The 52,271-nt window shown below is 40.1% G+C and overlaps 2 protein-coding genes across 2 annotated transcripts; one reads left to right on the top strand and one right to left on the bottom strand.

Moving 5' to 3' along the window:
- Positions 1–2,358: 2,358 nt before the first annotated feature.
- LOC311496089 (uncharacterized protein) lies at positions 2,359–8,803 on the bottom strand. Its single transcript, XM_084555831.1, has 3 exons — positions 7,312–8,803; positions 6,063–6,428; positions 2,359–5,293 (listed from the first exon to the last, which is right to left on the bottom strand). The coding sequence occupies exons 1-3, from the start codon at positions 7,382–7,384 to the stop codon at positions 3,765–3,767; spliced, it is 1,968 nt and encodes a 655-aa protein (XP_084411957.1). The 5' UTR covers positions 7,385–8,803; the 3' UTR covers positions 2,359–3,764.
- A 4,508-nt stretch (positions 8,804–13,311) lies between these two features.
- On the top strand, positions 13,312–46,868 carry swap70b (switching B cell complex subunit SWAP70b). The gene is made up of 12 exons (XM_084555357.1): positions 13,312–14,020; positions 14,753–14,893; positions 25,409–25,582; positions 26,797–27,024; positions 27,829–27,975; positions 28,287–28,395; positions 28,964–29,145; positions 36,822–36,929; positions 37,477–37,643; positions 41,076–41,274; positions 42,096–42,192; positions 43,114–46,868. The coding sequence occupies exons 1-12, from the start codon at positions 13,925–13,927 to the stop codon at positions 43,230–43,232; spliced, it is 1,767 nt and encodes a 588-aa protein (XP_084411483.1). The 5' UTR covers positions 13,312–13,924; the 3' UTR covers positions 43,233–46,868.
- Positions 46,869–52,271: the final 5,403 nt, after the last annotated feature.

Below are 52,271 nucleotides of genomic sequence, written 5' to 3'. Positions count from 1 at the left end.
TAAGGAAGAGGAGGTTCTTGCTGATCAGTTTTAGAACCTTGATGGGAACTCCCATGTGGATCAATGTGAAGCAGTGAATACACAGATTAAAAAGGAACATGAGGAGCTCTGGAGCAGTCAGGAGGGAGAGCAGTTTGTAATGATCCAGGACACTGATACAATTATGGTAACTACTTATGAGAAAAGCGACTACCGTGAACCAGAACCAAACAGTGACCAGCTACTCTGTCACAACCCTCATGTCGACCCAACTATAAAAGCAGTGCTGACGTTAAAAAGGAAGTGACTGAAACAATGTAGATAACATCCCCATGTCAGAGAGTCAGTGTGATAGTGACACAAGTAAAAAGTCTTTAAAATGTGATATTTGTGGGAAAGCATTTACGCATAACTCTAAAATGAAGCGACATCACAGAATCCACAGAGATGCTGAATTATATGCTTGTAACGTGTGGGTAAGGTTTCAGTCAAAGTTATAGTTTGTCACGTCACCTGAGAACTCACGCAGGTGAAAAGCCATATTCTTGCAAAATGTGGGAAAAGTTTCATTTACATTAGTTATTTGACTCTGTATATAAGAACTCACACAAATGAGAAACCGTATCATTGCAAAACATGTGGGAAAAGTTTTAGTAGACATAGTAGTTTTACACTTGTCACGTTTCCTACTCAGGGAAACAGACAAAAATGTGGAGACCACACCAGACAGGTACTTTTTAAAGAAAGAAATTTATTAAGCAACATAAAAACCAAAAATCAGTAGTCAGTTGTGTTTTATGGATGCGTGTAAGTAAGTGAGGAATGTGTATGAGTGTATGGATGCAAAAACCTAAAGTTACTCCAACCTAATTATCACCAAAAAACATCAGGCCCCAAACCGTTCCCACACCATGTGGTGGCCAGACCAAATGTAGAGACAGTGAAGAGAGAATGCCGAGAAGGACTGCATGGCCTGAGCAGAGTAGAGTGAGCAGAGTGCTCAGGCCTATAGTGGCCACACCCACACCTTGCCAGGTGCCAGCTATTCAGCCTGATGAGCAGGCAGCACCAGGACTGGGAGGAATCTCCTCCCTCCGTCACACACTCCACAAAAGAAGGCACACAGATGAGAAACCATATTCTTGCAGAACATGTGGGAAATGTTTCAGGGATAGTCGAGTTTTGAATGCCCATGTGAGAACTCACACAGATGAAAAGCCGTATTCCTGCAAAACATGTGGGGAACGTTTTCATAGTGTAGTCATTTTGCAGCCCACATGAGAACTAACACAGATGAGAAACCATATTTTTGCAACACATGAGGGAAAGGCTGATGTACTAAAACATCAGTGGGGAAACAGTTATCTGGGAAGCCAAGGTGTGTGTAATAATATAAGACTTTGATCTGGGTCACTCCAATCAATCAATTTGAGGCACTCAAATTGTACAGTGAATACATAGCAAATCTGCATTGCCGTTATTACATAATATATTAGGAAAAATTACAGAAAGTACTCTGAATTAGGTATTGGCAAACAGAACTGAATTACTTCAATACTGGAGGATTCTCAGGCGAATTCTGATGCGTTCCAATTAATGCCATGCCATCTTAAAATGCAATTTTCCAGTCTGTTTAAATGCAGAGTTCGCTTAGCTTATGTAGATTTCTAACCCACTAGAATTGTAAAGTAGATGCCCTAACTGACTTGCCTAAACTATAGTGTATTAACATGAAATCTGTTTTAATAACTTCAGCCTTTAGCCTGTGCACACTATACACCGATCAGGCATAACATTATGACCACTGACAGGAGAATTAAATAACATTGACCATCTTATGACGATGCAATGTGGAAAACGTTTGGACCTTTCATCCTTGTGGATGTTACTCAGGACCTGTTCAGACCTTGCATTAAGATTCGATCTGGGCTATCTAGGTGGCCAGCTTTATGTGCGTGTTTTCAGACCTGGCATTAACATGCGTCTCCAAATGTATCTCCAGATCTGATCTCAGTCTCATGCTCTGTATGCAAATAAACACCAACATCATCCGGTGCACGGTAGTATATTTTAATAGTGCTTGTCTCTAATGGATCTCTACCGCTGCTTCAGAACCAAGAGCAGCGCTATTTTGTGTGCGTCATGACTTTGGCACTCGAGTTATTATTTGTTGATCTCCACCCTGACGTTAGTTAGACTTGCACAAAACTTATTATAACTCCAACCCTGAAATCTCTGGTAATAAAGGTAAATAAAGACACTAGTGATTGAGGATATACTTAACACACACGTGACTCCTTGTACATCAACATGACCCATGAATAACTTCCTTTAACGGTTAGGTACTTACCTGTTGTTGGGGGGGGGGGGTTACTGTTTGACCCTGTCCTCTTTCCCTATGAATGGTGCTCTAACGACCCTTGTCCGTCAGAGGCTGCAGTCTCAATGTGTGAATGGGGTTGAAACTTCGTGAAGATTGATTCTGTTCTCTTTCTCCAACAAATGGCGCTTTCAACCCATTGTCAGTCATAGGCTCCAGTCTTAAGATGTGAATGGGGGTGGAACTTCTTTGGGACAGAAGTTAAGACTGTATTGTTAATTAATGTCCAGAGAAGGATGATGGCCCTCGATGACTTAGATATGTTAATGTTAATACTAAATAGTATAGTATAACTGTAAGCAGCTAGTCTATCCTTAACTATAAGGGAGAGACATTCAAATAAACAATGTACTGGAACTATGTTAGATTACATTGTCTTATCAAATGAAATGTCTTTGATAAAATAAAGTTTATTTATAATGCGCCTTTTACAACACAATGTTGTACATTTTCTACAATTTGATAGCAGCACCTTGAAATAAAATAAAAAGATACCATCACATAATACACAATAAAATAAACAACTTCCTCTTAACAAATAAGACACTATTCCAGTTGACACAGAGAACTAGATATATTCTTGTCTTCAACATCAGAGTTCACAATTCACATACAACTGAGGTAGAGAAAAAAATAAAATAAATTACAAAATACACTGCTAACATCATATGTGTCATTTTCAATATAGTTTGAGATGGACACAAATCAAAATGATGGAGGAGGTTAAAAAGACATATCCTGGATGATTTTTCTTTTTTTTAATGTTTAAAAACAGGAAGTGTGATGTAGATGATGCAGCTGAGGACTTACCTCGCCTCTCTTTAGTTTTTTCTACTTACATGATAGCACATTACATTCATTAAAGAATTAGATTTTGAGCTACTAACGTTAACATAATTATGAGGGCCTACTTCATGAACACAACATAAAAATCTCATAATTATGAGAAAAATTTCTCAATATTAGAAAGACAATGTCCAAAACACTGAGGGGCCAGAATAATTCAGAACTTGCCTGACAACCCCCTGCTTTTTAAGACTGCTTCAGTATTAAAGTACAGTACTGGTATTCAGTGATATATTTCAGTACATACAATGGTTAAAAACGAACCACCATATAAACAAATATATTTGAGATCGCACTTTAACATTGAAACCATAGTAACATTGTGCTTTCTGTTTCACAAATAAACACATTTGTGACATGTCCCAAAAAAATTGCAATATTGTTTTTAAAATGCAATGCAATTCTGTAAGATTAATCACATACTCATTGCACAATGTTTTGTGCAGTCTGACATGTAATCACAGTCTAAAGAAAATAAGACCCACCTTGCACAATGTGACATGCAATACACTTCAGTCTTGGCTTCCAGTATATTTATTTTCTAACAGATGTTTCAGGACTACAGTTTCTCACCTGTGTGAGTTCTTGTGTGCCGCAGCAAGACACCACTTTGACTGAAACTTTTTCCACATGTTTTGCAAGAATATGGCTTTTCACCTGTGTGAGTTCTCATGTGGCGCAACAAAGCACCACTTTGATTGAAACTTTTCTCACATGTTTTGCAAGCATATGGCTTCTCATCAGTGTGAGTTCTCATATGGACAGTCAAACTACTACTATGACTGAAACTTTTCCCACATGTTTTGCAAGAATACAGCTTCTCATCTGTGTGAGTTCTCATGTGGACAGTCAAAACACCACTGTTACTAAAACTTTTCCCACACACTTTACAAGAATACGGCTTCTCATCTGTGTGGGTTCTTATGTGAACAGTCAACACACCACTTTGACTGAAACTTTTCCCACATATTTTGCAAGTGTACGGCTTCTCATCAGTGTGAGTTCTCATGTGGACAGTCAAAACACCACTTTGACTGAAACTTTTCCCGCACAATTTGCAAGAATATGGCTTCTCACCTGTGTGAGTTCTCATGTGACGCAACCAATTACTACTATTTCTGAAACTTTTCCCACATGTTTTACAAGAATACGGTTTCTCGTCTGTATGAGTTCTCATGTGCACAGTCAAATTACTGCTATGACTGAAATGTTTCCCACATGTTTTGCAAGGATATGGCTTCTCATCTATGTGCGTTCTCATGTGAACAGTCAAAACACCACTATGACTGAAACTTTTCCCACACATTTCACAAGAATATGGTTTCTCACCTGTGTGAATTCTCATATGAACGGTCAAATGACTACTATTACTAAAACTCTTCCCACATGTGTTGCAAGAATACGGCCTCTCACCTGTGTGTGTTCTCGTGTGGACAGTCAAATGACTTCTATGACTGAAACTTTTCCCACATGTTTTACAAGTATATGGCTTCTCATCTGTGTGACTTCTTTCGTGACTATTCATAAAACAAATCTTATAGAAACTTTTACCACTAGTATTGCAAGCATATGGCTTACCACGTGGGTGGATTGTGTCATGTTTTTTCATTTGGGACTTACTCTTAAAGGCTTTTCCACAAACGTCACATTTTAAAGGTTTTTTGCCTGTATCAGTATCACACTGGCTTTCTGACATGAGACAGTCGTCTACATAGTTACATTTACCTCCTTTTCTGTCATCTTTCTTCTTTGGTTTCAGCTGTGTATTTCTAGTGGATCCCGGGTCTACATACATAATTCCTTCCTGATCTTGGCTCTCAGGAAAGTTGTGAGAGAGGAGGTGGTCACTGTTAGGTTCTTGTTCATCATGCTCACTTTCCTCATTAGTTGCAGTAACCATTATGGTATCAAACTCCTGCTTCAGAACAATCTGCTCTCCCTCCTCAGTAGTACAGATTTCCTCCTGTTCCTCTTTGATCTGTTTGGGCTCTGCTTCCTCCTGGTCCACATTAGAGTTCATCTCCTGGTTACAGAACTGATGGTCAACAAGAACCTCTTCCTCCTTACAGACATGTTGCTGTGGGATATCTAGAGGGACGAGGTACACAAAAAAATGTCATATGGCGACAGGAAAACATATTTTTGAGCAACTATGTGCTAGTTTAAACTTTTTCCAGGGTTCTAGAGAGCGAGCTTGACTTCAGACAATGATCTTGCTTCAACACCCAGTCAAAATGTACGAAATTTAGGAGTGATTTCGGACAGATCCATGAAATTTGATAAACAAACTGACAATGTTGTCAAGACAAGCTTTTTTCAGCTATGTCTTCCAGCCAAAGTCAAAACTTTTTTGAATCGTCACAACCTTGAGAAAGCTATCCATGCTCTAATTAGTTCGAGACTGGATTACTGCAGTGCTCTGAAATGCTCAGTCTTGTCTTAGCCGCGTTCAACTCGTGCAAAATGTAGCTGCCCGTCTTTTAACTAGCTCTAAGAGAAGAGAGCACATCACTCCTGTCCTTTATTCCCTCTATTGGCTTCCAGTCTATTTTAGAATTGATTTTAAACTTGTTTGTTTTTAAAGCTCTTAACGGCCTTGCCCCATCTTATTTATCTGAGATGCTAACCGTTCGTCTTTGAGGTCTTCTAGCCAACTCTTGCTGGAAGTGCCCACGTCAAAATTTAAACACTGGTGTGACCGAGCCTTTTCAGTTACTGCAGGTTTTTCCATATTTCATCAAACTTTTTATAGAATCTTTCCAACAAATATTGCATATAACAGCACACCTATCTGGATTCTGAGATGTTTCATCATTGTGACTTATCATAGGCTTTTCACATTTTAAAGACATGTCACCTGCGTCAGTATTACGACCCTCTGACATGGAATGTCTCTTCATTCGATGCAGCTCTGCGTCTCCAGTTGTGCCTGAGTCTACATGCTTTCTCTCGTGATCTTGGCTCTCGGGAGAGTTGTGAAAGAAAAGCTGGTCACTGTGCGGCTCTGGTTCACTTTCCTCAAAAGCATGAGTCACCACAACTGCATAAATCTCCTGCTTCAGAACAAGCTGGTCGGCCTTCTGACTGGTGCTGAGCTCCTCCTGTTCCTCTTTAATCTGTGGAGGCTCTGGTACCTCTTGATCCAGACTGGAGTTCCTCTCTTGGTTACACAACTGCTGGTCAGTGAGAACCTCTTCCTCACAGACATGTTGCTGTGGAAGATCTGCAGGGACAAACGGAGACACGAAAATGGTGGCCAATAGGTTAGAAATGTCATGAAAGAAAAACACCTGAGCAAGGGCTCTACAGTATGATAAACCACGTTGCCATTTTGGTGTCTTTCACAAGGTTTTAAATTAATTCTGGGTGAATTAACAGTGTCTCCAGGTTTTGCAAAAAAAAAAATAATAATAATAAAGTGTGGGAGAAGGGTTAGGGTGGATCACCATTTGATCATTGTGAGCACTTATGAAGCTGATAACCAGGCTTTCTGCAATTAAAGAACTCGACATTGCCATTTAAGGCACTGTTTAAGGAGTTATCACCTCCATTGCTCATTGGATTTTTATGCATTAAGAATACTTTCAATGCACCGATGCCCTTACTGGATGTATACTGCAGCAAGTATGCACCCCTACATTCACAGTGCATGATGACCATCGAGTCAGCTCAGTTAAGCTGACATCGAAAACCGTCTCACAGACGGGCTGCGACGGAGAGGCTAACATCGGCCATGTTTACTAAGGTCCTCCCGTCGGACAAACACAGAAATGAAATAATCTCATGTCAAATCGGCATGCCAGCACTTACACACCACGTAGCGTTAGCAATCTCATCATTCAATGTCATGAAAGCCCTTAGCATGAAACATGTCACGTTTCCGATCTCTGCAGTAACCTTCAGGACACAACAGCTTCTGATGTGTCTTGGACATGCTGTGTATGTGTTTCAAGTTAAGTGTCTGTATTCAAATGTTACGCCTGTCTGAAAAATAACTGAAGTTAAACCGTAATTTTCGTCGCTGCCATAAAATAAATGTGACGTAAAACTCCGATTAAGATCTTACTCTTGCGTTCGTTAACTTATCGTAATAATTTTATTTATACCTGTTCGGTGTGAATTCATTGCGGGCTTACAATTGATGTCCAGCAGTTTGCGTTGACGATCAATCTCGTCCATTCCGTGCCGTAGCTTTTCTTTAAAAAGTCCGAAAAATCTGCTCGCCGCTCGCTGAGAAGCTCTTTTAAAAACCGAAGACACTGTTACTTCATCAAAGCACTTGTTTATGTGCGATGCAACAACAAGCACGTTTTAGGTTTTACACCGTCAACTAGCCTGTGCACAAAGTTAACGATCGACCTTTCACTTCAGCTTCCGCCGGATATCACACTAGTTCCGAGTTCCGACCACTGACAAGATAAAAAGAGGTTCCGTCTGAACAGATGGTTGTTGTTATTCTTCCTCTTCTTATGGTTATCGATGCTGATGTTGTTGTTTTTATTTCTTCTTCTTCTTCGACTTGTTCTTGTTCTCTTTCTTCTTCTCGTTGTTGTTGTTCAGCATTAATTCATTCAGTGCTGAATGAATTCTGCTACATTGCCCATATGGCAAGAAGAATGTAATTTACTTGGCTCTTGCCTCATGCAACGAGGCAGTTAATCATTGTGTATGCATTGTACAACTGGTAATATATTTAAATCCTGTAATATTTTGTGACTCAACCTGTTACCAGCTAACAGCTCCAAACTGTGAAACAGAAGACGAGCTTCTAGATTTTCAAGCTTTCAAACTTGAGTATCATGTAAGGGAACAAAACTAAGTGCTGTTGAGCATGTAGAATTGGCTCTTCCTCTCGTTCTAACAGACAAATGGAAGAAAAACCTATGGGGGGGATACTGTTCTTAAGTTATAAGATTAACCACAGAAAAATTGTACTTCACAATGCAGGTGATGTATTCTCTTTAAATTATATTTTTTGATTCTTTGACTCCACCTAATCCCAAGCCATACTGATCCCAGTTGAGAACTTGAGCCTGTCTGAATCTCTGTTTCTGATTGATCTTAGTAGTCACAAACTATACAATTTTTCAAAGTGTTGACATGGATTGTTTACTGTGTGGGACTGTTCCACAAACACAGACTAACATACTGTATGTCCTCGCCTTGGCTTTTGGAAAAGCTAGTGGTGGGCTGTGGGCAGGACCTGTTTCAAAGCATAGGAACCCTCAGAGCTGCAGCTGTGCAGTGGGAATTTTCTTCTTTGGATATGTGGTTGAACTGTGGGGGCTTCAACAGATCTGTGCTGCATATCTGACCTCTCTTTTGGCTGTTACCTCTGTCAATTTTTTTAAATCACCTGCTCAATACCTGGAAGACACAGACTAAACTAATTCAGTTAAATCACACACAGGGATAAAGAAAGTTGCAAGATGTAGCAGAAACACTTGCCACATTTGTGTAAGATAAACTAATATAAATAACTAAATAATTCCTCACAGGTCACAGTAGAGGTCAGCAATGAGCAGTAAAAACTGTTTTATTGCCATTGTCTGCCACACAGTTTTAAAATAAATAAATAAATAAAATAAAAAATCCCCATGCATCTTATTTTTTTGATTATATATTTGCAATAACATGCAAATATATAATCACTGTAATTTCTGTTTACATTTGCACTTTATTCACTCTTACTCTTTTTTGTTCCTGTTAAAAGTAAAAATGTAATTGTCTAAATAGACTTGAAATTAGGAAGCTTTCTAGATCTGTATGAATTATTTTATTTTTTCAAACTTAATTTACCTGATAATTTGTGTTTCATTATTATAATTTCTCAACTGGCTGCGATGACTACTACTGTCCCTTATCCCTCATCCTTTGAAAGAAGAATATGGCTTCTCATCTTGAGTGGCACAGCAAATGTACCACTTTGAATTAAACTTTTCCCACCTATTTGACAAGGATGTGGTTTCTCACCATCACACGTGTGATTGAAACATTTCCCACACGTTTTGCAAGAATGCAGCTTCTCATCTGCATGAAAAATCACAATCCAGGGACACATCTATAAACAGCAATACACATTATTTTTCACTGCCAATAGAAAAACTATGGTAGGAGTTAAAAATTGTGGTGTGGGAATTCTAAATCTAAAGAATATATTTAGCACTGAGGAAGAGACATACCCATAAGCATGCCTTGTTTGAGTTTTAAAAGTTTTGAAATAAACTACATAAATGAACATAGTTTCACTTGTTATATCCATATTGTGTTTTATTTTTCCTTTCCCAATAATGTGAATACAGAGCTCTGATCCACACTCCAGCGGGCGGCGGAGGAAATGCTCCTTGAACGTTTGTTGCAGCTTGTCAGTAAGAAGAAGAAGAAGACATCCGGCAGAAGTGAACTCTAGCGCTAAATTTGAGCACGCGTGAGCTGTGTTTCAGACCGTTATGTTTTCATATCGCGGATATTTTATATGTTGAAATAACCATGTCTCCAGGTCAAAGCTTTAGAGAGTTTATCAGCGAGAGACTAACTGTTGCTGCCCAAGAAATATTCGGAGCATATGAGGAAATTATCGCCCAGTATGAGGAAGAGATTGATCGTCAACGCAAACTGCTGGGCATCATCTGTAAACCCGAGATAAAGCTTCACAGAATAGGTAAAAATCACCCATCACCAAATTTATATTTATATCTAGCATTTAATGTCCCATGCGCTTGCCAGGATATATATCAGCAGGAAAACAAAAAAACAAACAAACAAACAAACAAAAAAAACACTTAATATCTGGTTTTATGTGGTCATATCAGATTTGACTGGACAAGCATTAAACTTGTCCCTTCTTATCTGTTGCCCTGTTTAAACTGTGTTCCAACAGGTCCAGGGCACAGACAGTCTTAATGCTAGCAGGGACTGGATAGTGGGTAGTTACTTAGAACTCAATGGGTCAAATATGTTTTTTTTTTTTTTCTTTGTTTTTAAATTATTTTTGTCTAATGGACCCGCTTTAGGACCTGGGGTGATCACTTTGATACGTAGGCCTGTGAAAATCACTATACATTTTACTTTCTTACTTTTGGTTGAAAAGCTGCCAGCTTCCTGTCCTCATCAGTATCAATCGTGGAATGTTTGAGACTGGAAGTTTACGGATTGGGATGTATTTGCTCAGACCTGAGTTCTCTTGACATCATATTAGCAACTTTTTTTCTTGTGTTCCTGCAGACTTCTCACAGCAACAGGAGTTTCTCGTTGACCAGTTCTGTAACCAGGAGATGAACTCCAGTGTGAACCATGAGGAACCAAAGCCTCCACAGATCAAAGAGGAACAGGAGGATCTCTGCTCCAGTGAGGAGGGAGATCACCCTGTAATGAAGCAGGAGACTGATACCATTCTGGTTACTCATGTTCATGAGGAAAGTAACTACAGTGAACCAGAACCCAGCAGTGAACAGCTCCTCTCTCAAAACTTTCCTGAGAGCCACTGTCAAGAAGAAAGCAAAAACGCAGATCCAGCATCAACGAGAAATGCAGAGATGAAACCAAAAAGACATCACAGAGAACAAAGTGACACTAATAATGTTGACAACTTCCCCCTGTCAGATACTCAGTGTAATACTGACACAGAAAAAAACTCTTCAAAATGTGATGTCTGTGGAAAAGCCTTAAAGAATAATACTCAAATGAAGAGACATCGCAGAATTCACACAGGAGTGAAGCCACATGTTTGCAGTATATGTGGGAAAAGGTTCTATAGTATTTGTTATATGAAATATCATCAAAGATCCCACACAGGTGAGAAGCCATATTCGTGTGAATCTTGTCGGAAAAGTTTCAGCAAAAGAGGTAATTTGTTGCGCCACATGAGAACTCACACAGGCGAGAAGCCACATTCCTGCGAAATATGTGGGAGAAGTTTCAGCGATCGTTGTAATTTGACTGTCCACATGAGAACTCATACAGGTGAGAAGCCGTACACTTGTAGCCTGTGTAAGAAAACCTTCAGTTATAGTAATAATTGGTTGCGTCACATGAGAACTCATGAGAACACAACTGAGTAACCTTATTTTTCCAATAGCTTAGTAAAATGTAAGTCAAAGGGGTTCTATGACTGTCCTCATGACAACTCCCAAAGAAGAAACGTTGTGCTCTTTTTTATGAGGCAACGCTAGTTCCTGTTACAAACTGGTTGTTGTTGACTGGACTGCAACTGAGAAGTGTAAAAGATGAAGACTCCAACATTGTTTTTTAGGACTGGACCCCAGTTTCTAGAGTTAGGGTTAAGTAAAGCTCATATGTGGCAAGTTAGTTGCATCTGCCAGATGAATAACAAAAGTTTAGAAGACAATATTTCACATTAACTTTTGTTCCCAGGGCGGTGGTGAGGGAGGAAATTACAATAAACGATTCACCTGCTGATCTTCCTGTAATCCTTTACTCAGTTTTGTAGGCAACAGTAAAATAAGTCAGAAGAAGCTGACAACACAGATGACAACATGTAAAGTAATTGGATATGAACTTATAAATCATTACATCTTACAAATAATTCTGTCAGATCTAACAGTAAAAGACAGTTGAGTGGAAGAGTTTTTTTTTGTTTGTCATTGGAAGGCATGAGTTTCATATACTGTGTGATTAACCTGCCAATAAAGGTATCTGACAGACACATTTTTCCCTTTTTATATAGATTACCACAGATTCACATAAAACTGATATAAAATCTGAATTTAATGAAATTTCAACTCCATACACAACAAATTCAAACACTTTTAAAGTGTCTATATTGGTCCACTCTAAATCGAGTTAAAATAACACTTTTGAAAGTGTTAAACAGTTAACACTGTGACAGAGTTAGAACAACACTCTCAATAGTTGAAATTCAACACACATCAGTGTTGAATTTATCTAACACTAGTGTGTAGTGTTAAAAGTTTACACTATCAGTGTGTTTATTTAACACTGAATAAGGTTCAAATTATATTAACACTATGGAAAGTGTTAAATATAACTCAACATAGAAATCTTATATAGTTGATTTAATTTTGAAAATACTACTGGGTGTCAATTAATAATCCCCAATTTCACTAAAAATCCAACCCCAAAACCATACATCCCACTTGATTTTACAAAGAAAACCACACAAGTTGTAGTCTGAATCAACATGTATTTCCAACAAACACACTACATAAAAAATAGGATTGGCTTTGCAATAACCATAACACAGGTCACACAATATGGCAATGTGGCACAAAGTAGGTTTTTTTCACACATCTCATTTGATAATGTTTTGTCATAGGGTCTGTAATAAATCAACTCCTTAATTGGAAAAACAGAAAATGAATCTGCTCCCTCGTGGAAACAGAATGCATTGAAATGATCATCAAAATAAAGAATGTCAACTCTGTAAGTCAAAATGAAAGCTTGGTGACCTTTCTGAAAAAAGGAACTCAAAGGAAGCTCACCAAAAATCTCGCTCTTAGCGCCTTGACTCGGGGACTTTCTTTGGCACTTCTCACATCAATGTTAAAAACTGTGGTTTGGATGAACGTATAGAAGTTGTAGGGGGATTCATCGTAGTTGACACTGAAGATGAAGTGTGCTATGTAGAGCTCTTTGAAAGCTGCCAAGGATGTCTGTGCCTTGCAAGGGATGGCCTTGTGATCAATGATGACGTAGTATCTTTGGATGCTGTTCTTCTTTTCACCAACACACAGAAGGGAGGGCTGTCCCGGTCCCACAGAAGCAAGGAAGGTTTCAACACTGGCTCCCATCTTTAACAAAATGTAAAGAAGAATCACGATAAAGTCAAATGACTAACTAAGTCACTAATAAAAAAAAAGTGCTTCAACACAAGTAGGATCATCAGAGTAACTGTATAAGTACATTTGCATACCTGCTTGACAGGTCACTGTCCCAACCTAGAGGAAAAACAGAAATATCAGACACATTAACATCATAAATAATTGACATATTTTAAAGAGAAGAGTGAGCCAAACTAACCAGACCCACCTGAGCCGTGCTGCACAGACAAGAGGTCTTCATTGTGCTCATTAGAAGTCACTTTTCTGCAGTCTGTCAGGATCCGTTTGAAAAAAGCATTTACTATAAGAACATTATCAGAAATTTGCAAAGCTTGCTTTTCAACATTTTAAGTCAGCTTGTAAAAGTACTCGCTTTACTCGGTTGATTTCGACCGCGGGAGTATTTATTTTGATTTTTAGCGTTACTCCAGTCATGCCAACTAGTCACTACACTACCTGGACTATGGGAACCAGCACGATGACACTACTGAAGCTCAGCCTGCCTGCTGTCATGACGGCTACTCCATCGTTTAACATTATGCCATGTAAAGCCAACAACAACATGAATGTTTTGAGAGGAACCTATTTTGACGTACAGTCTACAGCTGGAGTTCAGCAAGAGTTAGCAAGCCTGCATACTGATTTTGTTGAAAGTTTCACCGACGCACACCTTCCCTTCCCGATGTGTGTGTGCGCTCCTCTCGCTGAGCGGTGCTGCAGCTCTGCGCTCATCATTACGATTCCTCACACGCAAGTGGCTCGCAGCGCGTCACGTGACTTTTCCTCGCTCTGTCTCGCACAAGAGACAGTTTAGACTGAAAGACAGAGAGAGGGAGAGAGAGGGGAAGAGTGAATTGCACCGCCGGAGAGGAGAAGGAAAAAAACAAACAAACGAGAAGACGAGTTATATTCCGCCATTATGACTCTGCGGGACGAACTTTTAAAGTCTATATGGCACGCGTTTACAGCTCTGGATGTGGACAAAAGTGGGAAAGTCTCCAAATCCCAGCTGAAGGTAGGCTGCTTCAATTACTCCCCTCGCTCTTCGGTGATTGAAACACTTTGGGGCCCTGCTAGTCTCAGTCTCTGGTATCTTCTAAAAGCATGTCTATGTCTGAACGCGTTTCTTCCTCTTTTCAAGTGCGCGAAAAAACACAGAGGTGCTTCTGTTAGACTTGTAGCAGAGACACACCTGCTGACAGTCTGGACTCTCATTAATGTTATTGATTGCCTAAAATAAATCCCCACAAGTGAACATACAAACAAGGGCAAACCTAAACCTAGGTTACAAAGTGCTTCAGACTCAAAAGAGTTGATTGCATTGTTCATCAGTGGAACACATTAAAGCACACCCAAATGTTCTTTATGCAGCTACAGTCCAGGTTTAATCAAACGTTATTCCATCATTTCAAAAAGTCATCAACTATGAGTTTTGAGTTTAGATGACTCAGACTGTACAGAGAAATGATTGTCTAATTCCAGCCTGTTGTTATGAAACTGCCTCTTTTCTGGTGACACCACACTCTGTTCAAGTGTCACTTGTGTCAACGTGTCACACCATCAAAAACAAGACAACGAAGGTGTCTTACCTGGAACATTTGCTTAACAAATTAATTACTCAAGATGAAAGTGGGTCTTTGCTGTCCAGCACGTGAATTCATGCCTGTGGTTTGAAATGTGTCACTGGAGTGGTCTTCTCCTCCCATCAGTTCATATGATCTGTGATGGTTTTCCCCCATGATTCCAGGTGCTGTCCCACAACCTATGTACAGTCATGAGGATCCCACACGATCCGGTGGCACTGGAGGAGCACTTTAAAGATGATGATGAAGGTCCAGTCTCCAACCAGGGTTACATGCCATACCTGAACAAGTTCATCCTGGACAAGGTTAGTCAGCATTGCTGATCTTTACTGGAGGAACAGCTGGATAGCACATCTGGCCGCAGTCACCACAAGACCTAGTTAGCCGAATTAGAGTATTTTAATGTCCTGACAGGAAGCAACCAGCTTAAAGCTTCTGTTTGTAAACAGAAAATTGTGTAAAATCTTGTCAATTCACTTTAGCACATTGATAAAGTTAGTGTCTGAGGGTGTAATTCTTCAACTTAAGAGCACAAAAGTTCAGCTGCTGGTGCTTTCACTTTTTTTTTGCGTGGTGAGTCTACATGTTCTCCTCATGTTTGTGGGGTTTTCTTCTGGAGTTCTCTTCCAAAAAAAATTCTCCAGTTAAACAAGTGTATGTTCAGATCCACCCACAGATCAGTGACCAGATCAGATCAGTGTCTGTAAACTGACAAACAATGGTTTCTACTGTCATCAAAGAAACAGTAATATTCAGTGGCGTGACACTGAGTCACCAGTCTGTGCTGTGAGTATTTGTTTCTTTGTGTGGAAAACGATACATTATCATAAAAACACCAAGGTGACAGTCCATGTTGTCCGGTCTCAGTGCGATTGGCTCGCAAAGATTTCTGTACAATGTCCTCTGACTGTCTCACCACAAAGTGCTTTTTTGGGGCTTTTGTCCTTGGTTTTACCACTAAGGTTACACACAGGAAGCCCTAACCATCTCATTGTCGCTGCTTGTTGGTTGCTCCAATAACTGTTTGTCCTTTATTTTTTCTTTCAAACTCTTCCTGTTTAAATACCAATTTTAATCTGATGTTTGGTGACGCAGCAAGTGTGACTTCAGCACGCTGTTGACTATAGAGGTCCATTGATTGTCCTTCAGTCACCGTACTGTGCTGAACTCAGACAGGAACACAAAACCAGTTATTGAACACGGAGGGCGCTCATTCAGCTCTGTCCGTCCCTCTGTGATGATGTCACATGCGGTAGCAGCATGAATGGAGCATTGGTGTTTGTTCATCCAGACAGTAACCGAACTCCTTCTGACTGATTGGAATTCTTCATGTAGGATGACGTAGCAGGTGTTGAATGGCTGTTGTTATCGACAAAGTATCAGAATGCTGTTGTATCAGAAGTAAGCTCTACTGAAGGTCACACAACTTTATGCTGATCTTTTTTTTAAGACACAGTCCAGCTGCCTGTATTCATTTTTTCCCTGTGTCTGTGTGTGGGCTAGCAGACAAAATTTGACTTTCACAGTCACATATTATGTTTTGATCCACATAAAAGTTATCTGTTATGAAAGTCATGAAGTCACACGCAGACTCTAAAAACACAAGCACTGATTGGCTAGGTGCACTGAGTTGGAAATAACCGGGCCACTGTGAACTCCTGTATTTAATTTTAGAGATCTGGTTAACAGACATTAACATAATTACAACTTAACATTCAAAGGTTTTTTTGTTCTTGTTGAGACGAAATGATAGTCATAGTAATCTTTTAAACAAATTTTATGACTTCGTTTGAAATATTCAATCTTGTAAAGACAGAATACATAAATAATGCATCAGGTAAATTAAAGGACCTTTTTTTATTTGTTACTTGGATTTGAATAACGCTTTTAAAATGAAATGCAACAATTAATAAATCTAGAAAACATTTTTCATTTGACCTATTGATTATAGTAAGGAGGCGTTTCTTTTTTCTTTTTTAGAAATTACTTAATCAGTCATCAGGACAGTTGCCAGGTAGTTTTCTGTGACCAGTTGATCCAGCTGTAGATGTAAAGCTGGTAATTTGGGCCGGAGCCACTGTTAAGTTTCACTCTTTTATGACGTCTGAAGCGATTTAGTGCCGTACTCGTGTAAGCATTTGTGTGATGAATTTGCTATGGTACACATTAGCACTTTTCCCTCAGAGAGCTCTTAACATCGAGTAAATTGTGACTGTGGGATCAAGCTTTCAGGCAGCTGCATGTGTGAAGAGGACGTTCTCATGGTCAGTGCTGAAACCACATACGATTTGTAAGTAATTTCTGACTTCTAGAATCAGCAGCTTCCTGGCAACTCTGGGATTTCTTTATTAAAGTTACTTCATCAGTTCCTTGTTCCGCCTGTTTTGTCAGTGAACGATTGAAAGAAAGTTGTAAAACGTGTTTAACAGCTTACAAGACTGCATCACCTTTTGTGTTTGATGCAACAAAACACACTTAAACTCTTAAACACACAGTCCTAATAAAGTCCCTTGAAGTTGGACAAGTCATCTTATTTATTTTCTTCTTATTATGACTTCCTCTGTGTCAGCTTTTTTTTCAGGTCTTTGTGCCTTTTTTTTTATACAAACTTCCCCAAAATTTGACCCCACACATTTCACATGTTCTGAAACTTTGAAAACACCATTAAGATATAAAATAAAGTTGTGTGTATTGAAGCTAAGTTTGGAGTCGCAGCGTGCAATTGTAATGAGTGACTCTTGGTAACATAGGAAGAATGTAAGATGTCCGATTTGATTTAACTGAGACTCTTTAAGAAAATGTAAATTCTGGATTTAGGTTTCAGGAAAAGGGATGCGACGTCAAGGGTGGACTTAAATAGTCCAACACTCCAACACACACCAAACACACACTTCTGCGTACTTTTCCACACACGACCACCCCACCCATCTATTGAAATAGAAGTGACCGGGCTGTGGAGCACGAGGGTGTCGGTCAAAGCATTCAGCGGCTCTCACTCCTGAGGAAACTCCACCCGGTCACACGAGGAAACTCTGTGCATACGCAGTATATGTATGTGTGCTGGAGCCTCAAAAAGCAGGACAACAAGAATCCTATTTTAAACATGAATAGAGTACTGCATGATACAGATGTGTATTAGTGCTTCAGAGAGGAAGTAGGACTAGATGGAGTGTGTGCGTCATTGTCTACTTGTTGGTAAGAATGCAGCATCTTATCAGAGCACAGAGGCTGCGACAGATCCTGTATGTCAGCGTGACGTCTTTGTTGAGCTCAGTTACCTGACTTTGAAACATTGCTGACTTGGCAGCAGAGACAGAGGTGACGTTGAAGCTTGGGATTCCACAAAAACAAGTAATCACGTGTGACGCTCAAACACCCTGTTTGTTAAAGAGTGACTACTGCAGAGAACATCTGAAGGTCACATTTTTCCCAGTCATCCCCACACTCACACAGCCACACATTGAAAATGGAATTAGAAGTTGTATTCATGAGAGTCCTCTTTATTTAAGAGATGGGGGACAAAATCCAGAGTTCTCACTAGGTGGAAGAATGTGTTGAAGCTGGTATGAGGTTTTGGCAATCCGAGTAAGGTTTATCGGTTAGGTATGCAATGGTAGTGTTTCCACACTGAGCTTACATAGTAGAATTTTGTACTAAAAAGACTGTAACTTCAGAAAGTATCAGCTGCTTCGGAAGTGTCATCATTTGTAATTTCAGCAGAACATTTGTCTTTCCTTCACAGAGCTCTGGATTCATGCTGATATTAATGTGGACATTTGGGAGTGTTTTTAAGAAATGCACTGGGTAATACACTGCCTGGCCAAAAAAAAAAAAAGTCGCCACCTGGTTTTAACTAAGCAAATAAGTACGGGCCTCCTATTGGATAATTACTGCATGGGTGATTATCTTTCAGCTGGCAACAAGTTATTTAACCCCAACTGATGCAATGAGTAGCTTCTCATTTCTTAAACAACCATGTCTAAAGACACATCCTGTGGTTGTGGAAAAGATGTTAATCTGTTTGAGAAGGGTCAAATCATTGGCATGCATCAAGCAGAGAAAACATCTAAGGAGATTGAAGAAACTACTAAAATTGTGTTAAGAACTGTCCAACCCATTATTAAAAACTGGAAGGATAGTGGGGAACCATCGTCTTGGAGGAAGAAACATGGTCGGGAAAAAATCTTGATGGATCGTGATAAGCGAGATCAAATTGAAGAAAAACAACCGTAGAACTCAGGGCTAAGATTAATAGTGAAAGTAAGAGCATTTCCACACGTACAATGTGAAGGGAACTCAAGGGATTGGGACTGAACAGCTGTGTAGCCTTAAGAAAAACCACTAATCAGTGATTAGGGAACATAAAGATTGGACTCTGGAGAAATGGAAGAAGGTCATGTGGTCCAGATTTACCCTGTCCCAGAGTGATGGGGGCATCAGGGTAAGAAGAGAGGCAGATGAAGTGATGCACCCATCATGCCTCGTGCCTACTGTACAAGCCTGTGGGAGCAGTGCTATGATCTGGGGCTGCTGCAGTTGCTCAGGTCAGGGTTCAGCAACATTATGTGTCCAAAGAATGAGGTCAGCTGACTACCTGAATATACTGAATGACCAGGTTATTCCATCAGTGGATTTTTTCTTCCCTGATGGCACGGGCATATTCCAAGATGACAATGTCAGGATTCATAGGGCTCAAATTGTGAAAGAGTGGTTCAGGGAGCATGAGACATCATGTTCACACATGGATTGGCCACCACAGAGGCCAGACCTTAACCCCATTAAGAATCTCTGGGATGTGCTGGAGAAGGCTTGGTGCAGTGGTCAGACTCTCCCATCATCAATACAAGATCTTGGTGAAAAATGAATGCAACACTGGATGGAAATAAATCTTGTGACACTGCAGAAGCTTATCGAAACACTGCCACAGAGAATGTGTGCTGTAATCAAAGCTAAAGGCGGTCCAATGAAGTATTAGAGTGTGGCGACTTTTTTTTTTTTTTGGCCGGGCAGTGTACATTATGAATGTGTCAGTATGTCCTGAGATGCAAACTAGTGGTAGCACTATTTTAAAACATAATCTTTTCTGTCCATGAGTGTACATCTCGGCTTTAACATAAAATATTGGTACAAAACAAAATCCAACAGAAGACATGCATATATTGTTACCTCTCTGACTGCCACAGAACGTGCTTGGTTTGCTGCCACTGTCCAGATCTTTCAGTATGAGTGGTGACTGTACAGCTGTACACCAGTCAGCCACAACATTAAAACCACTGACGGGTGAAGTAAATAACATCTTGTGACAATACAACATTCTGCTGGGAAATTTCGGACCTGGTGTGGATGTTACTTAAACATGGTTTATGCTTCTGTGGGACATAGGCGGTGTAACCTACGCACGTAGCCTACGCCGGTGCAAACCATTTGTACTTGTGTGCTCGTCAGTCTGGTTCGCTCTGTCGGATTAATTTTTGTTTCTACTTCCTGCTTCACTTTCAAAAATGGCGACTGAAAGTTTGCCGAAATTTCGCACAAGACGAGTCATTAGACATGTAGCACCCACCCAGACAAGACCAGGCACCCCCACCCCATAGCAATGACACTCCTTGATGGCAGCAGCCATCCCCAGCAGGATGCAGCCTGACACAGACACAAACACAAAAACGCTTTAGGAACAACTAAAAAAACATGAAGAACAGCACAAGGTGTTGACCTGGCCTCCAAATTCATTAGATCCCAGTCTGATCAAGTATCTGTGGGATGATCCACAGAGATGTCTCCACAACCAGTATGAACGGTGTTCAGTGTGTGAATCTGTCTTTTAATCATCGGCTTGTTGTAGTCATGTCACATTCTCATTTATTCATCTTGGGTTTTGTTTGTTTTTAGTATTCCTTATCATGCTGTCTCATGTTTTTTACATTAACATATTTTTGCACCAACATTTTGGAGCACAATCAGTGGAATAGCTGCAGTTTGTGATTTTCCTCGCAGGTTAAACGTTTACGTGGCAGTCTTAAGAATGAATTTTAAGGGAAAAGAGATCCCCAGAGAAACTTCAAGAGTGTTAGCCTGGTGTAGCAAGACTCAGTTCTTCTCATCAGAATATGAGTCTGGTAACATGCCATTTGGATTTCATTAATGGGCGTGTTTCAACTGATGCAGAGAAAAAGTACCTCGGCACGCAGTTGGATAGTCCTACAACCAATCAAAATGCTTTTATTGTTAGCAAATTGAACTCATTATCAACCCAATGTCATTGTTACTGTTCTGTTTCATTACCCATACGTTGTGGTAGGCCTGCCATTTCCCAATGGAGCGCTTCCAGACCAACTTTCTGCAACAAAAATGTGGTGGGAAAGTTGGTCTGGCTTCCAGGGGGGAAGACTAACTAAGAAGAAAACAAACTGAACGAGGCCATATATTAGTTGAATCAACACTATACTGCTTTGGAATAACTTGCTCTGATGATGTCAACACTGTCACAGCCTGACTGATCTTGCTGCGCAGCCCATTTTGCAAGAAAGACATCATTCATTTGCACTGTGGTCTTTCTGGTCTAACCAGGTATTTAAAACATCAGGTTTTCTTTCTTCTGATGTTTCAGAACAACACCTGCAGAATATTGCGGTGACTTAGTGCTCTGGACCATTAAAAACGTCCTCATTTCCCCTTTTTAAATGACTTTCATTTCATATCATGCTGGAGGATCCCTGTCACCATTTAACCCTTTTAATGGAATAACTGACAGTCCTGTTCAACAGGTAACCAGCCTTTCTATGATCCTGCTTCTTATTCCAGTCTGACTCCACTTGTTGCATTCCTGCAGTGTTGCTGTGTGTGCGAGCTGTAAAAGCTGCTGCAGCAGATAAGGCTGCGGTTTGGATCCTGAATCCTAATGAACATGTGGCAGCGGAGAGAAGAAGGAGGGGAGGCAGCGCTCACAAGGATCTCTCTGTTGAAGTGTAGAGACTGAGAGAGAGTGAGCAGGAAGGAGAGGAGGATTAGAAAAAGACAGGGAACCAGCGAGCCACGAGGACAAAGAAAAACAAGACGAGCGAGACACAAAGATGTTGGACAAAGAAGTGCTCTCTCTTTCATAACAAATCCTTTTTCACAACCTCATTCTGTTAGACTCTGCTGACACACTCAAAACCAGAGTTATTCAGGCGTCTAAACACTGAAATCACCCTCCATCATCACGTTTCATTTGAGTCAGTCTCGGTGTGAACGGTGTCCACAGTTTGAAATGTGATAACAAAATATTTAAGATGTGAAAGGCTTTCTTATGACAGCTTTTCTTTTCATTCAAACTGACACTCCACCCAAAATCTATCTTTAGAATTGAACAGCACCTGTGGGCTGTAGTTTCGACTTCTACAAAAACAGCATCTGTGTTCAGCTTCAATTAATGGGAGTGGATCCCCTTTTCCTCTGTTCATTCATCTGTGTATCACTCATCCAAATACAGTTAAAAAAAAGTCCTTAAGAATAATCAATAATCAATACTAGAAACATTCTGTGCGGCAGATTATCAAAAGAGGCAAAGGTCTTCTGTCATGTGATCTCGCGTCATGTGACAATACCTCGACAGCAAGTCGTCACTTGGGTGCTATAAAGTTTGAATACAGACTTTGGCTGTTTTTTTAAATTAGAGTTCATGAGTCAAGATGCAAGTCTGCCAGGCGTTCGGAAGCTGACCATGTAACATTTCATGTACTGTCTCAAGTGGCTGAATTTGCCTTGTGATGGTTCAGATTTCAAGGATCAATTGTCCACTTTGGCTTTACAGAAGCTGTTCTTCTGGAATTGAAGCTATCAAAAGTGGAATGTTTTTCAGGTCATAAGTCATGACTAAGTAACCAAGTGTGAGCTTAGCTGAGCTTGTTTTGTACTCCCTTCCTTTGGAAGCTTATGTCAGTATCATTGATGACTGAAATAATGTAACTGTATGTTGAATCCTGGAAACCATGGAGGAGATTATGTAGAGCACAGGCAGGAACAGACCAGGTGAAAGAGAGTATGGATATGGCGAAATTTCGCACAAGACGAGTCATTAGACATGTAGCACCCACCCAGACAAGACCAGGCACCCCCACCCCATAGCAATGACACAGTAATGGGAGGACATACCAAGCTGACGGTTGGCTGTTTGTCGGTGTTGGGCAGTAAGTGTTGGTGGCGTGTCCTATATTGTTGGCACAAGTTTGACCTCTGACAGTGGCTTTCGAGCCGATTCAGCATGTTGAATTGTTGTCACTTCGATTGGTTGTTCAGCTTAGCAAACCAGTACAGAACGTGACAAATGGATGTGGCAATCAGGAGGGCACACACAGAAGGCTCATCTCTTTTCTCATCTCACCTGAAAAGTCAAATTCACGATTATTTTCAGAACAGCATGATCATTCATTCATTCATCTTCTGTAACCACTTGTCGCCTGGAGGGTCGCGGGGGCGCTACAGCCTATCCCACCTGTCATCAGGAAGGAGGGGGGGGTACACCCTGGACAGGACACCAGCAATGTGAGGTGACACCACAGTTGGCCTTTGTTCCCAGTAGTTCTGTGATTGTGTGGTTTGGATAATAAACATTTATTATCACCTGTGAAATGTGTACAGACTCACACGTGTTCTATTCTGTGTTACCACGTCTGGTCAGGTCTGTCCTACAGAAAAGTACGATATCATGTTTACTTACGAGAATTTGTGAAGCTACTTTGACACAGTGTAAATCATCACATTATAGCACAGAAGTGTATTATGCAAATGCAGTTGTTTGATCTGTTCTAGAATTTTTTAGTTTTAAAAAAGCAACCCCAAACCTTTTACGGCCCCTCTGCAAGCTGGCAGGATGAGTGCTTCAGAGATTTTGGGTGGAGTATCACTTTCAACATCCAGCAGAGGTTTTCACACAGGCACTCAACCCAAATTAGCACAATAGCCCGTTACATCAGATCCTGTGTAGCCTTACAAAAGTTCGGACTAACTTCAGTGCAGCATTCACTTGGGCTCAGTGTTTCTCTCATACAGCACAGAAAGAGGAAAATAATTAAACACCCGAGAGAAAATTCAGATCCTGAATAGCAGAGCACGGCCAAAGCAGCTCAGAACAAGTGTATTTTGGTGTGAGAGTAATTCACAAACTCAGCCTTCTGTTTATTTTGGTCATTGATAGTTTGCACTGTAGACTTCAAGGTGTAGGCAACTGGCTTCACTGGGGACGTTTGCTAAATCAAAGAATGAATGTTAGAATCAACAACACTTTTTATCATAAAGACATCAGAAATTTAGTTTGGCAGAACAATTCTGAACTCAGGATCAACTTTACAAATTGTTCCCAGGGGTCTCTTACTGCCATAACACATATCAGTGAACTTTAACATGCAGCCATTGAAGTAATAATTTGACAAGACTATCCCATCTCAGTGTCTATAGCTTTCAGGGTTTATCGCATACTTAATATAGTTGAATGTCAATATAGAACTACAATTTTAATGATATTTTGTGACTATTTAAGTCACTATGTATTGGGTATTTAGTCCAGAGTATACAGTGAGATCGATCTGATGTTATGGCTATGAGAAAACATCACTTTGTGTGTTATTTTACATTCATGATAGTGTCATTATGTTTAAAAACACATTCTTGCTATCACTTCTTGACTTATTTGAGACTTATTTGACTGTTGACTTCTCAAGTTATGATCCCAGGTTCTGCATCATCGCTCACACCATTGTTATAAAGACCACACCACATCTCTCAGGTTATGTAAACTAATAGCGGTTCAGACTATAAATGTGATCCTTGATCAGCTGCACGTTGGTTTTTGATTTCAGCAAATGTTGGGAGCTGTTTTTAGGCGTTTGCCGGTGGCTTGTTCATGGGACGACAGCCAGCAGGATAAAATGTGCTTCTAAACAACACAAGTGTGTGGTCTGCCAGCCAGCAGTCTCCATGGAGATGCTACTGTTCACCGGCTCGAGGAAAACATTTCCCTCCACTGCGCCGATTGTACCTTTTCAAGAGCTTTCCTTCCATTTTGTTCTGGAATTTCAGCCCTAGAGACATTTTTTTTTAAAGTCCAGTTTCTTTTTCCGCTCACATTTTCTTGGGTGTTTCGGCCTTGATAGCATCTCTACCACATCAATTGAAAATACACTTTCAGTGTATATACAGTAAATGAAGAAAGGCGCTATGTATTAGGGATTATAGAGATTATTCTGTGTCACCCCCTCTTTTCTGTCATGTTTTTTCTCAATCAACTATGCCATACAATCACATGACCTTCAACAACACAAGGAAATAATCTAACGTAAAGGCCCAGCCTTGTGGTTCTGTATTATTTTTATAGTCAACAAATCCAGAAAATCCAGCCAACAATGAACTGATTCAGCTGACTGGTTTTGGATAATTATTGTCTAACAACCATTAAAAACATCCAACAATTCACAGTCCTGTTGAAATGATACTGATTAGACAATTCCGACTTAACTGTTAACTGTACATGGACATGAATACATGTATGTATACTGTATGTACATGCCCCAAAACATGAATCAGAATAGAACTTGAATCTGCCTGAAATATAACCACAGTGCTCAAAAAGGTTAGGAACCGCAGATTCTAATTATGGAAATGTCTGCTAGATGACACTTTGCCTCCTCTTTGCCTGTTTTTCTTCTGTGTGTGTGTGTGTGTCCTCTGTTGTCTGTCGGTCTCCCTACAAACTGTTCTTCTTCCTGGAAAAAACAGTTGTTCTTACTTGGGGTAACACGTGAACTCATGACTCACCAGGGCCACTGTCCTCTGGTCTGCCACAGGTGACAGATAACTTTGACCGTCAAGACTTCAACAAAATGTGCTGGACGTTGTGCTTCAGGAAGAATCTACAACAAGGTCAGCTGCTCATATCCAATGACGATGCCTTCAAGATCTGGTGCATCTTCAACTTCCTGTCTGAGGACCGATACCCGCTTATCATCGTCACTGAGGAGGTGCGTTTATTGGCAGTGTAACGCCATGACTGTGTCCCACCACCACCCTGTTCACTCAGTACACATTTATTCTTGAACATCATTTTGTGCTGTTATCAACATATGTTGTTGTTTCTTTACAGTGTGGCACCTCACATTATACAGTACCTCTCAAAGCAATCTAAACGGCTTTTAACCCCCACTAGTGAGTTATCATAGCTTCAGTAGCACGGCAAGTTAAGACAATACAGTATGTCTTAACTGTAATGTTGGAGTTTTCAGTTTTGATGTCAAAATAGCTAGAGTAGTTTGGGAAATACATTTTTTTTATATATTTTGATGCCGAACTAACTACTATGCATTACATTCCAAACTTAGAAGAAGAAATGTCTAATCAAAATGACTAAACAAGGTTTTCTGACCAAGCATTTCATGTCAGCTTTGTTAAGATGCTACTGACACATTTCAGGTAGTAGTCTGGAAACTTAGCTCGACTTCATGGTGCTGCCTCTGAAAAATATACACATGGCATTGCATGATTTTTAATAGTTTGATCTTGAATAAATTTTTTCAAACTGTGAGAATCTGTGATTTGGATACTGCTGTTACTTCTGAACACGTGCCCCAGTTTAATTTATAGTTCAATTTCCCCAGTAACTGTTGCAACTGACAGGAGAGTCACATTTGGCAAAGTGAGGGGTTGCTTGCTAAAATGAGGGAAGTTGTTAAATTCTGTTAATGGAGCTAAATTAGTCACGTACTTTTAACTTCCCACTCCAGTCATATGTCACTGACAGAGGCTTGTGTTCATTTCAGTGGTCATACTGTTCCAACGCTTACTCTTGTTTTCAGTAACAGACGTACGTTACGGCATGGTAAACTGAATATGTGGCGCTTCACTGTTTCACTAAGTGGCCAGTTGAAAACGTCTGTTACTCAAGAGCAGAAAAGGAAGTTCCCAACTTCCTGTTCTTTTACAAATGCTGGAAGATATATTGTTGAGAAGAATAAACATCAGAGCTGAATCACAGGAAGATTGTCTGCAAAAAAAAAAAAAAAATCAATATGCTGCAACTGGCTTACGTGGAGATGAATAATACGGTATGAACAATACAGAACAGAGGCAGTCATCTTTTGATTAGGAATGAACAGTTGTATGTTCTGATGAAAAATCCTGTTGTCCTGCATGAGTAGGTATTTATATCTTTTATAAAAGTAAAGTACTCTATACACAGATAGAGTACTTCCTGCGGAAGTTGACGGAGGCGATAGGGGGAAGCTGGGTGGAGGAGCGTTTTGAGGACTACAAACTGCAGCTTAACTCAAAGCAGGAGTGTCTTAATGCCTGGGAGCTCATCAGCCTGGTGGGCTCGGGCCACTTCAGTAAGGGCATGGATCAGCAGACGCTCTCCATGGGCATCAATGAGGTCTACAATGAGCTCATCCTGGATGTGCTCAAACAGGTGGGCAACACGTCTGCACAGACTCGACTGTCCACAGTTCATGAAATCCCATCATTTTAGTTTTATTTCTGTCAGGAAACAGATGCAGTTTACAGGAATATACCACCACAAATGTTTAATTTCACATTTAGTTTTTTGTCCACTGAGAAAGGCTGTGCTGAAATAATTTTAGTTTGCGGTCACCCTCAATAGAAATTCACCAAAACTACAGCTATTGGAAGAACTAAATGAACTATACTGTATGTCTGTGAAAATTCATCTTCAGTAGGAAACAGGAGCTTGGTGCCGACAGCGTTGAGAAGTCGGAGAGTATTGAGAGATAAACTAAATTTTGGTTTTGGTCTTTTCATGTGATGCACTAGCCATAGAATATATAGAATAATGACTGACACGTCTGATCCGTGTTTAGGTATCACTGTCTGAACTCATTCTGCATTTAAGGTCTCTGCTCTGACAGTGATCTGATAAAAGCTGAGAGGTTTACTAAAGAAATCACTGAACTGTAATGTATATGTGAAGAAGGGCTCATAAAGAATAGATATGGGTGGAACAGTATAAAAAAAGCAGAAGTTGTGGTCATGTAAGTCAGTCCTGCATATCATATCAAAAAGGTGTGAATGCGTTACTGCTGTCATGTTGATATAGCAAATATTTATTAGTGATTTTAAAGGAAGAACACAAAGATTTAGACACTGAATATCTCACAGCAAACTGATTATGGTCAGTTTTTATAATTACACTGATTGAAGGGTTGTTGACTTACATTAAAAATTTCAGTCGGTATTCTTCTCTCTCTCTCTACAGGGCTACATGATGAAGAAAGGTCACAAGAGGAAGAACTGGACGGAACGTTGGTTCATGCTCAAGCCCAACTCCATCTCCTATTACGTTGGTGAGGACCTGGCTGAAAAGAAAGGAGACATCCTTTTGGATGGAAACTGCTGTGTGGAGGCAAGAACATGATGTTTTTCACTAAAACTCTTCAGCTCTCTCTCCACTGTTTGGCCTTTATTAAAATCAAGGCCAGGAATATGTATTAGATTATTGAGTCTCATGCCATCCTAAAACCCTGAAGTTTCTTCTTGACCGTGAGATCAGTGTACTGCATTTCACTGCCTTACTAGCTGATTGAACAATGGACACATTCAGCATGGTTAAAAGCTCTAAACAGCTAATACAGGGATCTTGGTTTATTGGTGTATTCTTCCTATTTGCACAGATCTGTATACTTCTCTATCTGATTGTATTGTTCTTCACTTCAGCCTTTACAAGATAAAGAGGGAAAGAAGTGTCTCTTCCTCATCAAGTCGTCCCAAAAAAGCTTTGAAATCAGCGCATCGGACAAAAAGAAGAAGCAGGAGTGGATCCAGGGTGAGTTGCTGCATATACACTTAACCTATTCATGTTGAACAGCTGGATTGATATTATTGACCTGCGTCTAGTTTAGACATCGGTTTTTGGTCTGCCTTAAAACCTTTGCTCAAACCACTGCTTAGGATTACGATTTTAAAAATGTGCCTTCAGATATTTTGTTTTGTCCAGTTCAGATGAATAAAATTAGAATAAGCTTTGTATTCTAGACGTCCTTCTCCCTAGAAATGTTTTCTAGTTCCTTATGGGGAATCCCACCAGAAAGGGTTATCCACCAGAAGGTTGTAGAGTCTCTTCTCTCTACACAAGTTTTGACACAAATGAGCAGCGGCTCTACTCTGAGCTTCCTGTGGAGGTGTGATCTCCTCAGTCTATCTTTAAGTAATTTCCACCAATTCAATCGAGTGCAAACCAAAGCCAATAGAACCAAATCATTTTCAAAAATCAGTGCAAAAGTCCGTACTGATTACCTGGCTGATACTTTTGTGTTTATACTTTTACAAGCAGTGAACAAAACCCGCAGCTTTAAGTGACATCACCCAAAGATTTCTTTTCTGTTGCCTCTCAGCCATTCAGACCTGTGCGAATCTGCTGCGTGAGGGCCGCCCGGCACCGCACCGTGAGACCAGACAGAAGCGCCGGGAGGTGCGACTGAGGCAGCAGGCCGAGCAGGAGGAGCTGGAGCTGAGGATGAGCGAGCTGCAGACGGCCAACGAGGTCAAACAGCTCGAACTGGAGAACATGAGGAAGGTAGGGATAAAACATGCACACACCAAGTGTTCCCCTGTGAGCTCAGTCTGCTCAGGAAATGTCTGGTGCATTATCAGTTCCTTTTTGTGGAACGCTATCTCACACTTATACCACAGGAACAAAAGGAAAAGATGCACACTTGCAAAAATAAAATACTGTAGTAAAAAATAAGGAAGTTCCACTCTACGCTCATGTGAAGCAGGGGTGTAAGTCTTGTGTGAACGGCTGGGTGATGTGGATGTGAGAAGAAGAAATGTAAAAGAAAAAAGACGAGCAAACTGTGGAAGTGAAAACAAAGTGTGAGATTATTCTATTATTGTCTATAGTTGAAAATGTAAAGTACATACAACATACTAAAAGGTCAGAAAATAATAATTAAAAGGCACTGTTTCAAATTGCTGCGAAAACAACCAAGATAGCTCATAAAACGCCACACACCAAGACAAACTACACATATTTGGCTGACAGATATCAGTTTGGATTAAAACATTACTTTTCAATGAATGAAAGTTGGAGGTGATCTCACAGAGAGAGAAGCTGTGTATGTAACTATAAACACAGTTTAAGTAATTAACCAGAACAATATATCCAGGAAGTCATCTCTGAGCGACGCGCGCACCCGTGAGTTTTTTACAACATGGCTGAATATTTTTCCAATTCTGAGGTTGTGGACGAACCATAGCAGAAGCAAATTACAGGTAAACAAGCCGACCGAAGAAGACATCACATTCACACTCACGATGATGATAACAGGTAACTCCGGACTCAACATGGAATAGCACTAGCGTACGATAACAAAATATTGGTGAAATTAACGAGTTTTGTGGCAGATAATGCGTTATTCAGAGGCTGCGATTCGGTACCCCAGTCACTCCCACTGTATGGATATACGCAAGATCTTGATATCTCCTGAACGACTAGAAATTACACAAAAGTTATATGGGTGAGTAAACGATCGTATTTTATGCCAGAAATAAGGTCCAGGTTGTAAAAAAAACAGTTGTTCCCTTTTAAGCACTGAAGACAAGTCACAGGCCTTCCTTCACAGGAAACAGGAAACTGGAGTAAAGGGGACATGTTCCTGGATCTGTGCTATACAAGGTGGACATTTGCAATTTGCAGGATGTCCCTTCATCCACTCTTTTCAGGTTTTCTTTTGTACTCAGACCCTGCTCAAATTGTGTTCTCTTTCTGTTTATTTGATCGTCACACAGTGCAGTCACAGTGCACTTATCTTCACTTCTGTGCGGCTATCGCAAACTAAGGGCCAGATTGTGATCTCCCATAATCAGTAGAGAGATGGAAATCAAATGTGTTTACTGTTTGTCATGTAGATGTCAATGCGATATACACTGCCTGGCCAAAAAAAAAAAGTTGCCAACAAAAAAAAGTTCTCCCACTCTAATATTTCATTGCCTTTAGCTTTGATTACAGCACGCATTCTCTGTGGCATTGTTTCGATTAGCTTCTGCAATGTCACCACATTTATCTCCATCCAGTGTTGCATTAATTTTTTACCAAGATCTTGTATTGATGATGGGAGAGTCTGACCACTGCACAAAGCCTTCTCCAGCACATCCCAAAGATTCTTAATGGGGTTAAGGTCTAGACTCTGTGGTGGCCAATCCATGTGTGAGAATGATGTCTCATGCTCTCTGAACCACTCTTTCACAATTTGAGCCCCATGAATCCTGACATTGTCATCTTGGAATATGCCCGTGCCATCAGGGAAGAAAAAATCCATTGATGGAATAACCTGACCTCATTCTTTGGACACATAATGCTGAACCTAGACCTGAGCAACTGCAGCAACCCCAGATCATAGCACTGCCCCCACAGGCTTGTACAGTAGACACTAGGCATGATGGGTGCATCACTTCATCTGCTTCTCTTCTTACCTTGATGCGATGGTTCCCCACTATCCTTCCAGTTTTTAATAATGCGTTGGACAGTTCTTAACCCAATTTTAGTACAGACTAACATCTTTTCAACGACCACAGGATGTGTCTTTCAACATGGTTGTTTAAGAAATGAGAAGCTACTCATTGCATCAGTTGGGGTTAAATAACTTGTTGCCAGCTGAAAGATAATCACCCATGCAGTAATTATCCAATAAGAGGCTCGTACCTATTTGCTTAGTGAAATCCAGGTGGCGACTTTTTTTTTTGGCCAGGCAGTGTATATATGTTTTTAAAACAGAGAAAAATGTTGCACAAAAATAATGTTGCACTGGTCTGAGAAAAGTGTCACATTCCCAAAGCTGGCCAATTACTGTTTAAATTGGGCGACACAGTCAACCCTTATCCAAGGTCAGTTTCCAACATCAACCATTTGATGTGCATGTTTGGCCGCCCCATGAGTCCTGCTTCCTCACAGATAACATCACACCATACCACAACAAACTGAGTGTATCATCGTTAGTGCTTTTAAATGACTGCTGGTTTCAGACACAGACACTGTTCACATTACAACTATTAAAGTATGTCACCTAAAAACTGCTGTGGTGAGTCTATTCATGCCGCTTTCATGCCACTCGGGTTTAGAGTTGTCATTTTCGTAAAGAGAGCAATGAAAATTAAGCTCAAAACACTCAATCCACTTCCATAATGCAACTTGTTCACACGCTGTTGTAAAGAGAAATTGTTTGTGTAATTGTTTTTTAGCAGCCGCGCGGCCTCTGACTAATGAATAGTCTGTCACTAGCTTCAAACAGAGGAATGTAGATTGATCTACGTAGGGAGGGAGACTCTGAGCAGTTAATGCAGGGATCTATCACAAACTAATGGCCAGGTTGTGATCTCTCAGAATCAGTAGAGAGATGGAAATTAGATGTGTTTACTGTTTGTCATGTAGATGTCAATGTGATATATATGTTTGTTTTTTTTTTTAAACAAAGCAAATGTTGTGCATAAATAATGTTGCACTGGTCTGAGAAAAGTGTCCCGAATAGTGCAGTCCCTTGTCTCTCTCACATTCCCAAAGCTGGTTGATCGTTTCAATTGGGTGACACAGATAACCCTTATCCTAGGTCAGTTTCCAACGTCATCCAGCCATTTGATGTGCATGTTTGGCCGTGCCATGAGTCCTGCTTAAATTCCAAAGGCGCACATTATGCTTGAACAGATACAAGCTGGTAACATGTTCAGTCAACTCAGAAATCAAGAGTCCTCACAGATCAGATCAGATCAATCAGATTTAAAAAAAAAAAAATAATAAAAAATTGTCTTGATGTTTTGTCTGTCCCAGGTGGCATTCATAGTATTGTACTTGCAACAGGGACGCCAGTGCAGAGGCCCCTCTTGCAAAAATGCCCAATACAAGTTTTACAGTTCAAAGCACTGCAGCTTCATCCAACACTTTCTTCTTAGAGCATTTTAACACACTTTGCTGTGTTTTGCCTTCTGACACACGCAGATAACTTGGATCCCTGAAGAGCATTGTGGTACCATGTTGTATTGAAATACTTATCTAATTCTGGGAAAAGGATATTAAAAAGGGAATGCTATTTATAGATGTTTACCCAGTCAGGTATTTCATAAATGGTGTCACAACTATTACAGTTACTATGGCTAATGTCAGCTAAAAAAAACAAAAAAACCCCAAAGATGATTCAGCGACATTCCTCACAGATAACATCACACCATACCACAACAAACTGAGAGTTTTATCGTAAGTGCTTATGACTGTTGGTTTCAGACACAGACACTTTTGGTTGGCAGTGAGTCTGTCCATGCCACTCAGGTTTAGATTCATCATTTTCATAAAGAGAGCAAGGAAAATTAAGCTCAAAACACTCAATTCACTTTCCATAATGCAACTTTCTTTTTTCTTCACACCCACAGTTACACTGTTGTAAAGTGAAATTGTTTTTGTTTAGCTGCTGCATGACCTCTGACTAATGAATAGTCTGTCACCAGCTGCAAACAGAGGAATGTAGACTGATCTAGGGAGGAAGGCAGAAGGTTGCGCCACCATCCTGTCTGTTGATGCTGCTGACTAGCCATTTTAAAATTCAGTGATTACATCAATTCCCCAATTGCAGAAGACAAATATCAGCTTCCTGTTATTGCTGTAAATGGCTGTGAGATTAACAGGAAGTGTCAGCTTCACAAACGCAGAAAGATGAAATCATGCAGTAGACTGAAACATGATTACATTTTAAGCTGTTCAAGCTGTCATCGGGCGAGAGGCGGGGTAGGACAGGTCTCCAGTCTATCACAGGGCTAACACAGAGAGACAGACAACCATTCACACTCACGCTCACACCTACGGCCAATTTAGAATCACCAATGAATCTAACGAGCATGTCTTTGGATGGTGGGACGAAGCTGGAGTAATGGGAGAGAACCTATGCAGACACAGGGAGAACATGCAAACGCTACACGGAAAGGCCCCAGTCAGCCAATGGAGTCGAACCCAGAACCTTCTTGTTTTTTTATTGTAGTTCCAGTAAATTTTTAATTACTTCTTAGTTATTAACTTCTCATGTCACAGATGGCATGAAAGCTGTGTGCATAAATTCACTCTGGGTCATGATTCCTTTTACCGTGAAACGTTAGAATAGAAGATGAACTGACCTCCAAAGGCTTGAAGTTACAAAGTAAAAACGTGTTGTCAACATTAGTTAATCAATTAATGGAAAAAAAAAGAAAGTAGCACAATACAAAAGTTAGAATACCTGCAGAGATTTGAGCTCAGAGATAACTTTTGTAAATGTTTCAGACCTTTCTTAACTTGTTAGGACTGTGAATTTATACAAGTGTCCTTAGCAGGTAGAGCGGCTCTGGTCTTTCTTATAAAGTGCACTAGTGTGGTCACTCCAGGCCAGTTTTTGGAGTGTTGCATGTTTTAAAGCAACAATCAGCAGCCATGACACTCTGAGGTTGTCAAAAAATTATTGAAACACTAAGATGTTTGTTCACCCTCTACTACTCCCCAGTACTACACAAACATGGAAAAATTATCATTGTCAAAGTTTTGCAAACAAACTAGTGATGTGTCATGCACAAAAGAGCCGACTCTAAGAAATGATTCTTGGTAGTGAATCAAAAGAGCCGATTCCCAAGGAGTGAGAGCCGGCTCCCCACTGTTTTTGTTTTTTTTTGTTTTTTTTTCTTTTGCTCTTTCATCTCTGCTTGCCTGAAGACGGGCACAGAACTTTGTTTTAATGGGCGCACTAAGTGGCCAATCACATGTGAGGATTAAAGATCATACCATTATGTGAAAGCAGAGAGAGTGACAGACACTGTGGCTGACAGAGTGAGATAGCAGACTGCTGTGACGAAGAGAGTGCGGGTGCACATAATTATGAGCGACACCCGGAAACATTGCAGCATCAGGTTAAAATTTAAAGACAATCGGGATGGCAGAGCAGAGTGTTTTAACGGCAAAATGAAAATAATATTAAAGGGGAACTCCGGCGCAAAATGAACCTGGGGTTAATAACACGTGTACTGAGTTCGACCGTTCTCTGGTATTTGTTTTCATGCATTTGTTTTGTTAATCAAATGTGACCAGTTTTCTTGCAAACCGCTATTTAGCGTATAACGCTAGCCTTCGGGGCACACGTACACATAAAAAGAAATCGCTATTTCTATACCACTAACAAGGCTCACAATATCACCACACTTACACGGTAGCATAACTAGGGTCTCTACATGTAAACCGAGGAATTGAGAACTTTGCAAGTATACAGGCAGTTTATTAAAAAAGTGCCTGTATACTTGCAAAGTTCTCAGTGGTTCGGTTTACATGTAGAGACCCTAGTTATGCTACCGTGTAAGTGTGGTGATATTGTGAGCCTTGTTAGTGGTATAGAAATAGCGATTTCTTTTTATGTGTAGGTGTGCCCCGAAGGCTAGCGTTATACACTAAATAGCGGTTTGCAAGAAAACTGGTCACATTTGACTAACAAAACAAATGCATGAAAACAAATACCAGAGAACGGTCGAACTCGGTACACATGTGTTATTAACCCCAGGTTCATTTTGCGCCGGAGTTCCCCTTTAATAGCAGGTTCCACCACAAACCTGCACAAGGACATTTATACCATTTGTTTACTGAGTTTGGTTCTATTTTTGCTTGTGTGGGTTTGATTGCAGTGTTTTGTTCATTTGTTTGCACAATTACATTTTTATTGAAATATTAAACAAAAGTAAGAATGCTTTTGTAACAGAATAATTGCACAAAATGAGACAATTATTAGGTTTCTCATAAAAACATTGAATCCCAAAGGGCTTGTCAACACACAAACCATTTGCATTTGCTGTGTTGGGTTATATATGTATAATACAATATTAAGCTATAAACAATACTAAATAAAGAGCTGTTAAGGAACTGAGAGAGCTGGTTCTTCTTTGGGAGCCGTGACAAAAGAGCCGGCTCTCAGAAAAGAGCCAAACTGCCCATCAATAAAATGGATAAATAAACAAGTCTGTTGAAATTTGAAAAACAAGTCCTGTGGAGTGATGAAGTCCATGGAAAAACACCTCTGCAACTCTTTAGCATATAAGTGGATCAATTACTGTTTGAGCTTGCGGTGCAGCCCTTGGCACGAGGAACACACCTTAACTTGGAGTGCTTCCGTCATTGTGTCTGATGTTTTCACTTCTGCCAGTCAGATTTAAATTATGTGTCCATGAAACGTTAGAAATCAAGAAATAATTTAAAACTAGTTTGATGATTTTGTGTCCTGTAACAACAAAAACATGCATTGAGCAATATCCTTTCTCAAAGGATTTTATTGCAGCTACTGAAAACTCAATGTTTTTTGCCATTTTGTAAGCTCATAAGGTCAGATAATAAAAATAAAAATATTCTGTAGGTGAACTAAAAACCACATTTGCCTCAGTGTCTAGCTTCCCAGCTCAGTGCTGTGCGAGGCATGATGCAGCAACAGTCAAACTAGTTCACAGTGTGGTTGTGTAACACACATTAGAGAGGAGTGCAACAGTATGTCTTTGTCTGGAGTAACTGCCTCTCAATGCAAAACAATCTGCAATTGTGGTGCAAGTGTCCGTCTCATGTAGCTGTTTACGTGAATGCACAATGATCACGTACATAGCCACACATGGCACACAACAGACACCCACACTGTGCTTCTATAACTGTTGTAGCGTGAGGACAGTTTGGTGATAATGAACTTACCGCACAGACACCAGCACAACTTCATTTACTAAAGATCTTCTTCTCTTGTCATATCTGATTGAAGGTAAAAAAAGATATGAAGACACAGTCTGAAGTTTATGCTAAACTTAAATTTTAAACTTAAAGATCTTAATTGTTTTACATCATGTGCAAGGTTTAGAACGCAGTTAGAGCTACGATTGTAACTTCAACCCAATACTCTTCAGTTTGTCATTAGATTTTTCAGCAGGGCTTGCTGTTTCATGCTGGGTCCCTCTTCACAGACCAATTGAAAGTATGTCATGTAAAGTATCCCTTTACATTTGAACACCTACTTAGAAACAGCACATTTATTTCTGTTTATATGAACCACAGTTTGCTTCTAGGCCTTTAAACTAAAATTAACCTTTCAGAAATCTCCCGCAGCCCCTGTTTAAACTTCCCCTAACAACAGTTTGCTTTCGCCTCCTTCATTTCTGTCTTACTGAAAAAGGTGCTTCTGTGTGCTGTGGATGACTGATTTTTGACTTGCCTGGTTTCCTTTTGGCCAGGCTCTGGAGGAGGCTGCAGCCAAAGCAGCCGAGGAAGAAAAGAGACGTCTTCAGACCCACATTGAATTCCAGGAAAGCTACAGGATGGATCTGGAGCGAGAGAAAATGGTATGTCAGAACAAGTGGCCGAGCAAGAACAACTTCCTCTTTCGCTTTAAGATATTAATACATTTTTCACATTTATCAACGTCGGACAGAATATGTTAAATGGGACAATGCTACGTAGACGAATTATTTAAAATAGACCTACAATGAAGAACTATAATAGCTCCGTGTGAAATGGTTTGACAGCAGATGTTATGTTTGTGTCCTCACTACACATTCATTAGTGAATTGAATGCACTTATTTACACATGCCATCTTTTCTAGGTGTATTAACTTCACCCTCATTACTTTCACACTGTAAAACGTTTACTCTGGGATCAAACTGCCAACTATGTGATGAGTGGGCAACCACTTCACTGTCAAATCATTACTGTGCTGATTTGTAAACGCCTGAGCAGAAATTCTAAGTCTTGATTCTAGCGATGCAAGAGGTAACATAGAGCACTGCTGGCCACCTGCAAAAGGGTCATATTCCTTTAGAACCCTTTTATCAGGAGTACTGATATTGAATTCCAGATAAAATATCGTTCTGCACTTCCTGGTTTGACAGGTACGACAGCAGGTAGAGGAGCAGATGGCCCAGAAGTCCACTGAGCTGGAGCAGTACCTTCAGAGGGTTCACGAGCTGGAGGACATGTACCATCAACTGGAGGGTGCTTTGGAGGAAGAGAGGCGTGCGAGGCAGGACGAGGAAGCTGTCCGGAAACTGCAGGCACGGTCAGTATCAGAAAAAGCGTGGGAGGGAGATCAGTTTTTTTTTGCATTTGCATCAAAACTATTTATCCTACAGATCCTCCAGTATTGAACAAAAGAAATGTCTCTTGTTTCAGCTTTTGTTTTCAATCTTTGTCTCTACTCGAAAGTCAAACTTGTTAACTCGAATGCTAGTTTTCTGTCACTGTTTGTCAGAAGCCAGCATGGTAATATTACAAGGCAACGAGGTAAATGTGAATATGTGAGCACTAACATTTGAACAAACTACACAATGCTGCCAGTGCACAATTTAATAAGTAATTTTGCCCACTGGTATGTTAGATGTTCTAGATCACTGTCAATGATCCAAGTATGGCAAGTATTCCAAGTATTTCGATCAGGCTGTAGAAATATTGTCCATGTAGATGCAGCAACAGTTTAAGTGTTTGCATAGACTCTAAATGAAATGATCTGATAAGGACTATGTGTTTACATGTCCCAACATATCCAAAGCTGCAAACAAAATGAAACAAATTATTACAAATTACTAGTGGTCCCCAGGTAAAACGAGTCCCGTGCAAATAGGGCTGCAACACTGTATTGTTTTTATAGAAGAAAATGATCAAGACGTAGTTTTCAGTGGTGTTGCCCATATTGATTCCGGGTCTGTTCGTCTTCACTTTGAACAACTCATTGTTTTGCTACTGCCATGTATTTACGCCTCACGTATTTATTGCAGAGAGAAACAATCAGATCAAGTGTTTACATTGTTATTGAGTGCCAATATTTTCCCGGTGAACATATTATCAAAGGTTTATACCACACCTCTAAATTCTTTCCGATCAGGCCAGTCTGTTCTCGTGGTAACATGAGGCGTTTTTAATCTCTTTAGGTTGTTATTATTATAGGACTCTTACTGCAAAGGTACACCTTGAAAATGTTGCTCTTGATCTATTTTCTTAATTTAGCCATAAATATACTCTGTTCAAATTCAGTTATGCATGGATAGTTCAGTTTGAAGTGGGGTTGTCTGAGGTATGAGGCCACTTTGTCCACACTTTGATAAAAGCAGACAGTCAAGCGATGAATTGCTGCGGACGGCAACAATTCAATTAAGAATTACATATAATTTAAGTGTGCTATATATTTAGAATATTATTGCTGCTTTACCTTGGCATCGGACTTGACTGGGAACCGAAACTTTTATTGGGTGCGGTTGCATTAGAGTGGTTTTTTGAGCACCAGTAGAAGAGCATGAGGATAGTGTCACTACATCCCTAATAAACATGGTCCTGTCACAATTTTTTGGAAATGTGTTGCTGGCCTCAACATATAGTATATTTTTGAAAAACATATATTTCACTTTCAACATTTAATTTGTTCTCTGCACTGTGTTCATGGTTTAAATGTTTTTTATTCACATTATGCACCAGCATCCCAACTTTTTTACAAACCAAACTGCATGTCCAAAGATCCTATGGGCTGAGTCCGCTCCTCCATTTGACTCACACACAACTTCTGCTCGCCACACCAGATTTCCTTCCTTGTCCTTCCTTCCTTCCTCTATGCTGACATATAATTTCCACTTTAAGTTTGACTAACCAGTCTAGAGTGTGTCAGCCTGTGTCCTGCAGCACCATGCGCCAAATTAATCTTAATCTCAATTGATTAATCTCTGTTTTAGTATCTTGCCTGTGGCATCAGTATACACAGGATACACTATTGTGTATCAAAAGTTGTTTTGTCCATCCATTCTCCTTCCATTTAATTCTTTCATTTGATATTGTTCTTAATCAGGTACAAACCAAGTATATTAAATGTTTATTTACACTCTGTCGTCATTAAGTACATTGTGATCTTGAGCAGTCTTATAAATACAAGATGCCATTACTATAGTGCCATTCACTATAGCACCACCTGCTGACACATTGACATGCTACACCTGCCTTTGTTTACCACTGAATTATACAGTGCATAAGTTGCATCATTTTAAGGAAACTGTTAATATATATAATATACAGTACACACACTATTGATGATAGGAACTGCACAAAGGAGTGTTCATGAGCTAAAAATGTCACAAAGTAAAAAATGTCAGTTTCTCTCAATAACAGAAATGGAAAATGTACATTGCCTGGTCAAAAAAAAAAAGTCGCTACCTGGTTTTAACTGAGCAAACAGGTACGAGCCTCCTATTGGATAATTACTGCATGGGTGATTATCTTTCAGCTGGCAACAAGTTATTTAACCCCAACTGATGCAATGAGTAGCTTCTCATTTCTCAAACAACCACGTCTAAAGACACATCCTGTGGTCGTGGAAAAGATGTTAGTCTATTTGAGAAGGGTCAAATCATTGGCATGCATCAAGCAGAGAAAACATCTAAGGAAATTGCAGAAACTACAAAAATTGGGTTAAGAACTGTCCAACGCATTATTAAAAACTGGAAGGATAGTGGGGGACCATCATCTTCCAGGAAGAAATGTGGTCAGAAAAAAATCCTGATTGATCGTGATCGGCGATCGCTTAAATGTTTGGTGAAATCAAATTGAAGAAAAACAACGGTAGAACTCAGGGCTATGTTGAATAGTGAAAGTAAGAGCATTTCCATAGAGAAAGAAACTCAAGGGATTGGGACTGAACAGCTGTGTAAACCACTAATCAGGAAAAAACAGGCTTCAGTCTTCTAGGGAGCATAAAGATTGGACTCTGGAGCAATGGAAGAAGGTCATGTGGTCTGATGAGTCCAGATTTCCCCTGTTCCAGAGTGATGGGGGCATCAGGGTAAGAAGAGAGGCAGATGAAGTGATGCACCCATCATGCCTAGTGCCTACTGTACAAGCCTGTGGGGGCAGTGCTATGATCTGGGGTTGCTGCAGTTGGTCAGGTCTAGGTTCAGCAACATTATGTGTCCAAAGAATGAGGTCAGCTGACTACCTGATTATACTGAATGACCAGGTTATTCCATCAGTGGAGTTTTTCTTCCCTGATGGCACGGGGATATTCCAAGATGACAATGCCAGGATTCATGGGGCTCAAATTGTGAAAGAGTGGTTCAGGGAGCATGAGACATAATTTTCACACATGGATTGACCACCACAAAGTCCAGACCTTAACCCCACTGAGATTCTTTGGGATGTGCTGGAGAAAACTTTGCACAGTCAGACTCTCCATCATCAATACAAGATCTTGGTGAAAAGTTAATGCAACACTGGATGAAAATAAATCTTGTGACATTGCAGAAGCTTATTGAAACACTGCCACAGCGAATGCGTGCTGTAATTAAAGCCAAAGGTGAATATTAGAGTGTGTGACCTTTTTTTTGGTGGTGACTTTTTTTTTTTGGCTAGGCAGTGTATGTCTGGATACATGCATGGTAAATAGTCTGTATATACATACAAACATATATGATACACAGCATTACATGCTCTTCTCACCTGTCTGTGTGTGTTACAGGTTACTTGAAGAGGAGGCCACCAAGAGGGCAGAGTTGGAACAGATCCACCTGCGACAGCAAAGAGCCATCTCTGAGACGGAGGCTGAGAAACAGGAGCTGGAGAAGGAGCGTCTGGCCAAGGAGAGCGCGCTGCAGGCTGCAATGAAACAGCTGGAGCTGCTGGAGGAAGAGAGGCATGACGCATTGGAGCAGTATCAGGTCAGTGTACAGCAAGGGTCTTGTGGTTGTTTTATAAATCAGCATGTCTCACGTATTACTTGTTAATCTATCAGCAATTTTGATTAATGATTATTTAGAAAATCATTTTAAAAATGAAGAGCAAAAGCCAATTTTAAGTAAACAAAGTTTTTATCATCATGTCTTAATTCCGAATGGTAATTTTCCCAAATATATTATGAATTCTGTAGTAATCTTGTTTACTGCAATTGAAAAAACATCAAGCATCAGCATCACAACCAGAAATTTCACCAGCTAACTGAAACCTAACTTCTCCTCATAAGAATGGATACGATATTTGTGCAGCACCCAGAGAGCAATTTAGGGGTTAGGTGCTTGCTCAAGGCACCTCAGCCAGCGATCCTGTAACCATTCGGTCCCAAAGCTGCTTCTATAACCACTACACTAGCACTCCCCCAACTGTCATCACAAATGACGTCAATCTATATTTAAAGGCAAATAGTAGCTAAAAGTAGTCAAAGTAGTCCTTGAGGAATCTAACATAGGAAATACTGTTTGTGACATTCCAACGGTTTATGGTTTTCACTGTAAGGACAGTATGGACAATGTGTTTCTATTGTTAGATCACTTAGACTGTCTGTATTAAAAATAACTAAAGAAAAAACTAAAAACTAAACCTTTTAGAAACACACTAAAGTAACGCCTTTGCCTACCACATGGTGTCACTATATAGCTCAAGGAAGTTAATTGTCTCAATTGTAAGTTTAAAAGCGACCTCTTTGTGTTTTCCTACCTTAAAACTGTAAATGTGTTGTGTCTCTTTGTTTCCATGTGTGAGACAGACAGTGATGAAGAAGCTGGAAGATGCAGCGAACAACACCAAGACCTGGAAGCACAAAGTGGCTGAACATCAGGGACTATTAGGGCTCATTCAACCAGGTAACCATAAGCTTTGTCTGTGGCCAATAAGGCCACCACAGAGATATATGCTACTGTAACACTTATTTTGTAGTAGATTGCTGCTGGTTACAAATATTATAAATACAAGTAAGCACGTATGACAATAAAATAACATGCTGTGGCAATGAGGTTGACAGTTTTCAGAAAATGTGTCTCTCATAACCTCTGATTTTGATCAGAGGTTATCAATAAGAATGTCATTAAATTTTTTTTCCCCCAAAGGCTATAAAAACTACTAGAATTATTTATAATTTCTTATATTTTAACTGATTTAAATGAGCAATTAATTCCATTTTGACAGTTGCTATGTCCAGCTGTGAATACGATCGTCAGTACACTACTGTAAACTCTTTCTTTAGCGCCACACAGTTGTAGAGAACACACACGGTGCTAATTATGTCACCAATAGAGAAGATGCATGTCTGAGAAGCAAATCTTGTCTCGGAAGTGTTTTCTCCACAAACCTACAAACACACTTATTCTAAGAATACGTTTAATGGTGCCTACATCATCAGTGAATTCAGAATACATTTTTAACCCTCGTGCTACCTTTGGGGTCTCTGGGACCCCAAGCGAATGGACAGACAGATAGAGATCATGCAAGAGGGTAGCACGAGGGATAAAAATGAAATAGAAGAAACAACTCTTCTTTGTTTAATCCCAAACATCTTTCATACTTTTACATTTACCTGGAAGGTTCTTTGGTTGGAAGGTTAAACTATTTAACAAAGTCTCTGATCGTTGCAGAACTTTATTTAGATGCTACACACAATTTTATATCACTGAGCCACAACACCACTGATGGGTTTGTGTACAGGTGCATTATTCTTTAACTGTCTAATTATAAATATTAATTCAGTGTGATTTTCTGGTGATTAGTCTGGTATATTTCTTTGTCAGGTTCCAAGGGACAGCAGAGGATCACAAATTGGGGCGTGGCCTCTTTTTCTGATGCAGAGCTCAGTCTGAAGGAGAAACACTGGCAGGAGATGAAGAACCAGGCAACACAGGCTCAGTAGAGCCACAGTAAGCCCTTCACCTTAAACGTCTCTGATTCAAAAGAGAAGACAAGAGGTGTCTGCTTGGATTTACTGTCTGTGATGAGGTATATCTAAGCAGAAATCTGGTGACTGGATTTTTAGAGTCCAAATACAAGATAATAAGGCATTCTAAGTTAAAGAGGGCATTAAGTAGTCAATGACATGTTTCCCATTTATGAATCAGTAGTGTAGGATAGAACTGGTGCACTTTCACGTCTTTGCCAGAATAGGCCACAATGGATTGAAGGAGCAGCATAGAGACTTGAGTCACATTTACACATTTAGTTCATTAGTTCCAGGGAGTAAATACAATAAATGGAGAACTGATAGCACCAGAATAAATGCTGGAACAATAACAGCTTAGTTGTTAGGTTTTTACTACCCTTGACTGACTGGCCACTTGGTCTTATACAACTGAGCAACTAAAATGAGTTGTAAAGGCAACACAGTCCACTAGTTGAGTCATTAATATTGATCTTTAATCCTAAGCACTGTCACAATCTAGCGTGTATTACCAGTACAAGAAAAGCAACTGCAAATACGGCATCAGTCCTCTCAGAGGTTCAGTCCATGCCAGCTCAGCTAATGACACACCACCCATAGCATAACATAACAGTAATACAAAGTGTAAAACAAGTAGAGGAACTGTGAAAAATCACTCCAGCTGTTTTAGACGGTCCCTCTTGTACAGAACCCATAAACAGCTCGCTACTGAAGCTATCAGTCTCCTCGCTACTAGCATAACTACGATCCTGTCATGCTAATAATCTCAATTTGTTGATATTAAGGCAACTCGTTGCCTTAATGAGATGATTCTGGTTTATTTCAACCTGGCATAATTATCTTGAAAGGACTGAGTAAAATGGCCATTCCAGGGAGCTAAAACTCAAAAACAAATATGTTACAACTTATTTCCCTGAATCCCCGAGAGTGGAAAGTTAGCACAGCCCACTGAGTCACAGTAACTCTATTAAATACTTCAGATATCACAGGCTGAAATTTGTCATGAGTAAAAAAGAGAGGGCACACCACTACCTTGTATTATTTTCTTCCGTGTCGTCTTTGTATCTAGGGAATCCACTACTATATTTTGCCTATCAAAGATTAGCCTGAGAATGTTTTAGGTTCAGGCTAGAAAATGTAACAGATGGTGAACTACACTTGTCAAGTTGTATATCCTTTAAAGAAGCAGGAGCTACTAACAGTGCTACAAATTACTCAACCCATTGTGACCATTTTAACGTGAATATACAGTAGGCTTTGTACATATGTTAACAATGGTTTATTGTTTTGTTACGGTTTTCCTTGACAAAGTTGTCTTCAAAAAAGTAAAAAAGTATCATGTACAATTCACTAAACATTTTATTTTGAAGTGCCATTCTGTTGCTTTATACTGTATTTCCTCAAAGGGTGGGTCTCTGATATTGATCCGCTGGTCACGAACAAATAAAGGCAGGAGCGGGGGAAAAAATAATCTATGGTGGGGTATAATGTGTATGCCAGTTAATCATAATCTACATTTCTATCAATCTAATTGAATGAACTCATCAACATAATCCTGTTGTATTTTCAACACTTGCTCCTGATTACTCATGTATAGTACTATTGATTTATTTCAGTCACTGTGGTTGTGTGTGTTATGTGTTTGCTTTGTCGTTCCTTAATCTTGCCTGGCTGTTGTCGAATATAATATCCCTGAAAATCTTTCACAAGGAAGCGTTGAGTTTGTAACGGTGTAATGCAGCAACTTTAACGGGGCGAATCAAAACAAGGCTTTTGCGTTAAGGTTTACCAAATTTTAGGGACCTGCCTCTAATTCAAGCCTGCTTCAAATAAGATTCAGATTCAGTTTTAGGTTTGTCATGTGCATGTTAACACGGGGTTAACTGTAATGAAGTGTTGTGGACAATAGAACTGGTCAGCTCAGCTATAAGTAGCAAAGTAAGGGCACAACAGCACAAAAAGTACTAAATTTACAGCACACACAAATGCCCTTTACCTTCTGCACTTGCAGTAAATAAAGGCCCTGGTCACTATTTGAGGAAATAAAGTGTCTTAAAACAATTGTCTCTTAAACATTTCCTGCTTGTAATCACTGTCAGAAGTAAGGCATTTTGCCAAAGTCTCACTTTGAACACAAATGCTAATTACATAACATTTGTATTGTCTTGTACCGTAACAACCAGTGCCTTCTACTGTCATGAGTGAATTGCTGTTATCTTTTTGTTTTTGTTTTTTATATATATGTAAAAAGCTGGAGACTGAATTATGTAATAAAACACATCTGGAATAACTGCCATGCCGTATTGTGCTGTGTTGTCTAATAACAGTAAATATACAACGTTCCACAGTATGCCTCCTCAACAAACCCACAGCTAGTTGCAAACATGCTTGAAACCCAGCTATCTCTTTGTAGGTGGTTATTACAGTCCATCCTGAAAACAAATGTGTTAGCCTCAAGCGCTCACTACGGGGTGCTACAGAGCTACAAACATTACACTGCAGCTAGAGGTTAGAGAATGGGCAACAGACAACAGATTCGGGGGGAGCCACACATGCTGTCAAACTGCAGCAATGTGTTAAGCTGTAGATCACCTGGGGACTGAATAATTATGAAAGGTGATTTCATTTCCATGACTTCATGCACTAAACCTTCCATTTTCCAAAATAAAACCAATTCAAGTGTGTTTTGTCTCCTGTCTGGATGTCTCTTGTCTGATGCAGACAAGATCATCAGTATTGTGCTGCTTTGTAATTGTGTAACTGTAATAATGTGTAATTAAATTGTCATCCGCATTTTGTACTATTGAGTAATAAAGAACAAAAAGTAACATGAGGTGCGTGGCCTACAGCTAAATGGATTATGAAAGTCCAATCACAGGTACTTTTAATTATCAATTTGTATTGTATACAATGTATTTTATGAAATGGCTCTTATTCAATGTTTTTAATTATTGACTCTTGTTTCCTTCTCAGGCTGGGGCTGGAATAATATTGTGATGAATATCGCTGGGTATCGTTTGACAAGACGAGGTTTAAGTCATTTATTGAGTAAAAATATCCAATTCTTCAAATGTGTGCAACATCTGGGTTTGTTTTGAGAAAACTGGTTTTGAAAAAACTCTCGCGTTAACCCTGAACCTTTGGAGTCCTCTGTACCAAAGCAGCCGATCAGAGTTTGTTCAATCAAAAGGATGTTCACTCTCTATTAAGTGCATGTGTGGTTGACTATACTACAATACTATCAATACAACAATTGCCCATGGCAACGGGTCAGTAATCCAGAGGAAGTAAAAATGTGACGGATAAGCACGGCAGCAACAGCGAAAGAGGTGGAGAGGAGGAAACTCAGTGGATTTATTTATCCTGTAATTCTTGTGTTTGTCATTTAGATGACTTGTAGTTCCTCAATGGTATTTTTACACAATAATACCCTACAAACCCATAACCCTGATGATTGAGAATCTCCACAGACAATCCTAATAATAATGTTCTTCATATATTTATTCAGCTGATTGGAACATGGTGCCACTGTGAGATATGACAGACAAATGATACAAGATAAAGTCCATTTATAGACTAATGTCAGTCTTACCCAGTAGGCTAATAATTATTTTGGTCATTTGCAGTCAGAGCAGACAAAAACAAGGTCAGATGTTCAGGGATATATTTTACATTTAAAACTCTTGCTCAAATCCATTGGCCGACTGGGCCTTTCTGTGTGGCGTTTGCATGTTCTCCCTGTGTCTGTGTGGGTTCTCTCCAGGTACTCCAGCTTCCTCCCACTGTCTAAAGACATGCTGGTTAGGTTAATTGGTGATTCTAAATTGAGTGTGAATGGTTGTCTGTCTCTCCTTTCACCTATCCAGGGTGTACCCCGCCTCTTGTCTGATGACAGCTGGGATAGGCTCCAGCCCCCCTGCGACCCTTAATGAATGAATGAATGAATGAATGAATGAAGTCTTGCTCAAAATAAAGCTTTTATTCAAGACTTCTTTTATTCAAGGCCTCCTATTGGATAATTACTGCATGGGTGATTATCTTTCAGCTGGCAACAAGTTATTTAACCCCAACTGATGCAATGAGTAGCTTCTCATTTCTTAAACAGCCATGTCGAAAGACACATCCTGTGGTCATGGAAAAGATGTTAGTTTGTTTGAGATGGGTCAGATCATTGGAATGCATCAAGTGGAGAAAACATCTAAGGAGATTGCAGCAACCATCGCATCAGGGTAAGAAGAGAGGCAGATGAAGTGATGCACCCATCATGTCTAGTGCCTACTGTACAAGCCTGTGGGGGCAGTGCTATGATCTGGGGTTGCTGCAGTTGCTCAGGTCTAGGTTCAGCAACATTATGTGCCCAAAGAATGAGGTCAGCTGACTACCTGAATATACTGAATGAACAGGTTATTCCATCAATGGATTTTTTCTTCCCTGATGTTCACGGGCATATTCCAAGATGACAATGCCAGGATTCATGGGGCTCAAATTGTGAAAGAGTGGTTCAGGGAGCATGGGACATCATTTTTACACATGGATTGGCCACCACAGAGTCCAGATCTTAACCCCATTGAGAATCTTTGGGATGTGCTGGAGAAGGCTTTGAGCAGTGGTCAGACTCTCCCATCATCTATACAAGATCTTGGTGAAAAATGAATGCAACACTGGATGGAAATAAATCTGGTGACATTGCAGAAATGGTTACATCTGTTATGCAACCAATGCTAGAGGCTGTCCAACAAAATAGAGTGTGTGATTTATTTATTTATTTTTTTTAGTCGAGACTTTTTTTTTTTGGCCAGGCAGAGTATTTTTGTGCAGAGGAACTGAATGTCCACCTGACCGTTGTCTTAATGTCCTCAGGCCCATGGTGTCATGAAGACAGTTTTATATTTTATTGCGAGCTGAAGACGATTATACAATGCGTTATATTTGGATGTGAGGACGGAGCTCGCGCCATCTCCTTCCTTGCACTTCCTCGTACTGGCACTGTCCTGGAAGAGGAAACGCTGTGTCAGCTCCTTTGGGCTTGGCGGGACGGGAGTAGGAAGTGAGAAATTCAGGGTTAAAGTCATCTCTGTTTTTGCAACAGTTTTCCTTAACTTAAAGGTAAGCGACACTGAGTTCTCACTGAACCCAGTTTCTGCCTTTTATGACACTATGCTAAGTGTTTCATTAAAAATTAATTTTTAATCAAAAATATTGTTAAAACTATTGTACAATAAAAACTGTTGTAAGTTGCACTCATGCACGAGATTACAAACCCTGCATACTGCTTGAGAAACACTGTAAATACAATTGGCCATAACAAAACTGAGGTTTAATAGCCAGCCCTAGTGAGAATAAAATGACAGTGCTGCACGCATTTCACATTGATATTAGATAATATCCTGTTAAAAAGAAAAAAAACAAAAAATGATCGCCAAGACCTACTTCATCATTGTTCGTGACAAAACAAAAAGAACAGTATTGATTACTTCCTGCTCAGGTACATTCTGGAAGGTTGACTGCCTCAGAGCAACCAGGACTATAAATAAAACACCCCCTTAAAAATGTTCCATGATGAACTGAGCAGATATGTTGTACAATCACACAAAGCTTCTGCACGCCAGTTAACTCTAAGAATTAACTGGAGGTTATGACAGACCAAGACCTCTCTGACACGCAATTCTTGGCCAATCTGCAGTTCAAGAAAACTTTCCTCCCCTGCAACATTCAATGTGCTTGATGAATGACACAGCAATAAGCGAAAAACGGTACTAAACATGAAACAAAACAGACTACGTTGTAAAATCTCCACTTTTAGATCAGCCCCCACCCCACCCCCCTTGTAGGATCCCCAACTAAGTTAATTCACTCCATCCTTTTGCCTTATCGTGCAACCGTCGTTAATTTGAGTGGGATGGGACAGACCAAACAAACACACACAAAATACTTTCCCAAAAATCTGCGGTCCAGATGCGCTCAGCACATACCACAGCTGCACTAACATTGCTTTATGCAACAAGATGGTCTGTCATTAACGCCAAGAACAGTGCCGGATGCGCTCTGTTTACCCCTCCGTCTCCCATCACTCCCAGCTCTTTCCACAACCCCCTATAACCCCCAGCAGCGTCTGTATCCCATCATCGCGCTCTCTTTTAAACATCCTCACAATCATCAGCCTGAGGGTTATGAGGCTTGTGGCACGCGTGCCGCATTCCTGGGACGTGATGCGAAACAGAAATGCATTAAATTCCAGACCTGGAATCCATGGCAGGGGGTACATGTGTGTGTGTGTAAATGTGTGTTTGTGTATGTACATTTAAGGGCCAGAGGGGATGTGGGTTAAGTAGTCGTTAACAGGTCTCACTTCCCCCTTGAGTACAAGAGCATCTAAAATGCTAAGTGTCTGAAGACACCTGAGGAATTCAGAATATATAGCGTCAGAAAGTTTTAGGAATTCAGGGTATTTAGAGAGAACACGGTTCTTGGGAAGTCTGTGGAGATTTAAGGAGCAGAAGGTACTCTTGGGACAGTAAAATAAAACGCCTGTAGAACATTTACCTTCCATCACAGTATCACATATGACAATTCATGGACCCCATGGGGGTGATACGGGAGTATTAAGAGTTCAGGAAAGCATCTGGTGAGAGAGTGGACAAAAATAGCATATCACCGCATCTTCACATTATAGATCTCTACAGATGATTAAAAGGTCCCTGGAGAATTCCTGTAAGGGTCAACGATGCAAACAGATGTCCTCCTCCGCCTCATAAAAATGAAAAACACCAAAAGCAGGTCCAGAGAGTGAGGAATCAACAGCAGCATTCCATTTCACAAAAACTCCAATGGCTATTACTGTAAAGACTGCCTTTGCCTTGCCGGTGGAATTTCACCTTCAACCTTATTTCACCTGCATGTCATCCCTCTTGTCCACCGGCACATGTTTCTCTGCATCGTCCTCCTGACATTTCACAAGTTAGAGCTGGATTTGCGTAAAGTGGGACTTACACCAACGAGCAAAGGTTTTAGTTTAGAGATTTCGTGAGGTTCAAGGGTGCAAGGAGACGGAATTTGGGACAAAGGATCTGGCTCCAATCAGTGCATCTGACTGAGGTTGACTCTGCACCCACAGGAAGGCCAAGCTCGGGGCCACAGTGGGGAAATCAAACCCATCTTTCTCAATTGTTCATTCCAGATATAAATATCTTTTGACAATGCAAAGAGCCAAGCTAAAGGTGAGCCGTGTGCCACTCTGACCTTCCACATATATTTTCACCCTCATAGGTCAGAGGTTACTGTGAATACATGTAAAAGCAAATGCGCACACAGACTTACCTTGTGTAATTTCTATGCAAACGCATGCGAGCAAGAATGCCTTAGCCTACAAGGATGCATAGCATTTATACATATACAAATGAGGATGCGTCTAAATGCACATATGCATTCACACAGATGTATGAATGTTGCATGTGCACATCCATGCACCAAAACACATTTAAATGCAAGAAGCATAAAGCTAAATACCCATACCTAAATGTGCTACAGATGCACAGAAAGATGGATGGATGGATGGATTTTTTAATTTAAGTCAGCCATAAAGGAGTAAGGCAGCAGTAAGAGGTGACTTCTCTATGTGGTTCTACTCTATCTATGAGGAATGCTTAACGTGACAAGACAGAAAGACTTCAAAAGTCAGTGTCTCATCCTCTTCCTCCCCCATGAACACGAAAGAATGTGTGGCAAGGCGCAAATATAAAACACAAGTGTTTCTGTGGAAAAAGAAAAAAGAAACCTCTGCAACCCCCATGGACTGTGCTACACTCCTGCCAGCGCATGAAGTTATTCCTCCTTCAGCTGAAACCATCATGACTGAGCCAAGCTTGGAACTGGCTGCCTACCAGATCATTGTTTACCAGCATCCTACTTAATTGCACGGAGTATAAGAAACCATGCTAAAAATACCCAAGCGCATCAGGCTTCAATGAAGCGAGTGAACACGTCAGCACAGCTCATACTCGTGTATCATCCTCCCTTCCCTGAAGACACACCCTTTCTCTTCCTTCTGGATCAGTGTATCATCAAGGTGAAACAATAGCTGCTGTTTAGGACCCAAGAACACACCCTTCTTTGTTTTTCTGTCAAAACAGACATATGATATGGCATTTAATCTGAACTGTTACAATTTTGCGCCTCAACATGACCTGACTTATTGGCTTTGACAATTTATAATCAAGGTAATTTTCGCAATTCATGTTGAACGTCCTTGTGAGTCTCCAAAACTCCAAAACAATTAGAATTTTGGTAATTAGTCTTAATGTCTAATGACATAACGACAACATGCACTAAATATGACTAGAGAGGAATTAAGTGCGTTTGATTGCAAGAGTATTGGTATAATTGTCTTGCATGTACAAAATAAATTAATAAAATCTGTTTTGTCAACCACTAACAGTAATGCATTTTAGAGTGTAGAGATTCTTCTTTTGCAGAGTCAGTCTATAACTACAAAAATGATCACATTGCCGCTACAAATTACAAAGAAATGGAGAACTGGCATCTAACAGCCTTAAACAATCTGGTTAATGATCTGTACCCTTGTATTGTCTTCCCGTTGACCATGCAACTTCTGTCCTCCCCGGTCAAAACTGACCCGGTCTGTTTGACTATTTATAAAGCCTCAGAAGAGAATCAGAAGAGGTGTTAACATTTAAAGGAACACATCTGAAAAAAAGTGAAATGAATTCTCCAAATTACACCATCCATCTCTCCACTTAATTTAAAAGTGATGAAACATGTCTTTAACTCTGAAATCCTAATGAGGACAATGTGACAGTAATCCTTTGGTTCCAAAACTCGAAACTCCAGTTCTAATAAAGTGTTACGCACTCATTTAGCTCGCTAAAGAGCCAAGGTCACATTTCAAAGTGTCTAAATCACTGACTGTGGAAATCAGGGTGAGTGATGGCCAGTGATACTAGCCAGATTTACGGTTTTGTTCCGCTATGAGCACTTGATTCTGGTGAAGACTGTGGC

The sequence above is a fragment of the Chelon labrosus genome, assembly GCF_963514085.1.
Source record: "Chelon labrosus genome assembly, chromosome: 11".
In the NCBI taxonomy this organism is placed as follows: domain Eukaryota; kingdom Metazoa; phylum Chordata; class Actinopteri; order Mugiliformes; family Mugilidae; genus Chelon; species Chelon labrosus.
The sequence above is the reverse complement of the archived record's forward strand: the minus strand, read 5'-3'. Positions and strand labels throughout refer to the sequence as shown.

Coding starts and splice junctions, on each gene's coding strand:
- LOC311496089 (XM_084555831.1), bottom strand. CDS start 7,384: ATGGACGAGATTGATCGTCAACGCAAACTGCTGGACATCAATTGTAAG. Junction 6,429..7,311: donor AATGAATTCACACCGAACAG/GTATAAATAAAA, acceptor TTGTCCCTGCAG/ATCTTCCACAGCAACATGTC. Junction 5,294..6,062: donor GGGTCGTAATACTGACGCAG/GTGACATGTCTT, acceptor TCGTCCCTCTAG/ATATCCCACAGCAACATGTC.
- swap70b (XM_084555357.1), top strand. CDS start 13,925: ATGACTCTGCGGGACGAACTTTTAAAGTCTATATGGCACGCGTTTACA. Junction 41,275..42,095: donor ACGCATTGGAGCAGTATCAG/GTCAGTGTACAG, acceptor TGTGTGAGACAG/ACAGTGATGAAGAAGCTGGA. Junction 42,193..43,113: donor ATTAGGGCTCATTCAACCAG/GTAACCATAAGC, acceptor TTTCTTTGTCAG/GTTCCAAGGGACAGCAGAGG.